This window comes from Triticum urartu, chromosome 3A, assembly GCF_056163025.1.
Source record: "Triticum urartu cultivar PI428250 chromosome 3A, HENAU_Tu73, whole genome shotgun sequence".
NCBI lineage: Eukaryota > Viridiplantae > Streptophyta > Magnoliopsida > Poales > Poaceae > Triticum > Triticum urartu.
This window is the reverse complement of record NC_141875.1, coordinates 535,257,081-535,329,169: the sequence shown is the minus strand read 5'-3', so window position 1 is coordinate 535,329,169 and position 72,089 is coordinate 535,257,081. Positions and strand designations below refer to the sequence as shown.

Genomic DNA, 72,089 nt, shown 5'->3' with positions numbered 1-72,089 from the left:
TGAATGTGATGTCTGCAGAAGAGTGAAGGCAGAACACCAACGACCAGCTGGTATCCTCCAACCTCTTGCCATTCCAGAATAGAAGTTTAACCACATTGAGATGGACTTCGTGACTGGATTTCCAAAGTCCAAGCGTGGCAATGATGCTATCTTCGTTGTCATCGACAAACTCACTAAAGTGGCTCATTTCCTTCCTATCAAAGAGTCTATCACTGCAGCTCAATTGGCAGAGCTATATACCTCTCGGATTGTCTCTCTGCACGGCATTCCGTAGTTGATTTCTTCATATCGTGGCAACATCTTTACCTCGAAGTTTTGGGATTCTTTTCAGAAGGCCATGGGCACCAACATCCGTTTCAGCACAGCTTTTCATCCCCAAACTAGCGGCCAAGTCGAGCGTGTCAATCAGATTCTTGAAGATATGCTCAGGGCTTGCGTTATCTCTTTCGGTATGAAGTGGGAAGATTGTCTTCCATATGCCGAGTTTTCCTACAACAACAGCTTTCAAGCGAGTTCGGGCAAGGCCCCATTTGAAATTCCCTATGGCAGGAAGTGCTGTACTCCTCTTAACTGGTCAGAGACTGGTGAACGTCAACTTCTTGGCAATGACTTGATCACAGAGGCAGAAGAGATGTGCAAAGTCATTCATGATAACCTCAAAGCCGCGCAATCGCGCCAGAAGAGCTACTATGATAGTAAGCATCGTGATTTGGCTTTCGAGATCGGAGACCATGTTTACCTCTGCGTCTCTCCAATGAAAGGTACTCGTCGCTTCGGTATTAAAGGGAAGCTTGCCCCTAGATACGTGGGTCCTTTCAAGATCGTCAGCAAGAGAGGCGATCTCGCCTATCAACTTGAGCTTCCCTCCAACTTTGCAAACGTGCACGACGTGTTCCATGTCTCTCAGCTCCGCAAGTGCTTCAAGGCTCCTGACCGCACCGTCAACTTCGAAGACATTGATCTCCAAGAAGACCTGTCTTATCGTGAGCACCCCGTTGCTATCCTTGAAGAAACTGAGCGCAAGACTCGCAACAAGTCAATCAAATTCCTCAAAGTCAAGTGGTCACACCATTCCGACCGTGAAGCCACCTGGGAGCGCGAGGATCACCTCTGTTCTGAGTACTCGGAGTTTTTCCAGTCCTAGATCTCGGGACGAGATCTTTTCATAGTGGTGGAGTGTTGTAACACCCCGGATATAATTTACCTTATATGTATCCCAACTCTTGCCGTTTCTGGCACTAAGTTATTTTATTTCCTCGTTGTCGGGTTTTTGTCTCCATGTGTTTTGTCTTTGTCATGCATCTCATATCATGTCATCATGTGCATTGCATTTGCATACGTGTTCGTCTCATGCATCCGAGAATTTCACCGTTGTCCGTTTTGCATTCCGGCGCTCCTATGTCCTCCGGTGGTCCTTTCTACCTCTTTTTGTGTGGGGGGGTTAAACATTTCTGGATTGGACCGAGACTTGTCATGCGGCCTTGGTTTACTACCGGTAGACCGCCTGTCAAGTTTCATGCCATTTGGACTTCGTTTGATACTCCAACGGTTAACCGAGGGACCGAAAAGGCCTCGTGTGTGTTGCAGCCCAACACCCTTCCAATTTGGCCCAAAACCCACCAAAAACCCCTCCATCGTCTAGAGCGTTCGATCACGATCGCGTGGCCGAAAACCGCACTCCATTTGGAGTTTCCTAGCTCCCTCCACCTCTATAAATAGATCCCCTTCCGAAAATCCCGGATCCCCTCGTCTCAAACCCTAAAAAAAATCCCTCTCCGCCGCCGGACAATGTCCGTCCCTAGCCGGACAATTTGCGCCACCGCCGCCGGCCAATAGGGCACCGCCACATCAGCCCCGCGGCGCCCCACATCGCCGCCGCCGCCCGAGGCCCGCCAGGCCCGCGCGAAGCCCCCGCGGCCCGGTCTGCCCGCCGCCGCCCGGGTCGTCCTCGTCCCCGCGTCCGACGTCCGCCGCCCGCCGCCATCATTGCTTCGTCGGTCACCGCTGGAGCCCACCCGCGGCAAGCCTCGGCGCCGGCAACCGCGCCCGGCGCCGGCCACCGCTCCGGCCACCGCGACCCTCCTCGCCTCCTCCACCGCGGCCTCCGGCCTCCCTTCCTACTCCGGCCGCCGCGTTGTTCTTCGTCGCCGACGAACCTCGTGATCCGCGCACAGCTACAGTACCTCCAGATCCAGATCCAGACGTGGTCGACTTTTTCCCCGAACCCTAATTTTTCTTGCATACTTTGACATGCCATAACTCTGCATCCGTAGCTCCGATTCGTGCGTGTAGCATATCAAAATGTTCGTCTCGACGAGTACATCATTTCATCTCATTGCATCATTTTCATTTGAGCTCATCTTGATGCCCGAAATGCTGTTGGAAGAGGGCTATGTGATGAATTTGTCAGATCTATTTCAGCAAATGGCCTTTTGTCATTTTTGCCATGATTAATGTGTGCATGCTATGATCCTGAGCTCTACATGTGTTTTGTAGAATGCCATGCCATATTTACAGGGGTGTATGCCATGTATTTTTGTGATATTTGTGGTGACTAGCAAAAGCATGCAACGTAGCGTAATCGTTGATGCTAATTTCAGGGACTTAGAATTTCACTAAGTCCTTGTCCTGCTTTTGTTTTTATGCCATATGTTCATGTTGTTTCCTAGTGATCCGTGCCTCTTTTGAGGATGATCAATAAGGATATTTTGTTAGCATTGTGGTGCTCTATCCATCCATGTCTTTGTTTGCAATTATGGAGCACCCTAGCTTGAGTCAATCGAGCTCTACTTTTGCTATAAAATATTCCTGGCAGATTGTTGACATGTTTGACGATTTTGCCGAGGATGTTGTTATTGATCCGTGCATGCTATGTTGTTGTTCTTGCCATGTCTAGCTACTATGCCATGTCTTCTTGATGGGTGTATACTTAGTTTGTCATGCCATGCTCTGTAGTGAGTGCATCGAGCTCGTAAACATGCCTACTTGTTAATCTGTTTGCATGCTCCAGTTTTTCACCAAGTCTGAATCTGTTTATGTTTTTGCTATGTTCACATGCTTGCAATTGTATTTTCTGATCCCTGTTGGCTCAAGGTCACTAAGGTACTTTTGTTATGTGCTTAGAGTAGCTTCATGCCATGCCTTGCTTTGCCATGATATGTTCCTGTAGCATGTAGTTTTCATGCTCTAAAGATTGCTTCCTGATGATAAATTCCAGACTTGTGTTAATTTCACTAAGTCCAAAACCTATTATCATTTGCACTTTTGCCATGCTTGTTTGAACCTGTTAATGGATGAATTAGCTGTAGATCATTGTTCATATTTTGTCAAGAATCATGAGTGGATCCCTGCCATGTATTTTGTTGTCATGTTTGAATGCTGTAGCATATTTATCTTGATGCATTTAGATGGTTACTTGCTGATTATTGCAGACCGGTGCCATATTTGTTTTGCTTGCCATTTCCAAACCGTGCATCCGATTCCGTTGATCTTTATATCGATTTCAACCGAAATCACCTCACCTTTCCAGTGGCACTCTTGGATTTCCATGTTGAGGCCAGGTTCAATCATTCATTTGCAAATCATGCATACGCATCACATACCGCATCCCGCATATCATACCATGTTTGCATCATGTTGCTTGAGCATTGCACGTGGTTGATTGTGCTCCTTTTGCTTGTTGTTCTTGTTTAGGTAGAGCCGGGAGACGATTTCATGAACGAGGAGCCCGTTGAGTTCGCTTACGAGGATCAAGGCAACTCTGAAAACTTTGCAGGCAAGATGACCATACCCTCGAAATCACTTCTATCTTTGCTTGCCAGATGCTCGCTCTTTGCTATGCCTATGCTACGATACCTACCACTTTCTTATCATGCCTCCCAAATTGCCATGTCAAACCTCTAACCCACCATGTCCTAGCAAACCATTGTTTGTCTATGTTACCGCTTTGCTCAGCCCCTCTTATAGCGTTGCTAGTTGCAGGTGAAGATTGGAGATAGTTCCTTGTTGGAACTTGTTTATTGTTGGGATATCACATTATTATCTTGTTTATCTTAATGCACCTATATACTTGGTAAAGGGTGGAAGGCTCGGCCTTATGCCTAGTGTTTTGTTCCACTCTTGCCGCCCTAGTTTCCGTCATATTAGTGTTATGTTCCCGGATTTTGCGTTCCTTACACGGTTGGGTTATAATGGGAACCCCTTGACAGTTCGCCTTGAATAAAACTCCTCCAGCAATGCCCAACCTTGGTTTTACCATTTGCCACCTAGCCTCTTTTTCCCTTGGGTTTCCGGAGCCCAAGGGTCATCTTTATTTAACCCCCCCCCCGGGCCAGTGCTCCTCTGAGTGTTGGTCCAAACTAGAGCCCCTTGCAGCGCCACCTCGGGGAAACTCGAGGGCTGGTTTTAGTTGTACGGATTGCTTATCTGAGTGTGCCCTGAGAACGAGATATGTGCAGCTCCTATCGGGATCTGTCAGCACATTCGGGCGGTGTTGCTGGACTTGTTTTACCATTGTCGAGGATGTCTTGTAACCGGGATGCCGAGTCTGATTGGATTGTCTTGGGAGAAGGAATATCCTTCGTTGACCGTGAGAGCTTGTGATGGGCTAAGTTGGGACTCCCTTGCAGGGATTTGAACTTTCGAAAGCCGTGCCCACGGTTATGGGCAGATGGGAATTTGTTAATGTCCGGCTGTAGATAACCTGAAACTTAACTTAATTAAAAATGCACCAACCGCGTGTGTAACCGTGATGGTATCTTCTCGGCGGAGTCCGAGAAGTGAACACAGTGTTGGAGTAATGCTTGACGTAGGTTGTTCTAGGATCACTTCTTGATCATAGTTGTTCGACCGTGCTTTTGCCTTCTCTTCTCGCTCTCTTTTGCGATTATGTTAGCCACCATATAAGCTAGTCGCTTGCTGCAGCTCCACCTCATACCTTTACCTTTCCTATAAGCTTAAATAGTCTTGATCGCGAGGGTGTGAGATTGCTGAGTCCCCGTGACTCACAGTTTACTTCCAAACCAGATCCAGGTACCGATGATACCGTTCCAGATGACATGACCGAGCTCAAGTGGGAGTTCGATGAAGACTCTTGTCGTTACTACGTGTCTTTCCCAGATGATCAGTAGTGGTGCCCAGTGGGGCGATCAGGGACTTTGTCGCATTTGGGGGTTGATCTTTATTTTGGTACCGTAGTTGGACCATGAGTGTATTGGATGAATGTAATGACTTATTCATGTATTTGTGTGACATGGCGAGTGTAAGCCAACTATGTACCCTTCCCCTTTATTTATTTACATGGGTTGTTGTGAAGATTACCTCATTTGCGACATTGCTTTCAATACGGTTATGCCTCTAAGTTGTGCTTCGACTCGTAGGAGATATAGCCGCATCGAGGGTGTTACAGTATATCAAGCTTTCTGAGGCAAATCCAACGAGTCCAAGAGCATCCAAATAGGAGTTCGTATGAGAAAATGATTGCAGAAATACGAACTTGCACACGCAGAGTACACGAGAGAAGATGGCGCTTGGTACGACTAGGCCAGATCATACTAACGCTCATACTAGCCTACGGATGCTGTGAAGTCGGGCATGACTTCCGCGATTCTTCATAGATTTTGTTCCGGTTTGTTCCTACCCGATCCTTAGACCAAGGGAGGTTATTGGGGGGGATTTGGCTCTCCTACAACACTCACTATAAAAATGACACATCCGTCATGATACACGTTCGTCACAATAGGTCATTTTTCTGTCACCCATGCACATCTGTGATGTTTTAATGATGAATCAAGATAGTCATACATGTGCTATCACGGATATGTTTGATGACAATAATCACTATTTCATCATGGAAGTGTTTACTTCCATGATGAAAAATGGCATGTCATGAAATTGGTTTCGTCAAGGGTAATCGACACGTGATAGCCACCGTAACAAGACTTCATGTGAATATTGTTCATCTTTTGATGTGTGTGTTCAGGCCTCAAGACCATCTTGCCTGAACACCAAGAAAACAAAGTGATCTTTTTGTCTGATCTGATCATGCCCGCCTCATCCGCGACAAGTCTTTCGTACCAATGTGGCATGGCGCACCTCGAAGTGACACATATTCTAGACGATGCTATACTTGGGAGAACACTAACTACTTGATATTTGTGTGAGTGATCACCCTATAAAACACGTCTACTGCGCATCAAACAGGGTGCATAAAAAGGGATTAACATCACAGAAAATTCATAATATTATGTGATATGACATAGTCCCTTCGCGCCGAGTAATGTCCCAGACGCCGTGTCCCCTTCGTTCAACACCTTTGATGTACAACACCATCTTCGTGTACGGCATAAGGTCGAGGTCCACCGGTGCATGATTATCATCTTTGTGTCCATGCAAGTATAACTATTGTTATCGCTATAGCTAATAAAATAAATGCATTACATGAAATTTGACATGCTCGTCCAATAAAAAAATCATATGGCTCATGCCATCATGTCGTTCCATGACACGTGATACGTCTGCGTCGTATCTACTTTTCCAAACACTTTTGCCCTTGTTTTGGACTCCAACTTGTATGATTTGAATGGAACTAACCCGGACTGACGCTGTTTTCAGCAGAATTGCCATGGTGTTGTTTTATGTGCAAAAACAAATATTCTCGGAATGACCTGAAACTCCACGGAACATCTTAGAAAAAATAATAATAAATTATTGCCAAAGATGAAGACCAGGGGGCCCACACCCTTCTCACGAGGGTGGGGGGCGCGCCCCCCTACCTCGTGGGCCCTGGATGCCCTCTGACGCCAACTCCAACTCTATATATTTGCTTTCGGAGAGAAAAAAAATAAGGGAGAAGAAATCATCGCGTTTTACGATACGGAGCCGCCGCCAAGCCCTAAAACCTCTCGGGAGGGCTGATCTGGAGTCCGTTCGGGGCTCCGGAGAGGGGGATCCGTCGCCGTCGTCATCATCAACCATCCTCCATCACCAATTTCATGATGCTCACCGTCGTGTGTGAGTAATTCCATCGTAGGCTTGCTGGACAGTGATGGGTTGGATGAGATTTATCATGTAATCGAGTTAGTTTTGTTAGGGTTTGATCCCTAGTATCCATTATGTTTTGAGATTGATGTTGCTATGACTTTGCTATGCTTAATGCTTGTCACTAGGGCCCGAGTGCCATGATTTCAGATCTGAACCTATTATGTTTTCATGAATATATGTGAGTTCTTGATCCTATCTTGCAAGTCTATAGTCACCTACTATGTGTTATGATCCGGCAACCCCGAAGTGACAATAATCGGGACCACTCCCTGTGATGACCATAGTTTGAGGAGTTCATGTATTCACTATGTGCTAATGCTTTGTTCAGGTTCTCTATTAAAAGGAGGCCTTAATATCCCTTAGTTTCCAATAGGACCCCGCTGCCACGGGAGGGTAGGACAAAAGATGTCATGCAAGTTCTTTTCCATAAGCACGTATGACTATATACGGAATACATGCCTACATTACATTGATGAATTGGAGCTAGTTCTGTGTCACCCTATGTTATGACTGTTACATGATGAACCTGTTGGGGAACGTTGCAGAAAACAAAAAATTTCCTACGGTTTCACCAAGATTCATCTAGGAGTTCATCCAGCAACGAGTGATCGGATTGCATCTACATACCTTTGTAGATCACGCGCGGAAGCCTTCAAAGAACGGGGATGAGGAAGTCGTACTCGACGTGATCCAAATCACCGGAGATCCTAGCGCCGAACGGACGGCACCTCCGCGTTCAACACACGTACGGTCAGCGTAACGTCTCCTTCTTCTTGATCCAGCAAGGGGAAAGGAGAGGTTGAGGAAGATGGCTCCAACAGCAGCACGACGGCGTGGTGGTGGTGGAGTTGCAGTACTCCGGCAGGGCTTCGCCAAGCACTATGGAGGAGGAGGATGTGTTGGAGAGGGAGAGGGAGGCACCAAAGGCGTGGATTGAGAGGCCCTCCTTCCCCCACTATATATAGGGAGCCTAGGGGGGCGCCGGCCCTAGGAGATCCAATCTCCTAGGGGGGCGTCGGCCAAGGGAGGAATCCCTCCTCCCCAAGGCACCTAGGAGGTGCCTTCCCCTTTTGGGACTCTTCCCTTCCTTGTCTCTTGGCGCATGGGCCTCTTGGGGCTGGTGCCCTTGGCCCATATAGGCCAAGGCGCACCCCCTACAGCCCATGTGGCCCCCCGGGGCAGGTGGCCCCACCCGGTGGACCCCCGGGACCCTTCCGGTGGTCCCAGTACAATACCGGTGACCCCGAAACTTGTCCCGATGGCCGAAATAGCACTTCCTATATATAATTCTTTACCTCTGGACCATTCCGGAACTCCTCGTGACGTCCGGGATCTCATCCGGGACTCCGAACAACATTCGGGTTACTGCATATACATATCCCTACAACCCTAGCGTCACCGAACCTTAAGTGTGTAGACCCTACGGGTTCGGGAGACATGTAGACATGACCGAGATCGCTCTCCGGTCAATAACCAACAGCGGGATATGGATACCCATGTTGGCTCCCACATGCTCCTCGATGATCTCATCGGATGAACCACGATGTCGAGGATTCAAGCAACCCCGTATACAATTCCCTTTGTCAATCGGTATGTTACTTGCCCGAGATCCGATCGTCGGTATCCCAATACCTCGTTCAATCTCGTTACCGGCAAGTCACTTTACTCGTACTGTAATGCATGATCCCGTGACCAGACACTTGGTCACTTTGAGCTCATTATGATGATGCATTACCGAGTGGGCCCAGTGATACCTCTCCGTCATACGGAGTGACAAATCCCAGTCTTGATCCGTGTCAACCCAACAGACACTTTCGGAGATACCCGTAGTATACCTTTATAGTCACCCAGTTACGTTGTGACGTTTGGTACATCCAAAGCACTCCTACGGTATCCGGGAGTTACACGATCTCATGGTCTAAGGAAAAGATACTTGACATTGGAAAACTCTAGCAAACGAACTATACGATCTTATGCTATGTTTAGGATTGGGTCTTGTCCATTACATCATTCTCCTAATGATGTGATCTCGTTATCAGTGACATCCAATGTCCATAGTCAGGAAACCATGACTATCTATTGATCAACGAGCTAGTCAACTAGAGGCTTACTAGGGACATGTTGGTGTCTATTATTCACACATGTATTACGATTTCCGGATAACACAATTATAGCATGAATAAAAGACAATTATCATGAACAAGGAAATATAATAATAATGCTTTTATTATTGCCTCTAGGGCATATTTCCAACAGTCTCCCACTTGCACTAGAGTCAATAATCTAGTTACATTGTGATGAATCGAACACCCATGGAATTCTGGTGTTGATCATGTTTTGCTCTAGGGAGAGGTTTAGTCAACGGATCTGCTACATTCAGGTCCGTATGTACTTTACAAATATCTATGTCTCCATCTTGAACATTTTCACAAATGGAGTTGAAGTGACGCTTGATGTGCCTTGTCTTCTTGTGAAACCTGGGCTCCTTGGCAAGTGCAATAGCTCCAGTGTTGTCACAGAAGAGCTTGATCGGCCTCGACGCATTGGGTATGACTCCTAGGTCGGTGATGAACTCCTTCACCCAAATTGCTTCATGTGCTGCCTCTGAGGCTGCCATGTACTCCGCTTCACATGTAGATCCCGCCACGACGCTCTGCTTGCAACTGCACCAGCTTACTGCCCCACCATTCAAAATATACACATATCCGATTTGTGACTTAGAGTCATCCAGATCTGTGTCGAAGCTAGCGTCGACGTAACCCTTTACGACGAGCTCTTCGTCACCTCCATAAACGAGAAACATTTCCTTAGTCCTTTTCAGGTACTTCAGGATATTCTTGACCGCTGTCCAGTGTTCCTTGCCGGGATTACTTTGGTACCTTCCTACCAAACTTACGGCAAGGTTTACATCAGGTCTGGTACACAGCATGGCATACATAATAGAACCTATGGCTGAGGCATAGGGGATGACACTCATCTCTTCTATATCTTTTGCCATGGTCGGACATTGAGCTGAGCTCAATTTCACACCTTGCAACACAGGCAAGAACCCCTTCTTAGACTGATCCATATTGAACTTCTTCAATATCTTATCAAGGTATGTGCTTTGTGAAAGACCTATGAGGCGTCTTGATCTATCTCTGTAGATCTTGATGCCTAATATATAAGCAGCTTCTCCAAGGTCCTTCATTGAAAAACTCTTATTCAAGTAGGCCTTAATGCTGTCCAAGAGTTCTATATCATTTCCCATCAGAAGTATGTCATCTACATATAATATGAGAAATGCTACAGAGCTCCCACTCACGTTCTTGTAAACGCAGGCTTCTCCATAAGTCTGTGTAAACCCAAACGCTTTGATCATCTCATCAAAGCGAATGTTCCAACTCTGAGATGCTTGCACCAGCCCATAAATTGAGCGTTGGAGCTTGCACACCTTGTTAGCATTCTTAGGATCGACAAAACCTTCCGGCTGCATCATATACAATTCTTCCTTAAGGAAACCATTAAGGAATGCCGTTTTGACGTCCATTTGCCATATCTCATAATCGTAGAATGCGGCAATTGCTAACATGATTCGGACGGACTTTAGCTTCGCTACCGGTGAGAAAGTCTCATCGTAGTCAACCCCTTGAACTTGTCGATAACCCTTAGCGACAAGCCGAGCTTTATAGATGGTCACATTACCATCCGCGTCTGTCTTCTTCTTAAAGATCCATTTATTTTCTATGGCTCGCCGCTCAACGGGTAAGTCAGTCAAAGTCCATACTTCGTTTTCATACATGGATCCTATCTCGGATTTCATGGCTTCTAGCCATTTGTCGGAATCCGGGCCCGCCATCGCTTCTTCATAGTTCGAAGGTTCACCGTTGTCTAACAACATAATTTCCAAGACAGGGTTGCCGTACCACTCTGGTGCGGAACGTGTCCTTGTGGACCTTCGAATTTCAGTAGGAGCTTGATCAGAAGTATCTTGATCATCATCATTAACTTCCTCTCTAGTCGGTGCAGGCACCTCAGGAACATTTTCTTGAGCTGCGCCATTTTCCGGTTCAAGAGGTAATACTTCATCAAGTTCTACTTTCCTCCCACTTACTTCTTTCGAGAGAAACTCTTTCTCTAGAAAGGGTCCATTCTTGGCAACAAAGATCTTGCCTTCGGATCTGAGGTAGAAGGTATACCCAATAGTTTCTTTAGGGTATCCTATGAAGACGAATTTTTCCGACTTGGGTTCGAGCTTTTCAGGTTGAAGTTTCTTGACATAAGCATCGCATCCCCAAACTTTTAGAAACGACAGCTTAGGTTTCTTCCCAAACCATAATTCATACGGTGTCGTCTAAACGGATTTTGACGAAGCCCTATTTAAAGTGAATGCGGCAGTCTCTAAAGCATACCCCCAAAAAGATAGCGGTAAATCGGTAAGAGACATCATAGATCGCACCATATCTAATAGAGTGCGATTACGACGTTCGGACACACCATTATGCTGAGGTGTTCCAGGCGGCGTGAGTTGTGAAACTATTCCACATTTTCTTAAGTGTGTGCCAAATTCATGACTCAAGTACTCTCCTCCATGATCTGATCGTAGGAACTTGATTTTTCTGTCACGTTGATTCTCAACCTCACTCTGAAATTCCTTGAACTTTTCAAAGGTCTCAGACTTGTGTTTCATCAAATAGATATACCCATATCTACTCAAGTCATCAGTGAGGGTGAGAACATAACGATAGCCACCGCGAGCCTCAACACTCATTGGACCGCACACATCAGTATGTATGATTTCCAATAAGTTGGTCGCTCGCTCATTGTCCCTGAGAACGGAGTCTTGGTCATTTTACCCATGAGGCATGGTTCGCATGTGTCAAATGATTCGTAATCAAGAGACTCTAAAAGTCCATCAGCATGGAGCTTCTTCATGCGTTTGACACCTATGTGACCAAGGCGGCAGTGCCACAAGTATGTGGGACTATCATTATCAATCTTACATCTCTTGGTACTCACACTATGAATATGTGTAGCATTATGCTCGAGATTCATTAAGAACAAACCATTCACCATCGGAGCATGACCATAAAACATATCTCTCATATAAATAGAACAACCATTATTCTCGGATTTAAATGAGTAGCCATCTCGTATTAAACGAGATCCTGATACAATGTTCATGCTCAAACTTGGCACTAAATAACAATTATTGAGGTTCAAAACTAATCCCGTAGGTAAATGTAGAGGTAGCGTGCCGACGGCGATCACATCGACCTTGGAACCATTCCCGACGCGCATCGTCACCTCGTCCTTCGCCAGTCTCCGCTTATTCCGCAGCTCCTGCTTTGAGTTACAAATGTGAGCAACTGCACCGGTATCAAATACCCAGGAGCTACTACGAGTACTGGTAAGGTACACAGCAATTACATGTATATCACATATACCTTTCGTTTTGCCGGCCTTCTTGTCCGCTAAGTATTTGGGGCAGTTCCGCTTCCAGTGACCACTTTCCTTGCAATAAAAGCACTCAGTCTCGGGCTTGGGTCCATTCTTTGGCTTCTTCCCGGCAGCTTGCTTGTCGGGCGCGGCAACTCCCTTGCCGTCCTTCTTGAAGTTCTTCTTACCCTTGCCCTTTTTGAACTTAGTGGTTTTATTCACCATCAACACTTGATGTTCCTTTTTGACTTCTACCTTTGCTGATTTCAGCATTGCAAATACTTCAGGAATGGTCTTTTCCATCCCCTGCATATTGAAGTTCATCACAAAGCTCTTGTAGCTCGATGGAAGCGACTGAAGGATTCTGTTAATAACCGCGTCATCCGGGAGATTAACTCCCAGCTGAGTCAAGCGGTTATGCAACCCAGACATAGTGAGTATGTGCTCACTGACAGAACTATTTTCCTCCATCTTACAGCTGAAGAACTTGTCGGAGACTTGATATCTCTCGACCCAGGCATGAGCTTGGAAAACCATTTTCAGCTCTTCGAACATCTCATATGCTCCGTGTATCTCAAAACGCTTTTGGAGCCCCGGCTCTAAGCTGTAAAGCATGCCGCACTGAACGAGGGAGTAGTCATCGGTACGTGCCTGCCAAGCGTTCATAACGTCTTGTTCTGTAGGGAGAACAGGTGCGTCACCCAGCGGTGCTTGTAGGACATAATCTTTCTTGGCAGCTATGAGGATGATCCTCAGGTTCCGGACCCAGTCCGTGTAGTTGTTGCCATCGTCTTTCAGCTTGGTTTTCTCTAGAAACGCGTTGAAGTTGAGGACTACGTTGGCCATTTGATCTACAAGACATATTGTAAATATTTTAGACTAAGTTCATGATAATTAAGTTCATCTAATCAAATTATAATGAACTCCCACTCAGATAGACATCCCTCCAGTCATCTAAGTATAACATGATCCGAGTTAACTAGGCCGTGTCCGATCATCACGTGAGACGGACTAGTCAACGTCGGTGAACATCTTCATGTTGATCGTATCTTCTATACGACTCATGCTCGACCTTTCGGTCTTCTGTGTTCCGAGGCCATGTCTGTACATGCTAGGCTCGTCAAGTCAACCTAAGTCTTTTGCATGTGTAAATCTGTCTTACACCCGTTGTATGTGAACGTTAGAATCTATCACACCCGATCATCACGTGGTGCTTCGAAACAACGAACTGTCGCAACGGTGCACAGTTAGGGGGAACACTTTCTTGAAATTATTATGAGGGATCATCTTATTTACTACCGTCGTTCTAAGTAAACAAGATGCATAAATATGATAAACATCACATGCAATCAAATAATAAAAGTGACATGATATGGCCAATATCACATAGCTCCTTTGATCTCCATCTTGGGGCTCCATGATCATCTTGTCACCGGCATGACACCATGATCTCCATCATCATGATCTCCATCATCGTGTCTCCATGAAGTTGCTCGCCAACTATTACTTCTACTACTATGGCTAATGCATTTAGCAATAAAGTAAAGTAATTTACATGGCGTTTCTCAATGACACGCAGGTCATACAAAAAATAAAGACAACTCCTATGGCTCCTGCCGGTTGTCATACTCATCGACATGCAAGTCGTGATTCCTATTACAATAGCATGAATATCTCATACATCACATATATATCATTCATCATTCATCACAACTTTGGCCATATCATATCACAAAGCACTTGCTGCAAAAACAAGTTAGACGTCCTCTAATTGTTGTTGCAAGTTTTACGTGGCTGAAGTAGGGTTCTAGCAAGAACGTTTTCTTACCTACCTGAAAGCCACAACGTGATTTGTCAACTTCTATTTACCCTTCATAAGGACCCTTTTCATCTAATCCGCTCCAACTAAAGTGGGAGAGACAGACACCCGCCAGCCACCTTATGCAACTAGTGCATGTTAGTCGGTGGAACCGGTCTCACGTAAGCGTACGTGTAAGGTTGGTCCGGGCCGCTTCATCCCACAATACCGTTGAAGCAAGATAAGACTAGTAGCGGCAAGAAAGTTGACAACATCAACGCCCACAACAAATTGTGTTCTACTCGTGCAAAGAGAACTACGCATAGACCTAGCTCATGATGCCACTGTTGGGGAACGTTGAAGAAAACAAAAAAATTCCTACGGTTTCACCAAGATTCATCTAGGAGTTCATCCAGCAACGAGTGACCGGATTGCATCTACATACCTGTGTAGATCACGCGCGGAAGCCTTCAAAGAACGGGGATGAGGAAGTCGTACTCGACGTGATCCAAATCACCGGAGATCCTAGCGCCGAACGGACGGCACCTCCGCGTTCAACACACGTACGGTCAGCATAATGTCTCCTTCTTCTTGATCCAGCAAGGGGAAAGGAGAGGTTGAGGAAGATGGCTCCAACAGCAGCACGACGGCGTGGTGGTGGTGGAGTTGCAGTACTCCGGCAGGGCTTCGCCAAGCACTATGGAGGAGGAGGATGTGTTGGAGAGGGAGAGGGAGGCACCAAAGGCGTGGATTGAGAGGCCCTCCTTCCCCCACTATATATAGGGAGCCTAGGGGGGCGCCGGCCCTAGGAGATCCAATCTCCTAGGGAGGCGGCGGCCAAGGAAGGAATCCCTCCTCCCCAAGGCACCTAGGAGGTGCCTTCCCCTTTTGGGACTCTTCCCTTCCTTATCTCTTGGCGCATGGGCCTCTTGGGGCTGGTGCCCTTGGCCCATATAGGCCAAGGCGCACCCCCTACAGCCCATGTGGCCCCCTGGGGCAGGTGGCCCCACCCAGTGGACCCCCGGGACCCTTCCGGTGGTCCCGGTACAATACCGGTGACCCCGAAACTTGTCCCAATGGCCGAAATAGCACTTCCTATATATAATTCTTTACCTCCGGACCATTCCGGAACTCCTCGTGACGTCCGGGATCTCATCCGGGACTCCGAACAACATTCGGGTTACTGCATATACATATCCCTACAACCCTAGCGTCACCGAACCTTAAGTGTGTAGACCCTACGGGTTCGGGAGACATGTAGACATGACCGAGATCGCTCTCCGGTCAATAACCAACAGCGGGATCTGGATACCCATGTTGGCTCCCACATGCTCCTCGATGATCTCATCGGATGAACCACGATGTCGAGGATTCAAGCAACCCCGTATACAATTCCCTTTGTCAATCAGTATGTTACTTGCCCGAGATCCGATCGTCGGTATCCCAATACCTCGTTCAATCTCGTTACCGGAAAGTCACTTTACTCATACCGTAATGCATGATCCCATGACCAGACACTTGTTCACTTTGAGCTCATTATGATGATGCATTACCGAGTGGGCCCAGTGATACCTCTCCGTCATACGGAGTGACAAATCCCAGTCTTGATCCGTGTCAACCCAACAGACACTTTCGAAGATACCCGTAGTATACCTTTATAGTCACCCAGTTACGTTGTGACGTTTGGTACACCCAAAGCACTCCTACGGTATCCGGGAGTTACACGATCTCATGGTCTAAGGAAAAGATACTTGACATTGGAAAACTCTAGCAAACGAACTATACGATCTTATGCTATGTTTAGGATTGGGTCTTGTCCATTACATCATTCTCCTAATGATGTGATCTCGTTATCAGTGACATCCAATGTCCATAGTCAGGAAACCATGACTATCTGTTGATCAACGAGCTAGTCAACTAGAGGCTTACTAGGGACATGTTGATGTCTATTATTCACACATGTATTACGATTTCCGGATAACACAATTATAGCATGAATAAAAGACAATTATCATGAACAAGGAAATATAATAATAATGCTTTTATTATTGCCTCTAGGGCATATTTCCAACAGAACCGCGTCCGGCATAATTATCCATCACTGATCCGGTGCCTACGAGTTTTCCATATACTGGTTCTCGCTTATTTACTTTCCCGCTGCTACTGTTACAATCACTACAAAATACCAAAAACATTACTTTTGCTGTCTTTACTTTTGTTGCCACTACCACCACTATCATATTACTTTGCTACTAAACACTTTGCTGCAGATACTAAGTTTACATGTGTGGTTGAATTGACAACTCAGCTGCTAATACTTGAGAATATTCTTTGGCTCCCCTTGTGTCGAATCAATAAATTTTGGTTGAATAGTCTACCCTCGAAAGCTGTTGCGATCCCCTATACTTGTGGGTTATCAAGACTAATTTCTGGCGCCGTTGCCGGGGAGCATAGCTCTATTCTTTGAGTCACTTGGGATTTATATCTGCTGGACACTATGAAGAACTTGAGAGATCCAAAAACCAAGATCTATCCCTCAACTACGAGGGGAGGTAAGGAACTGCCATCTAGCTCTGCACTTGATTCACCTTCTGTTATGAGTAAGTTAGCGACACCTACACCTGCTTCTGCTATTCGTTCTGATATGTCGCATGTTATTGATGATGCCACTTCTTCTATGCATGATACTTATGATGAAACTGCTTCTATGTCGGATACTACTGTGCCCCTTGGTGAATTTCTTGATGAACAAATTGCTAGGGCTAGAGAAAAAGAAATTATTGAATCTGAATACGATGATGATAGTGATGATGAAAATATGCCTGTTATTCCTGAGGGTTATCTTTTTGATATGGAATCTTCTGCCGCTATTTTAGCTTGCAAAGATAGATATGAGCTTAAGAGGTTATTAGTTAAATGGAACAAAGAATCACTTAGAGATAAAATGAAACCCGACCCTGCTTTTGCTACTTCACCTATCTGTGTTCCTGATAAGGATTATGAATCCTCTGTTGATCCTGATATAATTAGTTTGGTTGAATCTGATCTGTGTTATGGCTATGAATCTGAAACTGTTGTGGCACATCTTACTAAGTTAAATGATATAGCTGCCCTGTTCACTAATGATGAGAGATCGCGTTACTTCTATATACTCAAAATATTTCCGTTCTCATTAAAGGGTGATGCTAAGATATGGTTTAATTCTCTTGATCCTGGTTGTGTGCGTAGTCCCCAGGATATGATTTATTACTTCTCTGCTAAATATTTCCCTGCTCATAAGAAACAAGCTGCTTTGAGGGAAATATACAATTTCGTGAAATTAAAGAAGAGAGTCTCCCACAAGCTTGGGGGAGGCTTCTCAAGTTACTTGATGCTTTGCCTGATCATCCTCTTAAGAAACCTGAAATACTTGATATCTTTTATAATGGACTAACCGATGCTTCTAGAGATTACCTAGATAGTTGTGTTGGTTCTCTTTTCAGGGAAAGAACACCGGATGAAGCTGAAATTCTATTAAATAATATGTTGACAAATGAAAATAATTGGGCACCTCCTGAGCCAGCTCCTGAGCTCACTCCTGCTCCAATTACTGATCCTATTCTTAAACCAACTCCGAAGAAGAGAGGTGTTCTATTTCTCAATCCCGAAGATATGCAAGAGGCAAAGAAATCTATGAAAGAAAAAGGTATTAAAGCTGAAGATGTTAAGAATTTACCTCCTATTGAAGAAATACATGGTCTTAATATACCGCCTATTGAAGAAACCTATGATCTCAATTCTTTATTTACTGAAGAACATCCTGATCACGATATCCCGACACAGGTAGTAAAGGTAAATTCTCTCTATAGATATGATAAAGCTGAAGTTTCTCCTACTAAAATTGCTAGTTAGTGCTTGGATGAGTTTGATAACTTTATGTTTAAGCAAGACGACTTCAATGCTTATTTTGGTAGACAATTAAAAGAAAATGCTTATATGATTAGACGCTTGGGTGATTATATGGCTAATATTAAAGGTGAACTTAAACTTGTTAGCAAACATGCTTCTATGGTTACCACTCAAGTAGAACAAGTACTTAAGGCTCAAAAAGAAGTGCTTGATGAAATGAATAGTAAGAAAAATGATTATGCTATTAGAGTGGCTACTAGAACTGGCAGAATGACTCAGGAACCTTTGTATCCTGAAGGCCACCCTAAGAGAATCGAGCAAGATTCTCAAAGAAATAATATTGATGTTCCTAGTTCTTCTAGAAAGAAGAAGAAAAATGATAGAACTGTGCAAACTTCTAGTGAACCTATTGCTGAACCACCTGATAATCCAAATGATATTTCTATGTCTGATGCTGAAACACAATCTGGTAATGAACATGAACCTAATGAAAATATTGATAATGATGTTCATGATGATGCTCAACCTAGTAATGACAATGATGTAGAAGTTGAACCTGCTGTTGATCTTGATAACCCACAATCAAAGAATCAATGTTATGATAAAAGAGACTTTGTTGCTAGGAAACATGGTAAAGAAAAGGAACCTTGGGTTCAGAAACCCATGCCTTTTCCTCCGAAACCATCCAAGAAAAGGGATGATGAGGATTTTGAGCGCTTTGCTGAAATGATAGGCCTATATTTTTGCATATGAGATTAACTGATGTGCTAAAAACAAATCCTTATGCTAAATATATGAAGGATATCATTACTAATAAAAGAAAGATACGGAAGCTGAAATTTCCACCATGCTTGCTAATTATACTTTTAAGGGTGGAATACCAAAGAAACTTGGAGACCCCGGAGTACCTACTATACCTCGCTCCATTAAAAGAAATTATATTAAAACTGCTTTATGTGATCTTGGAGCCGGTGTTAGTGTTATGCCTCTCTCTTTATATCGTAGACTTGACTTGAATAAGCTGACACCTACCGAAATATCTTTGCAAATGGCTGATAGATCAACTGCTATACCTGTCGGTATCTGTGAGGATGTGCCTATTGTGGTTGCAAACGTTACTATTTTAACGGACTTTGTTATTCTTGATATTCCCGAGGATGATAGTATGTCTATTATTCTTGGAAGACCTTTTCTTAATACTACAGGGGCTGTTATTGATTGCAACAAAGGCAATGCCACTTTTCATGTTAATGGTAATGAGCATATGGTACACTTTCCGAGGAAACAACCTCAAGTTCATAGTATCAACTCTATTGGAAAAATTCCATTGATTATATTTGGAGGTTTTGAATTTCCTCTTCCTACTGTCAAGAAGAAATATGATATTCTTATTATTGGGGATGTGCATATCCCCGTTGAGGTAACTTAGTGTTATTCGAAATTTCTCCGGTTTCATGATTATCGGAATGAGTTTGTTAACAAGACTTGATCAACCTTGTTAGTGGATTCTTTTTGATGAGCATGAGATGGATGAAACTAGAAGCACAAACTTCTGTACCCTCTCTATACTTTCTGTTAATTAGTAGAAATAAAGTAAAAATAGTATTTTTCTGTTTGTTTCCTGACTTATCCGTGCAATATAAAAATATCCCGAAAATAAAAGTCCTCAGAATGACATGCCAATTTAATATGATTTTTTCGGGAATATTTGAGGATTTACTGTGCAAAAATCACCGCGGGAGGAGCTGCCACCTGACCACGAGGGTGGTGGGCGCGCCCCCCCTTAGGGCGCGCCCCCTGCGTTGTGGGCCCACGGTGGCCCTCCTCCACTTATCCCAGCACCCATCTTCTTCCTCTGTCTCACACAAACCCGAAAAACCAACTCAAGCACGAGTTCCAGCCACTTTTACTGTGATTTTCGATCTCCTTGCTCAAAGCACCTCTCGCAAAACTGCTTGGGGAGATTGTTCCTTGGTATGTGACTCCTCCATTGGTCCAATTAGTTTTTCTTCTAGTGCTTTATTCTTTGCAAATTTGTGCTGCATAGGTGACCATGTTCTTGAGCTTGCATGTCAAATTTATATGGTTCCAAGTAGTTCTAATGCTTGATTTAGGCTCTAGGCACTTGTAGGAGTAGTTGCTATCAGTTTTACTAAAGTTGGTTCACTTTTGTTTGAAGTTACTAAAAATTTCAGAATTTTTCAGAGAAAAACAATATGCTTAGGAAGATGTTCCAAGGTGGTTCCTCTAAGAAGCAAGGACCCAGAATTGCTATGCGCGATGCTGACGAGGATCCACCAAGAGACGCTCCAGTATGGCCTTGCGAATGGCCGTCGGAAAATTTTATGGACCGTGCGGGAATTAAAGAAGAATTCAAAGCATATTTGCGCAATGCCGGTCTTGAGGATTTTGAGGCTAACAAATGCCCCAGTATCATGATCTCACAAGTTCATTTGTGAGGAGGTTTGAGCATTCATCTTCGCGTAATTCTCCTTCAGTCATGTTTGATCTCTTTGACAAATCTTATACCATGGACTTAGAGGATTTCACTTATGCTTGCAAACTTCCATCATGGGGTAGTGTTAGGGATCCCCCTAAATCTGAATTTAGAAACTTTCTTGCTAGTATAACTGTGGGGGAATCTAGAGATATAACGCATGTTAGCATAGGGAGCATTCACTTTCCTGCTATACATTATTTTGCTCTCTTCATCGGTAGATGCATAAATGCTAGGGATGAAGCATGTCACATGTGTGTTCCTGATTTTAGCATTCTTAGGAGTGATGTGTTAGGAGACCAATCTTATCATATGGGAGCCATTGTAGCTCGTAGGTTGCATCATAATAGACATAATGGAGATTTCTTTGGAGGAATTTATGCAACCTGCTTAGCTCATTTTCTTGAGATAGACATTCGTGAGGGTGATACAGAGTTGCCTCCTGCATATTTAGATTATGACTCTATGGCTTCGCACCAGTTTGTCGAGAGGCCTGAATCACCTCTCTTATATCGTTTAATTTTTGACAAACGACCTATTTTCCGTATTACTCTCCCTGCTCCTACCTTCTTTGATTCACAGACAAAAAGAAGATATGTTATTACCAGAGAGGAGGCAGAAGAGTACGAGAGGAGAGCGGAGGCAGCTCGACTCCACGCTGCAGCTCAGCAGGCGATAACCGCTGCACATCAGTATGATCCCAACTATTCTTCCTCATCACAGTACGACCCCAACAACTATTATTATGGATATCCGCCAGGCTAGCCGTGGCCATAGACCAACTTAGGCCAAAAGCCTAAGCTTGGGGGAGTACGTATTTCTCACAGACATTACATTTATGTTCACACACACTTATTGCTAGATGTCGGTGCTCATACTCTTTCACTGTAATATCCATGCTAATTTAGTTTCCTTTTCCTGCTTTCTTCTTGTGTGTTTGCTAAACCATAAGAAAACCAAAAAAATTAGTAGTATTTTATTTTTCTGCTGTAGTAGTAATAATTAAAAAGAAAACCCAAAAATATTTCCCGTTCTTCTTTTGCTTGTTGGGAGCTTTCCCGTGTAAATAGTTTTATTTCTTTTCTTTTCTTTGGGGGTCAGTAGGAGAAGACCATAATTAAATTGTTGAAGTGGCTCTTATATGCATTATTGTTGATTTAACCAAGAGCCCATGTTGCCTTGTCTTCTCCTGTTTATTGAATGCTCGTAGATTCCAGCTTAGTCCAATGCACGTACACTCTTATTATTATTCACACCGTTCGGTCGTGCAAGTGAAAGGCAATTATGATGATATATGATGGACTGACTGAGATGAGAAAAGCTGGTATGAACTCGACCTCTTTTGTTTTTGTAAATATGATGAGTCCCTCGTTCTTGATTCAGCTTATTATGAATAAACATGTTTGCAATGACAATTAGAGATCGTAGTTGCTTGTGCCATGCTTGATTAGCTATGAGTTATAATGATTTACCTTGTGTGCCAACATGCTATTGAGATGGTTATGATGTGGTATGATGGGGTGGTATCCTTCTTTGAATGATTTAAGTGACTTGACTTGGCACATGTTCACGCATGTAGTTGAAACAAAATCAACATAGCCTTCACGATATTTATGTTCATGGTGGATTATATCCTACTCATGCTTGCATCCAATGTTTATTAATTTTAATGCATGTACATGGCTGTTGTCGCTCTCTAGTTGGTCGCTTCCCAGTCTTTTGCTAGCCTTCACTTGTACTAAGCGGGAATACTGCTTGTGCATCCAATCCCTTAAACCCCAAAGTTATTCCAGATGAGTCCACCATACCTTCCTATATGCGGTATCTACCTGCCGTTCCAAGTAAATTTGTATGTGCCAAACTCTAAACCTGCAAATAAACATTCTATTTTGTATGCTCGAATAGCTCATGTATCAACCAAGGCTGTCCTTATCTTCCGTGTTGGTTATTCTCAAGAGGAGTGGACTCCGCTCCTCATTCACGAGATAAATGGCTGGTCACCGGGATGCCCAGTCCCATGCTTTATGCAAACTAAATCAAAATTAATTGCAAACAAGACTCCCCCTGGGACCTGATGTATGTTGGAGGCACTCGTTGTTTCGAGCAAGCCATGGATTGATGCTTGTTGGTGGAGGGGGAGTATAAACTTTACCATTCTGTTTGGGAACCGCCTATAATGTGTTTAGCATGGAAGATATCGCCATCTCTTAGTTGTTACGTTGACAATGAAAGTATACCGCTCAAAATACAAATTATCTCTATTTCAAAACCGAGCTCTGGCACCTCTACAAATCCCTGCTTCCCTCTGCGAAGGGCCTATCCATTTACTTTTATGTTGAGTCATCACCCTCTTATTAAAAAGCACTAGCTAGAGAGCACAGCTATCGTTTGCATTCATCACTGTTAATTTATATTGGGTATGACTATGATTGGATCTCTTTTACCATGAATTACAATGTCTAGTCAGTCCTTGATCTTTAAAGGTGCTCTGCATTTATGTTTTGCGGTCTCAGAAAGGGCTAGCGAGATACCATCTTGTTATATCATATTATGATTGTTTTGAGAAAGTGTTGTCATCCGAGATTTATTATTATGGCTTGCTAGTTGATTATGCTATTGATATGAGTAATTATGAGGCCTAAGAATTATTGCAAATGTGGTTAGTTATGATCTATGCTGAAAACTTGAATGCTGGCTTGACATAGTTACAATAACAAGAGCAAACAGAGTTTGTAAAAGTTTTTCTTTCTTTCTTTCAGTTTGTCAACTGAATTGCTTGAGGACAAGCAAGGGTTTAAGCTTGGGGGAGTTGATACGTCTCCGTCGTATCTACTTTTCCAAACACTTTTGCCCTTGTTTTGGACTCTAACTTGTATGATTTGAATGGAACTAACCCGGACTAACGCTGTTTTCAGCAGAATTGCCATGGTGTTGTTTTATGTGCGGAAAACAAATATTCTCAGAATGACCTGAAACTCCACGGAACATCTTAGAAAAAATAATAAAAAATCCTCGCCAAAGATGAAGACCAGGGGGCCCACACCCTTCTCACGAGGGTGGGGGGCGCTCCCCCCTAGGGCGCGCCCCCTACCTCGTGGGCCCCCTGGATGCCCGCCGATGCCAACTCCAACTTTATATATTTGCTTTCGGAGAGAAAAAAATAAGGAAGAAGAAATCATCGCGTTTTACGATACGGAGCCGCCGCCAAGCCCTAAAACCTCTCAGGAGGGCTGATTTGGAGTCCGTTCGGGGCTCCGGAGAGGGGGATTCATCGTCGTCATCATCATCAACCATCCTCCATCACCAATTTCATGATGCTCACCACCGTGCGTGAGTAATTCCGTCGTAGTCTTGCTGGACGGTGATGGGTTGGATGAGATTTATCATGTAATCGAGTTATTTTTGTTAGGGTTTGATCCCTAGTATCCATTATGTTCTGAGATTGATGTTGCTATGACTTTGTTATGCTTAATGCTTGTCACTAAGGCCCGAGTGCCAACACGCAGTTCAATTAAATAATAATTTACAACATATAACATGTCATATGTGATGGTTAAGACTATACCACTTCACATGTAAATCCTGCAAAAATAAGTTAGACGCCACTAAACCATTTTTGCAATTTTATCATGGCTGCTAGGATTTCCGTTGCAAACTGTTAGCTACCTACATTATCATCAAGCCTGATTATTCAATTTTCTAGTTTAACTTTCGGGGTGTATGAAACACAAGACTTAATGAAAAATCACGAGCCCCAAACTAAACTTTGTTAAACGTGTGACCCCTGTCTAGATCACATCTACAAGCCCTTTTATTTGCAAAATTTATATTTCTTAACTAAAGTGAGAAGCGACTGAAGCATAACATTGGTCTAACAACTAACACATAAGGACCACATAAGCCAACCTTTTGTAACAAAATCATCACCATCCAGTCCAGATGAAAATTTTTTGCAAATACAAGGGAAGCAAAAAGAGCATCGTGTAAAAGATCCAATCTAGTACCAGCACACACAAAATTGCGCAATGCCCACACATCATATGTTCTCTAGTTCAAATTTTCATCTACTCATATATCGCTCATGATGCCACTGTTGGGAAACATAGTAGAAAACAAAAAAAATCTGGCATATGAATAAAACCGGCATCGTTATGAAGATGCAAATATGTTTGATTTTATCTTTACCAACTAAGCAACAAAGAGAAGAGTTTGGTGAACATGTTGATGCAGATTCTAGCAGCTAAGATTAAACATCCCAACTGTGAGAATATCTCTTGTTCAAGGACCAAAGCTACGATCCCTCTGCCAGTATGCACACATATGAAGTCACCGAGCAGTAGGCTTCGCAGTGCTGGACAAAGAACTACCCGGAGACTATATGGTGGAGCAACCTGACGTCGTTGGCAGAGAACAACACAGCAAGAGTGGGGGAGCACAATTCCACATGGGAATTAGGGGTTGCCCCTCCATTGTTTATAGGCGCAAGGGGAGGGCTTTCCTTGGAGGAGGGGATCCCCCCTCCTAGGGCCGGCCACACTAGGAGGTGCACCCCTAAAACCCTGGCCACCACAAGTGGCCTGCCCCCTAATGCAAGGGGGTCCCCACTATTGGGTCACTTCGGCCCAATTTGGTGTCACCCCATGGCCTAGCCCGGGGGCAACCCACTAGGGTCTCTAGAATATTCCGAGAGGTTTGAAAATGTTCTGGAACCTTCCCGTATATTCGGAGAGGATTTTTTGGTTAACAAACAGTGAATCAATTTTTGTGGCATCGAAGAAAAATGACAGAAGCATTTACAGATTCAGTCATTTGTTATGGACAAACTAGAAAATGAATGCATTTTTTGGATTCCTTATCATTATCACTTTAGCTATATGTAAGTCGCCTGAATTTTAAATTTGGGCAAGCTAATTTTCTAACCATTGATTCTTTTGTCAAGATTCATGCTTTTTTCCTTGTATTGTTTAGTCTAATTTTGACTTGCCTCTATTTGGGGCAAGTCGTTTTTTTCTTAGGCTAAATTTTGACTTGCCCCTATGTGGAGTAAGTTGTTTTTTCTTAGGCTATTTTTTTACTTGCCCTGTATGGGCTAAGTCAATTTCATACTACGATTGAAGCACCTTACACATTGCCTGTTTATTTGTTTGTACGCATTTTTTGCTTTGTTTTTTAAATTAGATTTTAACCGTTTTTACATGGATTTTTGTCATATTGGATGAGTGAAAACATATACACCCAAGTACTATATACTGTATGTGTGTAAATTACACCAGAATGTGCAAATTGCACTATTATATGCTTAAAAACTGCAATTTCAGTGCAAAGTTGCCTGCAAGTTTTATTTTTTAAATATTTTCTTTCTTCTTAAATGGTAATACCAAATGACACTAATTCATTCTTCCTTACAATACTTCATTTTTTTCTTTCTTCTTTAGGGATAATACCAATGTCACTATTTCATGCCTTCTTGGGAAACTTATTTTTGAGAAATTCCACTATTATATGTTTATTTTTGCATATATTAAAAGGTAATTTTTGTGTAAAATATTTACAAATTTTATCATTATTTGTTTATTATTTTTATATTCTTTTACTCAACTATTTTGATTTTTGTTTTAGTTTTATTTCATTTTCTTTCTTCTTTAAAGGTAATACCAATGCCACTCATTCATTCCTTCTTAAACTTCTTTAACCAAAATTTTCACTATTATAAGCTTACCCTTGCATATCATAAAAAGACGTATTTTTTGTAAATTGTGCGCAATTGTTTTTATTGTTTGATTTAGATTTTTCATTTTTCTTTCTTCTCAAAGGGTAACACCAAAGCCACTAATTTATTTTTTCTTAGAAAAATTTCTTATTTCAGTTTTTTTTTCGTTCTCTTTTTTCTTTAAAGGTAATACCAATGACACTAATTCAATCTTCCTTATAATTTTTTATTTTGATTTGTTTTCTTTTTATTTAATTTTCTTTCTCATTTGTGGGCAATACCAATGTGAGTACTTCATTCCTTTTAAGGAAATTATTTTTGTTAAATATCCACTATTTATATGCGTATTCTTGTACATTTTTAAAAAGCTCAATTTTTGTGTATGTTGTGTGCAATTTTTTTTATTCTTTGTTTTAGATTTTTTTATTTTCTTTCATCTTAATGGGTAATATCAATCCCACTAATTCATTCTTTATTAGAAAACTTCATTCTTTTGATTTAGTTTTAATTTTATTTATTTCTTTGAAAACATCTCTATTTAGATCTTTTTTTTATTTTATTTTATAGGGTAATATCAATATCACTAATTCATTCTTGCTTGCAAAACTTCATTATTATGTTTTTGCCATTGAGTTTGTTTCATTTGCTTTCTTATTTTAGGGTAATATACGAATGCCACTAATTCATCATTTGCTAGAAATTTATTTATTTGTAGTTTATTTTCATTTTAGTTTTTATTTAAGGGCAATACCAACTAATGCAGTCCTTAGGAAACTTTATTTTTGCAAAAAATCTACTATTATATGTCTATTCTTGCATATTATAGAAAAACATTTTTTTTGTATAATTTGTGTGTAAATTTTGTCATTCTTTGTTTTATCTTTTTTTCTTTTTCTCTTCTTAAAGAGTAATACCAAAGACACTAATGATTCTTCTTTAAAAAATAAGTATTCTGATTTTTTTAGTGTTTATTTAATATTTTTTATTGAGTGTTAATACCAATATCACTAATTTTATTAATTAATGTACCCCTAGGTACATACTCCCTCGTTTTAAAGAAAGAAGGTACATACTCCCTCCACCCTGACTTACTTATCTTAAATTTGTTTAGATACAAATGTATTTAAACATGTTTATATATAGACAAATCTAAAATAAGTAACTTGAGACAGAGGTAATACACACGAGCGCATGCGCCGGTGCATAGTGACACGGAGCATGCGAAATGCAATTCATAGGTCATGGACGCACACATCCATGTGTAGGTTCTTCTATATCTACCTCTAGCAATCCGTCTCTTTGGCCTCCTTTGATTTGTAGGAATCTCATATGATTTTTATAGGATAGGATCTGCATAGGAAAATTTTCTTTAAAGCCCTTTAGTTTGTAGGAATAAATTCCTATTCATATGTAGGATAGGAATCAATCCTTCACATTTTGGAGGAAAAAAACATTAGCTAAGACTTAATGGAAAAATTCTTATCCTATGCATCAAATGACATCTCTTTTTTTATAAAAATTGAGATACATGTCATCTCACTTTTTATGATTTTCCTATTTCTATAACATTTTTATCCTATGAACCGAAGGAGAATTCTTCTACTACTTGTTTACTTCCTTTCGTGTGGGTTTATTGGGCCCGAGAGCCACAGATGGCCGTACCATTTTATTAGGGTCTCTTTATTAGGCCCGTACATTAATTACTCAAAAAAATATCACCCGAAATCTCTCCCGCGCATGCATCGTTGCAATGGAGAGCCGACGCAGGAACCTTGCCGATTGGGCATGGATGCAGGCTGCATGCGCACGCCGGCCGTTGCTTGCGCTGCTTTAGTTAACAGGGCAATTTAAAAGGGCAGTTAGGAAGCAAATTAAGCTAATTTATTTCTTAAATCTTTACATGCATGTAATTTCTTGGTCTTTGTGTTGTGACTTAAGGGCTCAATAAATCCGGACGAAAGGAGTAGCTAGCTAAGAGCAACTCTAGCAGACCCCGCATCCGTCTCCGACCCACAAAATAACCGTCAAAATGCGGGTACGGGTCGGAAAGCCTGCCCGACCAGACCCCGCATCCCGCCCCGGCCTGTAAAAAAATTTGGGGGGCGCGGCAAATTCCCGACCCTAACCCGGGAAAACACGGGTTTCCCCCTCGCGGCTGCGGTGCCCTGCATCACAGAGAAGCAGTTAGCGGGAGGGACATTTTAGCCCCGCACTCTTTTCCCCCTCCTTCCGCCGCCGCCCGCCCTTGCTTTCGCCTGCCTGCCGCCGGCGATTCCGGCCATATCTACGGGCGGAATCGCTCCGCGGGGCCGCCCTACACCCTCCCGCACCGAGCCGCTGCACCGCCCCTCCGGATCCGGCAAGAAGAGCCGCCCCCCGTCGCCGCTGCCGCTGGGGATCGACCACCGCCGAGCGCACCCCCCTCGTCGCCGTCAGGGATTACTCGCCACCGGTTAGTCTCTTTTTTGTGATTTTTCTGAGCTGTGTAGTAGATTGACGCGCCGGTGTGCGTGTAGATGGAGTTGACCCCGTGCGAGAAGTTCTTGCTATCCGATTTGTCCGATTCAGACGACTCAGATGTGGAGACCATCCTTGCGACCTTTCGGCAGCAAACATTAGTCATGGCGCTTGCCGTGAAGGAGCATGAAGACGAGTACGGGAAGAGGAGGCGAGGATCTACTGTCGGGCGTCTGTGCATTCCTCGGAATCGCCATCTTGGGAACGAGATGTTGATGCAAGATTATTTTGCGGAGAATCCTACATATCCAGCACACCTCTTCCGCAGAAGGTACCGAATGCGCCAATCCCTCTTTGTGAAACTTGTTGAAGCTTGCGAGGCAAATTGCCGGTATTTTACTCAAAGAAGGAATGCCGCGGGCTTAAAGGGATTTAGTGCATATCAAAAAATCTCCGCAGCTATGCAGGTGATTGCGTATGGCATTCTGGCTGACTATGCCGATGAGTATCTTCGCATTGGTGAAGATAGCACAATTGAGTCAGTGCGTAGATTTGCGAAAGTGATCGTCCGTGTTTTTGGTCCCGAGTATCTTCGGGCACCAAATGAAGATGACACAAAGAAATTGATGGCAGCTAATGAGAGGAGAGGTTGGCCTGGCATGCTAGGTAGCATTGATTGTATGCATTGGAATTAGAAAAATTGCCCCAAAGCTTGGCAAGGAATGTATTGTGGCAAGTCTCGTGATGCAACAATTGTGCTAGAGGCCGTAGCATCCGAGGATTTATGGATTTGACATTGCTTTTTTGGTATGCCCGACACTCTGAATGATATCAATGTGTTGCAACGCTCTCATTTGTTTGCTAGGCTTGCTAGTGGTGATGCTCCTGCTTGCAACTACACTATCAATGGGCATGAATACACAAAGGGGTACTATCTTGCAGATGGTATATACCCTCCTTGGTGCACATTTGTCAAGAGCATCAAAGAACCCAAAACAAAAAAAACAATGTGAATTTGCAAGGGTGCAAGAGGCAGCCCGAAAAGACATTGAAAGAGCATTCGATGTTTTGCAATCTAGGTTCGCCATTGTCCATGGTCCTGCTCGTTTTTGGGATAAGAAAACCCTGAAGAATACCATGACTTGCTGTGTTATCCTGCACAATATGATTTTTGAACATGAGAGAGGAATTGACTTAGAATTCTTTTACGACAATATGGGTAGCCGTGTCAAACCAGCTAGAGACCCAAACCGCATTAGAGCTTTTCTTCAGACATATAAAAAGATTGAAAATGCAGACACACAGTTTCAACTTTAGAAAAATCTCATTGAGCACCATTGGGCAAAGGGCTGGACAGTGACTAATTTTTGTATCATTTGTATTTGTATTCATGACAAATTTTGTATTGCATTATTTAAGTTTGCTACGGTGATTTGAATAATTATTTGTAATGCGGATGATTATTGTTTTATGTTTGATTTAAATAATTCAGTTTGTTTTCGATTGTTGAATTATGTTGGCTTTGATATTTGCGGGCTGATGATATGCGGGGATGCAGCGGCGCAAAGAGCAGAACTTGCATAGCCGACCCGTAAAAAGCATATTCTGCGAATATACTTTTTTACGTATCCATTTAGGAGGTCTGCATCTGTGCCAGCCTGCGCCGGCCCGCAAAAATTGTTTTGCGCGAACTACAAACGAGTTTTGCGAGTCAACAGGATGCAGGGTCTACTAAATTTGCTCTAAGTGAAGTAACTAACACAACCCCGAAAATTCATAGACGTGCTCGTCCTCGCATGCCCACGTTATCTCCACGCGCCCGTTCGCATTGAGATCGAAGCACACAGTTGTATTGAGAGCGGTATGTGGCCCGTACAAGACAGTATTCTGCGCGAGGGAAAAACTGCCGTTTGCACAGAACGGCCCACACTGCCAGCCTAAATCATGTACCAGCCGGAATATTCTACCAACGTGGCCTCAACAGTCTGTCGGGGCGACGTCCACAACCTATGGACCTTCTGTGCATAGTCAGGTCAGCTATCACTCCATGTTCACTTTCCCAGATCCATCGCGGAGGGTTAGATGCAATCGCGGAGAGTGGCTGGGTGCTGCCACCGACCACGGCCACGCCGGCGTAACTAGCTAAAAAATTGTCACACTTCTGAAAACAAAACTACCACATAGTCAGGATTTTAAAAGACATATGTATAGCAAAAAAATACATGTATAGAAGATAAAATTTGCCACAAACATATAAATTTTTCATATATTTATATCTCTCTAACACAATCTTTTTTTGGCCATGCTCTAAAATAAATAAACTACCATAAAACTGGCCATGTCTAGATGATAAAATTTGCCACAAACATATAATTGTTTCTCTAAAGATCACGGAAAATATAGAAACTTCGTAATGGTCACATGACAAAAAACTATGAATTTCAGTCTATAAAATCATGGGAAAATTAGGAAAAGATATAATGGTCACATGGCGAATTTAGAACATATGTATCCATGGTAAGATTTCATTTTGAAAACATATACAAAGTGATAAAAAAATCCATGGAAATATGAATTTTTGAAACATATGCCTCTAATAAAAGTTGCCATGAAAAAAATCGTTTCAAGAGTCAAGACACATGTTGTAACATATACTCCCTCCATCACAAAATAAGTGACTCAAGTTTATACTAATTTTAGTACAAAGTTAGTACAAAGTTGAGTCACTTATTTGGGGACGGAGGGAGTAGTTGCCATTGCAAAACTCATTTTCAAAAAATATGCATTGTGATGAAAGTTCCCCGCAAGAATCATCTTCAGAAACCCATGTGATTTTTTTCAATCGTAAAATTTTCAGACCGTTCGATCGAAACATTTGTGAGATTTGATAATATACGATGAAGTTGCCCAACAGAAAAATGGTATTCTTGGCGGCAAGCGACTGGGCATGTTATATTTATGCCTAACAAATTGTGAGCCTCTTTTTCATAGGGACGGATCTGCTTGCTGCTCCTTGCTAGCTGTCAATCTGAACCATATTCAGGGAAAAAACATTTTAATTAGTTCGCACGCTTTTTTGCGGGAAGCATGCAAACGAGTTAGGCATACGGGAGTCGGGAGACCTAAGCTACTCACTCTGAATCGCTGCGTGCTGCTCCTCGCTAGTTATCCCATCACGTTAGCGGCCGTCAGGCGTCAGGGCGACAGCCAGCTCCGTCACGACGTCCCTCCTGGCCCACACCCGTATCCCATCCTTTCCGTCTCCTGTACGAAGCCGTATTTCCCTCCGTCCATAATTGCCTCCTCCACGTGACCTTGTACCATTGGTGCACAAACCAGGAGCATGCGAGCTCGTCCGCCGCATCGCCGCTCTCATAAAAATTGAGTCAATTGACACCTAGCTGGTCGCAAAATTATCAGTTTTTAATGGGCAGAAGCAACCAGAAAATAGTCGTAGGTGAACATACACAGTTATTACTTGTGTACTCCTACTTATGTCTTTATTAACACACAAACATTAATTAGTGTGAGAAAACCAACAATGACAATAGCTAGACGAAGTTACATCTCGTCCATTAGGCGACCCCGCCATGAGCCAGCCAGCCACCCCGCATTATACTACTAGCTAATTTTAGTTGTTGACTCTCGAGCATACCTTCCTGATCTCTGCACCTTGGTCGGCTCTGGTCTTGATCCCGATTTTTCCCATGTTCTCCATGGCTCTCTCGAACTTCCTCTCCCACGTCCCGGCAATGTTCGCATTTTCTGTCACCTGTGTTATCGTTTTTATCGAGTTGAGCACGGCGTCGGAGGTGAACAGCACTCTCCGATCGATCACGTTTCGGTAGTACTGCTTATCCAGGACATAGGGGGTCACATCGTCTTGGTTCACGTTGGTGTCGTCGTTGCCATTGCATTGGGCCTTGAGCTTGGCGGCAAATGCCGGGTCCATTTCAGAGAAGCGGCTGGAGAAGAACATGCAGCGGGCGCGGCCGATTGTGTGCGCACCAGAGAGCGTGACCATCTCATCTGAGGTGAGCCCTTTGGCCGTGAAACTCGTCTGGAGCTCCGTGACAGTGGAGAAGGGCCCGGGCAGCTGGTCGGTCTCGTTGGCAAAGGACTCACGCCCGTCGTAGCGGCCGCCTGGCATCCGGATGTTGATCCTGCGGTTGCTGAGGAAGTAGGATGCGTCGCGGGCGGCGAAGGCGACGATGTCGGCGCATGAGACCCTGCCGGGGCAGGCGGCCTCGATTGCCGCCTTGGCCGCGTCGATCACCTGGAACCCTCGCAGGCTGTTCTTGTTGGGAAGGCCTTCCCTCTCCGTGTCGCTGTTATTGGAGTTGGTCGTGGTGAGGAGGACGGAAGCATCACACCCCTGAATATAATAATGAACATGAAGTAAGAAATAATGAACATGCTGTTGATCTTCTTAAACGACAATGCAGTTAGTATATAAGCTAGAATCGACGAACTGTGTGTGCGTACCCGAACGAAGCAGTCGTGGAAGAAGAGACGGATGAGCCCCGCACCAATGCCAGGGTACGCGGCCACGGCGTCCTTCACGGCACCCCTCACGATCACTTCCGCTCTGGGGCAGTACGACTTCGACCACCTGTTGTCGTAGTAGCCGTGGCCGAGCCCTAACCCCGAGGGAGAAGCCCCCCGCTGCCACGAACGGCTTCTCATCCTGGAGCCGCGAGAACAGAGCCATGGGTTGAAGGTGGGTAGCCTCAGCCAGCCGTTGAAGCAAATGCTGGCGCCCTCGCACGCCGCCGGCCCGGCGAGGAACGCGACCAAGACGACGAGCGCTGCGAGCTTAGCGGCCATCTTCTTTTCGCACTAGCTAGCCACTAGATAGATGGTCGTGTGGTGTGTTGTTTGCTACGTCTGGGTTACGGGTTGCATATTTATAGGTCGTCCCGGACCGACGACGACGAAGCCATGCAATAGGCACGGCCGCGTTTCCTGGGCGGCGCACGTTGAGATGGACGCGAATTTCCACCGGAGCGGGCGCGCGTACAGTCAGCTCAAGCGGCTGACCGGCGACGTTGGATGCCATGTTCCCTGTCGTCGAGGGATCAAGTTGCTTACTGATTGAGCGTCGGCCGTCTGATCGGCCTCGAGATCTCGCGGTGCCGGTGTGCGTGGGGAGGTTGACCGTTGAATGCTGAAAGGGATCAGCGCCTCCGCCTTGCTCTCCTCGCCGACCGAACTTGTTCAATATTGAGTGGAAAACGTCAACAAGACAACAACCATTCCATGCAGGCATGATGTGCTGGGCAAGTGCTCACTAAAAAAAATAGCACGCTATAGCGTATTGAAAATTATCTTACTAAATTATCACTGTACAATGTCTTGTTAATAGCATGCTATAGCATATTTTCAGGGATGACACTATTTTATACGCGGGGGCTATTTTTTCCATCTGCATGCATGCTAACCGGTTGCATTAACATGCAGGTTTCCTTTGACAATCGCATGGAATGGATCACGTGCGAACCTGCGATTGCAGAGTGCATGTCTACTTGCAGCTTGAGTTAGGCGAAACAAGCATAAAAAGCTCGGATCAGTGCCTCCGCCTTGCTCTCCTCGCCGGCCGGACTTGTTAAATATTGAGTGGAAAACGTAACAACCATTCCATGCAGGCATGATGTGCCGAGAAAGTGCTGCTCTTGGTATACAGCTGCCAACTGCATGCAAGTTTCCTTTGACAATCGCATGGAATGGATCACGTGCGAACCTGCGCTTGCAGAGTGCAATAGTGCATGCCTCTTGCAACTTGAGTTAGGTGAAACAAGCATAAAAAAGCTCGGATACCGCGTGATTAGCGATGACCTTAGTGAACTAAAGAGTCAAGTTCCTCGGCGCTGCTCTTGGTCCATGCTTCATGCATTCTTCAAGTCGAGTTTGCCACGCGCCAAGGAGTGGCCGTCACTAGGATTAAATCTGCTGCCTATAATAATTAACACACAATATGCATAAGAGCTCTTTTGGTAGTTTTCTATATGTACAAATAGGATCCTAATATCCAGCGATCGATTGCTAGGGGAGATCTCCCATCTGCCGATTCGTTTGCCATGGGTTGTGCTCCTGGCGGCCGTTCCTGGCTGTTCGCCAGGAGGGCAGACCAGGCGAACCCCAGAGACCTAAAAATGCCCTTTTAAATTGCTGTGACTTTAAAATAAAAACAAAAGGTCGAGTAATCTAGAATTTGTTTTTGTCATGCTAAACTTTAAAAATGTTATCCTCTATATGAAAAATGACATGAACAAAAAAGTACACACAAAATTATAAAAATGCCATGCCCTAAAAAAATAGGAAAATTATTGTACTACTTTGATGAAACTTCCATCCTCTGTATAAAAAAACCATGATACACAAATTTAGAAAAAGTTAATGCTCTGAAAAAGTATGAAATTTCCCGTGCTACTTTATAAAACTGCCATCCTCAATATATAAAATGCCATGAACAAAATAATACATACAAATTTATAAAAAAATACAATGCTCTGGGGAAAAATGAAAATTAAAGTGCTATTTTTATAAAATTGCGATCATCTATATAAAAAATTCCAGGAACACAAAATTCATAAAAATGCAATGCTCTAAAAAAGTATGAAATTTATCATGCTACTTTATAAAAACTGCCATTCTCATATAAAATGCCACGAACAACAGAATACACAAAAATTTATGAAGATGACATGCTTTGAAAAAAATAGGAAAATTGCCGTGCTAATTTACAAAAACTACCATCCTCTATATAAAAAATGCCATGAACACACAAATTTATAAAAATAACATGCTCTGAAAAAATATGAAATTTGCCGTGATACTTTATAAAAATGCCACTCTCTATAGAAGAGATGCCATGAACAAAACAATATGTACAAATTTGTGAAAATGCCATGCTCTGAACAATATGAAAATTGTCATGCTACTTTATAAAACTACATCCTCCAGATAAAATATTTTATCAGGATAAGCCCAGAAAGAAAACTGCCATGCAATAAAAAATTAAAGTGCCATCCTATTAATAATAAAAATGCCGCTCTCAATATTAAAACTGCCACCTATTTATAATAATAACTGACATCCTCCTAATAATAAAATTTCCATTTTTATTAACAATAGAAGTGCCATATTACTACTAACAAAAATGGCATGTTGTTAATAAATAAACTGACATCTTGTTAATAATAAAAAATGTCATGTTATTAACTATGAAAATGATGTGCTCTTATTAAGAAATGTTGTGTGGGTAGAAAACATGGAAAATGCCATGCTACACATAATAAAAAATACCCACGGCAAGTTAGAAAACAAATCACCTCTAAAAAAGTAGGCATTTTTGCTCTTTCAGACAATGGAAAAATTCAAGATTTTTGGATTTTCTACCAAACGAAAAAAAATAGAAATTTAAAAAGATAAATTAACTCGAATACATAAAAGGTGTTTGAGGGCAAGAATATTTGCAAACACCACTATAGCTCCGCGCAGAGCGGCTCTCCAGGAGGGCGCGAGTTTGATTCTTAGGTATGCACGTTTTTCTGGAGAAAAACAAAGACAGGACATTCACCAATAATGCTAAACATACAAAGAGTTACACGTAATTACATGCTGACTAGGAATTTTTCCATTTACTAACCAATCATAAACTTCCCCCCTGGTTTTCAGGGGGTGGGTGGGCCGCCTCCCCACCTATTGACCAATCAAATTAACCCTCTTTGTAAAAGCTTGTAACTCGTTTGTACTGTTGGAAATATGCCCTAGAGGCAATAATAAAATAGTTATTGTTGTATTTCCTTGTTCATGATAATTGTCTATTGTTCATGCTATAATTGTATTAACCGGAAACCATAATACATGTGTGGATACATAGACAACACCATGTCCCTAGTAAGCCTCTAGTTGACTAGCTCGTTGATCAATGGATGGTCACGGTTTCCTGACCATGGACATTGGATGTCGTTGATAACGGGATCACATTATTAGGAGAATGATGTGATGGACAAGACCCAATCCTAAGCCTAGCACAAGATCGTGTAGTTCGTATGCTAAAGCTTTTCTAATGTCAAGTATCATTTCCTTAGACCATGAGATTGTGCAACTCCCGGATACCGTAGGAATGCTTTGGGTGTACCAAACGTCACAACGTAACTGGGTGGCTATAAAGGTGCACTACGGGTATCTCCGAAAGTGTCTGTTGGGTTGCCACGAGTCGAGACTGGGATTTGTCACTCCGTGTAATGGAGAGGTATCTCTGGGCCCACTCGGTAGGACATCATCATAATGTGCACAATGTGACCAAGGAGTTGATCACGGGATGATGTGTTACGGAACGAGTAAAGAGACTTGCCGGTAACGAGATTGAACAAGGTATCGGGATACCGACGATCGAATCTCGGGCAAGTATCATACCAGTAGACAAAGGGAATTGTATACGGGATTGATTGAATCCTTGACATCGTGGTTCATCCGATGAGATCATCGTGGAACATGTGGGAGCCAACATGGGTATCCAGATCCCGCTGTTGATTATTGACCAGAGAGATATCTCGGTCATGTCTGCATGATTCCCGAGCCCGTAGGGTCTACACACTTAAGGTTTGATGACGCTAGGGTTATAAGGAAGGTATGTACGCGGTTACTGAATGTTGTTCGGAGTCCCGGATGAGATCCCGGACGTCACGAGGAGTTCTAGAATGGTCCGGAGGAGAAGATTGATATATTGGACGAAGGGTTTTGGAGTCCGGAAGTGTTCCGGGGGTACCGGGTGATGACCAGCATGACCGAAAGGTATTTCGGGAGCCCCGGCAAGTGTTGGGGGGCTTCATGGGCCAAGGGAAGGGGGCAAACCAGCCCACTATGGGCTGTGCGCCCCCCTCACCTAATCCCACATGAGGAGGGGGTTTTGGGGCGCCCCATCTAGGGTTCCCACCTCCTGGCTTGGGGGCCAAGTCACCCAAGGGGGAGATCCCATCTGCCCTGGCCCCCCCCCTAGGGGAAACCCTAGGGCGCCTCCCCCTCCCCCTTGCCCCTATATATAGTGGAGGTTTTGGGGCTACCCAACACAGGAGTCTCTCTTCCTCTTGGCGCAGCCCTACCCCTCTCCCTCCTCGTCTCTTGTAGTGCTTGGCGAAGCCCTGCTGGCGTGCCACGCTCCTCCACCATCACCACGCCATCGTGCTGCTGCTGGACGGAGTCTTCCCCAACCTCTCCCTCTCTCCTTGCTGGATCAAGGCGCGGGAGACGTCACCGGGCTGTACGTGTGTTGAACGCGGAGGCGCCGTTGTTCGGCGCTTAGACCGAAATCGACCGTGATCTGAATCGCTGCGTGTATGACTCCACCAACCGCGTTCTTGTAACGCATGCGCTTAGCGATCTTCAAGGGTATGAAAATGCACTCCCTCTCTCTCGTTGCTAGTATCTCCTAGATTGATCTTGGTGACATGTAGGAAAATTTTGAATTATTGCTACGTTCCCCAACAGTGGCATCATGAGCTAGGTCTATGCGTAGATTCTATGCACGAGTAGAACACAAAGTAGTTGTGGGCGATGATTTGTTCAATTTTCTTGCCGTTACTAGTCTTATCTTGATTCGGCGGCATTGTGGGATGAAGCGGCCCGGACCGACCTTACACGTACACTTACGTGAGACAAGTTCCACCGACTGACATGCACTTGATGCATAAGGTGGCTGGCGGGTGTCTGTCTCTCCCACTTTAGTCGGATCGGATTCGATGAAAAGGGTCCTTATGAAGGGTAAATAGCAATTGGCATATCACCGTGTGGTTTTGCGTAGGTAAGAAACGTTCTTTCTAGAAACCCATAGAAGCCACGTAAAACATGCAACAACAATTAGAGGACGTCTAACTTGTTTTTGCAGGGTATGCTATGTGATGTGATATGGCCAAAAGGATGTGATGAATGATATATGTGATGTATGAGATTGATCATGTTCTTGTAATAGGAATCACGACTTGCATGTCGATGAATATGACAACCGGCAGGAGCCATAGGAGTTGTCTTAATTTATTTATGACCTGCGTGTCAATGAAAACGCCATGTAATTACTTTACTTTATTGCTAACCGTTAGCCATAGTAGTAGAAGTAATAGTTGGCGAGGCAACTTCATGAAGACACAATGATGGAGATCATGATGATGGAGATCATGGTGTCATGCCGGTGACGATGGTGTTCATGCCGCACCTCGAAGATGGAGATCAATGGCGCAAGATGATATTGGCCATATCATGTCACTTTATGATTTGCATGTGATGTTTGTCATGTTTACATCTTATTTGCTTAGAACGACGGTAGCATAAATAAGATGATCCCTCACTGAAATTTCAAGAAAAGTGTTCCCCCTAACTGTGCACCGTTGCGAAGGTTCGTTGTTTCGAAGCACCACGTGATGATCGTGTGTGATAGATTCTAACGTTCGCATACAACGGGTGTAAGCCAGATTTACACATGCGAAACACTTAGGTTGACTTGACGAGCCTAGCATGTACAGACATGGCCTCGGAACACGGAAGACCGAAAGGTCGAACATGAGTTGTATAGTGGATACGATCAACATGAAGATGTTCACCGATGATGACTAGTCCGTCTATCATGATGATCGGACACGACCTAGTTGACTCGGATCATGTATCACTTAGATGACTAGAGGGATGTCTATCTAAGTGGGAGTTCATTGAATAATTTGATTAGATGAACTTAATTATCATGAACATAGTCAAAAGGTCTTTGCAAATTATGTCGTAGCTCACGCTTTGGTTCTACTGTTTTAGATATGTTCCTAGAGAAAATTTAGTTGAGAGTTGAAAGTAGCAATTATGCGGACTGGGTCCATGAACTGAGGATTGTCCTCATTGCTGCACAGAAGGGTTATGTCCTTAATGCACCGCTCAGTGTGTTGAACCTCGAGCATTGTTTGTAGATGTTGGGAAACATCTGACATACACGTTTTGATGACTACGTGATAGTTCAGTACGTAATACTAACGGTTTAGAATTGTGGCACCAAAGACGTTTTTGAAACGTCGCAGAACATATGAGATGTTCAAAAGACTAAAATTGGAATTTCAGACTAGTGCCCACGTCAAGAGGTATGAGACCTCTGACAAGTTTCTTAAGCCTGCAAACTAAGGGAGAAAAACTCAATCGTTGAGCATGTGCTCAGATTGTCTGAGTACTGCAATCGCTTGAATCGAGTGGGAGTTAATCTTCCAGATAAGATAGTGATGGTTCTCCATAGTCACTGCCACCAAGCTATTGGAGCTTCATGATGAACTATAACATATCAGGGATAGACATGATGATCCTTGAGAAACTCGCGATGTTTGACACCGCGAAAGTAGAAATCAAGTAGGAGCATCAATTGTTGATGGTTAAACCACTAGTTTCAAGAAGGGCAAGGGAAAGAAGGGATACTTCATGAGACGGCAAATCAGTTGCTGCTCTAGTGAAGAAACCCAAGGTTGAACCAAACCCGAGACTAAGTGCTTCTATAATGAGGGGAACGGTCACTGAAGCAGAACTACCCTAGATACTTGGTAGATGAGAAGGCTGGCAAGGTCGACAGAAGTATTTTGGATATATGTCATATTATTGTGTACTTTACTAGTACTCCTAGTAGCACCAGGGTAATAAATACCGGTTCGGTTGCTAAGCGTTAGTAACTCAAAATAAAAGGCTGCAGAGACTAGCTAAAGGTGAGATGACGATATGTGTTGGAAGTGTTTCCAAGGTTGATGTGATCAAAACATCGCACGCTCCCTCTACCATCGGGATTGGTGTTAAACCGAAATAATTGTTATTTGGTGTTTGCGTTGAGCATAGACATGATTGGATTATGTTTCTCGCCACACGGTTATTCATTTAAGGAGAATAATGGTTACTTTGTTTATTTGAATAATACCTTCAATGGTCTTGCACCTAAAATGAATGGTTTATTGAATCTCGATCGTAGTGATACACATGTTCATGCCAAAAGATATAAGACAGTAATGATAGTACCACGTACTTGTGGCACTGCCATTTGAGTCATGTTGGTATAAAACGCATGAAGAAGCTCCATGTTGATGGATCTTTGGACTCACTCGTTTTTGAAAAGATTGAGACATGCGAACCATGTCTATTGGTAGATATGCATGAAGAAACTCCATGCAGATGGATCATTTGGACTCACTTGATTTTGAATCACTTGAGACATGCAAATCATACCACATGGGCAAGATGACTGAAAGGGCTCGTTTTCAGTAAGATGGAACAAGAAAGCAACTTGTTGGAAGTAATACATTTTGATGTGTGCAGTCCAATGAGTGCTGAGGCACGTAGTGGATATCGTTATGTTCTTACTTCACAGATGATTTGAGTAGATGCTGAGTATATTTACTTGATGAAACACAAGTCTGAATTATTGAAAAGTTTAAGTAATTTCAGAGTGAAGTTGAAGATCGTCGTGACAAGATGATAAAATGTCTATGATATGATCATAGAGATGAATATCTGAGTTACGAGTTTGGCACACAATTAAGACATTGTGGTAATTTTTTCACAACTAATACCGCCTGGACCACCATAGTGTGATGGTGTGTCCGAACATCACAACTGCACCCTATTGGATATGGTGCATACCATGATGTCTCTTATCGAATTACCACTATCGTTTATGGGTTAGGCATTAGAGACAACCGCACTCACTTTAAATAGGGCACCACACAATTCCGTTGAGACGACACCGTATGAACTATGGTTTAGAGAAACCTAAGCTGTCATTTCTTAAAAGTTTGGGGCTGCGATGCTTATGTGAAAAAGTTTCGGGCTGATAAGCTTGAACCCAAAGCGGATAAATGCATCTTCATAGAATACCCAAAAATAGTTGGGTATACCTCCTATTTCAGATCCGGAAGCAAAAGTGATTATTTCTAGAAACGGTACTTTCTCGAGGAAAAGTTTCTCTCGAAAGAATTGAGTGGGAGGATGGTGGAGACTTGATGAGGTTATTGAACCGTCACTTCAACTAGTGTGTACCAGGGCACAGGAAGTTGTTCATGTGGCACCTACACCAATTGAAGTGGAAGCTTATGATAGTGATCATGAAACTTCGGATCAAGTCACTACCAAACCTCAGAGGTCGACAAGGATGCATACTACTTCAGGGTGGTACGTAATCCTATCTTGGAAGTCCTGTTGCTAGACAACAATGAACCTACGAGATATGGAGAAGCGATGGTGGGCCCGGATTCTGACGAATGGCTCGAGGCCATAAAATCCGAGAGAGGATCCATGTATAAAAACAAAGTATAGACTTTGGAAGAACTACTTGATGGTTGTAAGGCTGTTGGGTGCAGATGGATTTTAAAAGGAAGACAGACAATGATGGTAAGTATCACCATTAAGAAAGCTCGACTTGTCGTTAAGATGTTTTCCGACAAGTTCAAGGAGTTGACTACGGTGAGACTTTCTCACTCGTAGCGATGCTAAGAGTCTGTTGGAATTATGTTAGAAGTTACTGCATTATTTATGAAATCTTGCAGATAGGATGTCAAAACATTGTTTCCTCGACGTTTTTCTTGAGGAAAGGTTATATGTGATACAACCAGAAAGTTTTGTCAATCCTGAAAGATGCTAATAGGTATGCAAAGCTCCAGCAATCCTTCTAAGGACTGGAGTAAGCATCTCGAAATTGGAATGTACGCTTTGATGAGATGATCAAAGATTTTGGGTTTATACAAAGTTTATAAGAAACTTGTATTTCCAAAGAAGTGAGTGGGAGCACTATAGAATTTTTGATGAGTATATGTTGTTAACATATAGTTGATCAGAAATGATGTAGAATTTCTGGAAAGCATACAGGGTTATTTGAAAAGTGTTTTTCAATGGAAAACCTGGATTAAGCTACTTGAACATTGAGCATCAAGATCTATAAGGATAGATAAAAAACGCTTAATAGTACTTTCAAATGAATACGTACCATGACAAGATTTTGAAGGAGTTCAAAATAGATCAGCAAAGAAGGAGTTCTTGGCTGTGTTACAAGGTGTGAGTATTGAGTAAGACTCAAGACCTAACCACGGCAGAAGAGATAGAAAGGACGAAGGTCGTCCCCTATGCTTTAGATGTAGGCTCTACAGTATGCTATGCTGTGTACCGCACCTGAAGTGTGCCTTGTCATGAGTCAGTCAAGGGGTACAAGAGTGATCCAAGAATGGATCACATGACAGCGGTCGAACTTATCCTTAGTAACTAGTGGACTAAGGAATTTTCTCGATTATGGAGGTGGTAAAAGAGTTCATCGTAAAGGGTTACGTCGATCAAACTTTGACACTAATCCGGATGACTCTGAGTAGTAAACCGAATTCGTATAGTAGAGCAGCTATTTGGAATAGCTCCATGTAGTGCGTGGTAGCTGCATCTACAAGATGACATAGAGATTTGTAAAGAACACATGGATCTGAAAAGTTCAGGCCCATTGACTAATAAACCTCTCTCACAAGCGATATATGAACAAACCCCATGGGTGTTGGATTCATTACAATCACATAGTGATGTGAACTAGATTATTGACTCTAGTGCAAGTGGGAGACTGTTGGAAATATGCCCTAGAGGCAATAATAAAATAGTTATTGTTGTATTTCCTTGTTCATGATAATTGTCTATTGTTCATGCTATAATTGTATTAACCGGAAACCATAATACATGTGTGGATACATAGACAACACCATGTCCCTAGTAAGCATCTAATTGACTAGCTCGTTGATTAATAGATGGTTACGGTTTCCTGACCATGGACATTGGATGTCGTTGATAATGGGATCACATCATTAGGAGAATGATGTGATGGACAAGACCCAATCCTAAGCCTAGCACAAGATCGTGTAGTTTGTATGCTAAAGCTTTTCTAATGTCAAGTATCATTTCCTTAGACCATGAGATTGTGCAACTCCCGGATACCGTAGGAATGCTTTGGGTGTACCAAACATCACAACATAACTGGGTGGCTATAATGGTGCACTACGGTATCTCCGAAAGTGTCTGTTGGGTTGGCACGAATCGAGACTGGGATTTGTCACTCTGTGTAACGGAGAGGTATCTCTGGGCCCACTCGGTAGGACATCATCATAATGTGCACAATGTGACCAAGGAGTTGATCACGGGATGATGTGTTACGGAACGAGTAAAGAGACTTGCCGGTAACGAGATTGAACAAGGTATCGGGATACCGACGATCGAATCTCGGGCAAGTATCATACCAGTAGACAAAGGGAATTGTATACGGGATTGATTGAATCCTTGACATCGTGGTTCATCCGATGAGATCATCGTGGAACATGTGGGAGCCAACATGGGTATCCAGATCCCGCTGTTGATTATTGACCAGAGAGATATCTCGGTCATGTCTGCATGATTCCCGAGCCCGTAGGGTCTACACACTTAAGGTTCGATGACGCTAGGGTTATAAGGAAGGTATGTACGCGGTTACTGAATGTTGTTCGGAGTCCCGGATGAGATCCCGGACGTCACGAGAAGTTCTAGAATGGTCCGGAGGAGAAGATTGATATATTGGACGAAGGGTTTTGGAGTCCGGAAGTGTTCCGGGGGTACCGGGTGATGACCAGCATGACCGAAAGGTATTTCGGGAGCCCCGGCAAGTGTTGGGGGGATTCATGGGCCAAGGGAAGGGGGCAAACCAGCCCACTATGGGCTGTGCACCCCCCTCACCTAATCCCACATGAGGAGGGGGTTTTGGGGCGCCCCATCTAGGGTTCCCACCTCCTGGCTTGGGGGCCAAGTCACCCAAGGGGGAGATCCCATCTGCCCTGGCCCCCCCTAGAGGAAACCCTAGGGCGCCTCCCCCTCCCCCTTGCCCCTATATATAGTGGAGGTTTTGGGGCTACCCAACACACGAGTCTCTCTCCCTCTTGGCGCAGCCCTACCCCTCTCCCTCCTCGTCTCTTGCAGTGCTTGGCGAAGCCCTGCTGGCGTGCCACGCTCCTCCACCATCACCACGCCATCGTGCTGCTGCTGGACGGAGTCTTCCCCAACCTCTCCCTCTCTCCTTGCTGGATCAAGGCGCGAGAGACGTCACCGGGCTGTACGTGTGTTGAACGCGGAGGCGTCGTTGTTCGGCGCTTAGACCAAAATCGACCGTGATCTGAATCTGCGTGTATGACTCCACCAACCGCGTTCTTGTAACGCATGCGCTTAGCGGTCTTCAAGGGTATGAAGATGCACTCCCTCTCTCTCGTTGCTAGTATCTCCTACATTGATCTTGGTGACACGTAGGAAAATTTTGAATTATTGCTACGTTCCCCAACATGTACATGTAGCATTACTCTTCGCGAGGAGATCACCTATAGCGACCTCGTCCAGAGAGCTCACGTGGCATTGGTGCGCCAAGATTCGTGCGCCCAGATCAGATGGCAGGAAGGGCGTTCGCCGGCACCAGCCTCCTGGTGAATGTTCGCCAAATAACAATTCGGCACAAATACGATAGGGTATGCTTTTGCATTGCTCAACGGTATGTGAGCATGCTGCACCTCAGTGTGCCTGTGTGTGATTCTTAATCGTTAAAGAAAAATTAACACCCACAGAGAAACAAACATCGACTTTCCCTTTGAGGAGAAACCGGGCCCTTCCACCAAAAATGTCTAGCCCGAAATTGACCTGTTTGCGTATCGAGCGGACAGTTACTAAGTTTGTACTGATCGCCGTTGCACCAGATTCTATATAAAATCAAAACGGGATTGATGAAGTACATGTTAACTGTTTTCTGTTTTTTGGTTAGTCAACCATTTTCTGTTTCCTTTCAGTCTATTTGGGTTATAGACGTTCAAGCATGGATGTCGAACGTCATTACAACTTTCTCCGACATTTAGTGTCATGATCTTGATATAATATCATACAATTTCGTTACTAGCACCTAGCCATGCACAATCATGGCATACTACCAGTTAGTCAGGAACAATGAAAAAATAGCATGCTATGACAAAATAGTGTGGCCTTTAAAATACGCTATTAGTGTACTATAGCATGCTATTAGTAAGACATTATACATTGATTTATTTAGCGAGACATTGCTTGGAATGCTATAGTGCAATGATGCAGTTAGTAAATTTGGCAAATTTATCGGTTGAGACAGAGTAAGAAGCACAAGAGCAAACCAAATGGTCAAAGTTAAGGTGGAAGAATTGAGAGATATTGCTGCTAGCATTGTGTTTGGTGATGGAGAAAATTCAGCCTCGCTTACATGCCCAATTGTCATTCTTCAGCATTAGATTCTTGGAGTGGATCCCCACGATGAGGACCCCATCTAGCCACATGGAAATCCTCATCAATGCCATTACAGGAAAACTTCCACCCTAATCAGCACAATCACTTTCTTGGCCCACTGCAGCAACATGAACAGCAAGGATAGCGCAGCTGAATCTGAATTTGGCACTGAATGGCAAAGAGAATGTAGATTTGGAGGAGGAGGAAGAGCAAGAGCAGAATTTACCTGGCTGGGGGCATTGGGCTATGCCAAACCTCCAGGTTGATATGGAGAATCATCTTGGTGAATTCCTTGAACTAAATGATCTTATGGCACCCATGGAAGAAGATGTGCAACCAGCAAATCAGAACATTGATCATAGCAGTCTTACACTATCTATGGGACATTCAGATAATAGTGGAAATATAGGTGCATCAGTTAATGGGCCATTGGCCCCTTTCGTCCTAGATTTGTACATTGTTGATGGGCCTGAGCCTCAGCCAGTGCTAGCACACCTACCACCAGATGTTGTTGTTATGGGCCCTCTAATCCTTAGGTCGCCCATAATTGATATGAGCCTGGATATGATCCTGCTGCAGCCCAACAATAATGGGACAGAGAGATTGGATGATCCCATGCAGATGGAACTTTTAGCTAACTCACAAATGCAACCTCCGGCAACTGTCATTGCCAAACCTAGAGAGGATCTGAGGACAGAAACAGAGGAAAAGAGGATAGAAAAGGAACAAAGGATTGCAACAGAGACCCAATGTAATGCCCAAGCGGATATTATCCCACATTCCAAGCAAGGAGTCACTAGGTATGGTTGACACTACCTGTCAAGAAAATAACGATGGACATTCCACATATGATACGTCAGCACCCCTTGGTTTCCCTATACCTACTTTCCTTAATGAAAGGCATCCTATTCATGTAGGCTGATAGGTCTCCAACGTATCTATAATGTTTGATTGTTCCATGCTATTATATTATCTGTTTTGGATGTTTTATATGCATTAATATGTTATTGTATATTATTTTTGGGACTAATCTATTAACCTAGAGCCCAGTGTTAGTTCCTGTTTTCCCCCTATTTTTGAGTTTCGCGGAAAAGGAATACCAAACGGAGTCCAAAGGGAATAAAACCTTCACGATGATTTTTCTTAGACGAGAAGACAACCAGGAGACTTGGAGATGAAATTGGAAGAGCCACGAGGCGTCCACAAGGACGGAGGGCGTGCCTCCACCCTTGTGGGCCCCTCATGCACTCCCTGACCTAATTTCCGCGCCTATATATTTCCATATATCCCCAAACCAACAGGGGCATCCACTAAAACACTTTTCCACCACCGCAACCTTATGTACCCGTGAGATCCCATCTAGGGACCTTTTCCGGTACCCTACCGGAGGGAGATTCGATCACGGAGGGCTTCTACATCAACTCTCCATTGCCCTTCCGATAAAGCGTGAGTAGTTTACCTCAGACCTACGGGTCCATAGCTAGTAGCTAGGTGGCTTCTTCTCTCTCTTTGATTCTCAATACCATGTTATCCTCAATGTTCTTGGAGATCTATTCAATGTAATAGTCTTTTGCGGTGTGTTTGCCAAGATCCGATGAATTGTGGATTTATGATTAGCTTATCTATGAATATTATTTGAATCTTCTCTGAATTCTTATATGGATGGTTTCATATCTTTGTAATTCTCTTCAAACTATCGGTTTGGTTTGGCCAACTAGATTGGTTTTTCTTGCAATGGGAGAAGTGCTTAGCTTTGGGTTCAATCTTGCTGTGTCCTTTCGTAGTGACAGTAGGGGCAGCAAGGAACGTATTGTATTGTTGCCATCGAGGATAAAAAGATGGGGTTTTCATCGTATTGCTTGAGTTAATTCCTCTACATCATGTCATCTTGCTTAATGCGTTACTCCATTCTTTATGAACTTAATACTCTAGATGCATGTTGGATAGCGATCGATGTGTGGAGTAATAGTAGTAGATCTAGAATCATTTCGGTCTACTTGACACGGACGTGATGCCTATATTCATGATCATTGCCTTAGATATCGTCATAATTTTGCGCTTTTCTATCAATTGCTCGGTAGCAATTCGTTCACCCATCGTATTATTTTCTATCTTGAGAAAAGCCTCTAGTGAAACCTATGGCCCCCGGGTATATTTTCCATCATATAAGTTTTCGACCTATGATTTTAGTTTCTGATTTACTAGTTTGCAATCTTTTACTTTCCGATCTATAAACCAAAAATAGCAAAAATATTTACTTTACCATTTATCTATCTCTATCAGATCTCACTTTTGCAAGTAACTATGAAGGGATTGACAACCCCTTTATCGCGTTGGGTGCAAGCTGTTTGATTGTTTGTGCAGGTATTCGGTGACTTGTGCGTTGTCTCCTACTGGATTGATACCTTGGTTCTCAAACTGAGGGAAATACTTATCTCTACTTTGCTGCCTCACCCTTTCCTCTTCAAGGAAAAAACCAACACAAGCTCAAGAAGTAGCATAGTCTTTGTGCAAATAAATCGCCAAGAGGTGGACCCGGTGCTTGCTGCTATGGAAACAGAAAAGGCTCAAATGACTGAATACCTGAAGGAGCTCAGATTTGGCAGAAACACTTTGCTCCATCTCAGGAAGACAAAAATGTCATTCAGGTACCTATTGATTGGGTAAATTTTTTGTCAGTTACACTCCTCTCACCGAATAAATTTGATTGGTCTAAAAAGTTTGTTACTTCCAATGTCTGGGAGATCATCACACAAGGGTCAACTGCACCACTACTCTGCCATTTTCTATACCTAATGCCTGCCCGAGTACTGATCCACTTCTATCAACTGTTGCTCTGATTGAACAGGTGGGACAAGACCAAGAACTCACCTCTCACATGATCTGAGTCTCCAAGGTGTCAGCCACGGCCTCCACTACTTCTGCTCTACAAAACAACAAAAAGAGAAAGGATAAGATTCCACTGGTGGAAGCTGAGGTAAAAAGGAGCTGTAGATTGTAAAAACTTGCAAAAGGATATAAAAAGAACATTTGTGTTGACATAAACTACCTTGCTTGCCATGCTCTACCTCCACCTATCCCCGCAAAAGTAGCTAAAAATCTTAATACTACTTTTTGCAAGGTATCTGGCAACGACACCTCGGAGGTGCGTCTTACTAGCAAGACCAAGAAGATCAAGAGTACTGCAGCGACAAAGGAGGGCCCCAAAATCAATCAGACAAGCAAGGATATCTCAAAGGCTCCTAGGGAGCAGAGAAAATAAGAAGGCAAAAGTGTGTTGTAGATAGGGGTCTTTTGGTTGCAACGGTTGTAAGCTTTATATGTTCAGACTAATCACTCAGAAATTGTATGTCTTGAGTAGCTGTTGGTTTGTAACCCCTGAATTTGTGGTGGGTGGTCTTTGGATCTTTTGGCCTCATGATCTGTGTAACAGTTGTACTCAAAGCTTGTTATGCTCCCTTACTTCAGTTTTGGAATTCTCTGTTCAATATGGGTCTCCACTGCAGTTTCAGTATTCTCTGTTGATTCTGGGTCTTCATAGTATCGCTTTCTCTATTGGAATGCTCCTGAGGAATGACTATAGGCAGAACAGGAACGGTAAACTAGTAGTATTTCACTTCTATGATGGCTAGGGAGTGGACTATATTAAACTGGAATATTAGAGGAATCAATGACCAGGATAGGTGGACTGCTATCAGAAATAAAATTGAAGAATCTCAATGTGCCATTGTGTGCCTTTAGGAAACTAAAAGAGATCATTTTAACCGTGGGTATATAAGAAATTTCTGTTTTAGAAGAATCAATAAATTTGCATATCTTCCATCAGTAGGTGCATCTGGTGGGCTTTTGGTAGCCTAGAATGAGCAGCTTTTCAAAGGCCATTTCTTCCATTCCAATGAGTACTCTGTATCTATTACTTTCACATCAAACCATAATGGAGATTATTGGACTTTATCCAATATTTATGGTCCTTGTCAACATACTGATAGAAGCAACTTCATAGATTGGTTTTAAAAAATCAAATCCAAGATGGTACCAATTGGATGGTTCTTAGAGACTTCAACTGTATCAGATATCCTCACAACAAGAACAGTGAGGGGGCAGCAACTCTGACATGCTTGCTTTCAATGAAGTAATTAGCAATCAGGCTCTTATTGAATTCCCACTGAAAGGCAGGAACTATACTTGGAGCAACATGCAGGATGCTCCTCTCCTAAGAAAGCTAGACTCGTGTTTTACTTCAGAGGCATGGACCTGAACTTTCCATCTAATTTTGGCTACCCTCTAGCTAAAACCACCTCTGATCATGTGCCCATTGATACGTCTCCAACGTATCTATAATATATGAAGTATTCATGCCATGTTTACAACAATTTTATATGGTTTTGGTATAATTTGCATGGAACTAACCAGAAGGTGGAGGAGTAGAGCAAAAGACATCGGGGCGCGGCAGGGGGGCCAGGCACATCCCGGTGGGTAGTGCTCACCTCGAGGCCCATCTTCGCGTGAAATCAATGCCAAAAAATACTATAAATAGAGAAACCATCAGAAATAACCCTAGATCGGAAGTTCCGCCACCGCAAGCCTCTGTAGTCACGACAAACCAATCGGGAGCCCGTTCCGGCATGCTGCCGGAGGGGGGAACCATCATCGGAGGCCATCTTCATCACCCCTATGGCCACCATGATGAGGAGGGAGTAGTCCACCCTCGGGGCTGAGAGTTTGTACCAGTAGCTATGTTTAATCTCTCTCTCTCTCTCTTGTGTTCTTGAGATGTCATGACCTTGATGTATCGCGGGCTTTGTTAATATAGTCAGATCATATGGTGTTTTCCCCTCTCTATCTTGTTGCGATGAATTTAGTTTTCCCTTTGAGATTTCGTTTTATCGGATTGCATACTTTTATGAATTTGAGAGCACTTGATATATGTCTTGCATATGAATACCCGTGCTGACAATGGGGTATTATATTGATTCACTTGAGATATGTTTTGGCACTCAAATCGCGGATTCCCGAGGTGACATTGGGGTAATCTATGCATAGGGGTTGATGCACGTTCTCGTCTTTTGTTTCTCCGGTAGAAATCTTGGGGCACTCTTTGTGGTTCTTTATGTTGGATTGAGTATTATGAATCTGAATTTGCTTTGGTGTTATTTTAGTACGAACTCTTGATAGATTGATCGGAAAGAATAACTTGGTGTTATTTTAGGACGAACTCTTGATAGGTCGATCCAAAAGAATAACTTGGTGTTATTTTAGTACGAACTCTTGGATAGATCGGTCGGAAAGAATAGCTACAAACAATTTCTTCTTATGTTCTCCACTAGATATGAACTTTGGAGTGATTCTTTATCGCACGTTGAGAGATGGTTATATGATCCAATTATGTAAGCGTTGTTGAGAGATTGCACTAGCGAAAGTACGGACCCTAGGCCTCATTTTCAAGCATTGCAATACCGTGTGTGCTCCAGTTTATCAACTGTTACCTTGCTGTTTTTTATTGTTCCTATTACAAAAATCAATATCTACTATCATTACTACATTTTTATCACCATCTCTTTGTCGAACTAGTGCACCTATACAAATTACCATTGTATTTGGTGTGTTGGGGACACAAGAGACTTTTTGTTATTTGGTTGCAGGGTTGTTTGAGAGAGACCATCTTCATCCTACGCCTCCCACGGATTGATAAACCTTAGGTCATCCACTTGAGGGAAAATTGCTACCGTACTACAAAACTCTGCGCTTGGAGGTGAAGGAAATATGTCCTAGAGGCAATAATAAAGTTATTATTTATTTCCTTATATCATGATAAATGTTTATTATTCATGCTAGAATTGTATTAATCGGAAACATAATACATGTGTGAATACATAGACAAACAGAGTGTCACTAGTATGCCTCTACTTGACTAGCTCATTGATCAAAGATGGTTATGTTTCCTAACCATAGACATGAGTTGTCATTTGATTAACGGGATCACATCATTAGGAGAATGATGTGATTGACTTGACCCATTCCGTTAGCTTAGCACTTGATCGTTTAGTTTGTTGCTATTGCTTTCTTCATAACTTATACCTGTTCCTATGACTATGAGATTATGCAACTCCCGTTTACCGGAGGAACACTTTGTGTGCTACCAAACATCACAACGTAACTGAGTGATTATAAAGGTGCTCTACAGGTGTCTCCGAAGGTACTTGTTGGGTTGGCGTATTTCGATATTAGGATTTGTCACTCCGATTGTCGGAGAGGTATCTCTAGGCCCTCTCGATAATACACATCACTCAAGCCTTGCAAGCATTGCAACTAATAAGTTAGTTGTGAGATGATGTATTACTGAACGAGTAACGAGACTTGCTGGTAATGAGATTGAACTAGGTATTGAGATACCGACGATCGAATCTCGGGCAAGTAACATACCGATGACAAAGGGAACAATGTATGTTGTTATGTGGTCTGACCGATAAAGATCTCTGTAGAATATGTAGGAGCCAATATGATCATCCAGGTTCCGCTATTGGTTATTGACCGGAGACGTGTCTCGGTCATGTCTGCATAGTTCTCGAACCCGTAGGGTCCGCACGCTTAAAGTTCATTGACGATCGTAATTACGGTTTTTGTGTTTTGATGTACCGAAGGTTGTGCGGAGTCCCAGATGTGATCACGGACATGATGAGGAGTCTCGAAATGGCTGAGACATAAAGATTGATATATTGGAAGCCTATATTTGGATATCGGAATCGTTTCGGGTGAAATCGGGATTTTACCGGAGTACCGGGGGGTTACCGGAACCCCCCGGGGGTTAATGGTCCTACATGGGCCCTAAGGGAGAAGAGGAGGGCCGGCCAGGGCAGGCCGCGCGCCCCCTCCCCCCTAGTCCGAATAGGACAAGGAAGGGGGGGCCTTTCCTCTTTCCCCCTTCCCCTTTCCTTCTCCAACAAGGCAAGAGGGGGGAGTCCTACTCCCGGTGGGAGTAGGACTCCTCCAGGCGCACCCCTAGGGGCCGGCCGCACCTCCCCCTCCCTCCTTTATATACGGGGCAGGGGGCACCCCATGACATACAAGTTGATCTTCGTGATCGTTCCTTAGCCGTGTGCGGTGCTCCCTTCCACCATATTCCACCTCGGTCATATCGTAGCAGTGCTTAGGCGAATCTCTGCGTCGGTAGAACATCATCACCGTCATCACGCCATCGTGCTGACAAAACTCTCCCTCAACACTCGGCTGGATAGGAGCTCGAGGGACGTCACCGAGTTGAGTGTGTGCAGAACTCGAAGGTGCCGTACGTTCGGTACTTGGATCGGTCGGATCGGGAAGACGTACGACTACTTCCTCTACGTTGTGTCAACGCTTCCGTTGCTGGTCTACGAGGCTACATAGACAACACTCTCCCCTCTCGTTGCTATACATCACCATGATCTTGCGTGTGCGTAGGAATTTTTTTAAAATTACTACATTCCCCAACAGTGGTATCAGAGCCAGGTTTTATGCATTGACGTTATATGCACGAGTAGAACACAAGTGAGTTGTGGGCGATATAAGTCATACTGCTTACCAGCATGTCATACTTTGGTTCGGCGGTATTGTTGGATGAAGCGGCCCGGACCGACATTACACGTACGCTTACGCGAGACTGGTTCAATCGACGTGCTTTGCACACAGGTGGCTGGCGGGTGTCAGTTTCTCCAACTTAGTTTGAATCGAGTGTGGCTACACCCGGTCCTTGCGAAGGTTAAAACAACACCAACTTGACAAATTATCATTGTGGTTTTGATGCGTAGGTAAGAACGGTTCTTGCTAAGCCCGTAGCAGCCACGTAAAACTTGCAACAACAAAGTAGAGGACGTCTAACTTGTTTTTGCAGGGCATGTTGTGATGTGATATGGTCAAGACATGATGCTAAATTTTATTGTATGAGATGATCATGTTTTGTAACCGAGTTATCGGCAACTGGCAGGAGCCATATGGTTGTCGCTTTATTGTATGCAATGCAATCATGCTGTAATGCTTTACTTTATCACTAAGCGGTAGCGATAGTCGTGGAAGCATAAGATTGGCGAGACGACAACGATGCTACGATGGAGATCAAGGTGTCGCGCCGGTGACGATGGTGATCATGACGGTACTTCGGAGATGGAGATCACAAGTACAAGATGATGATGGCCATATCATATCACTTATATTGATTGCATGTGATGTTTATCTTTTATGCATCTTATCTTGCTTTGATTGACGGTAGCATTATAAGATGATCTCTCACTAAATTTCAAGATAAAAGTGTTCTCCCTGAGTATGCACCGTAGCCAAAGTTCGTCGTGCCCTGACACCACATGATGATCAGGTGTGATAAGCCCTACGTCCATCTACAATGGGTGCAAGCCAGTTTTGCGCACGCAGAATACTCAGGTTAAACTTGACGAGCCTAGCATATGCAGATATGGCCTCGGAACACTGAGACTGAAAGGTCGAGCGTGAATCATATAGTAGATATGATCAACATAGTGATGTTCACCATTGAAAACTACTCCATTTCACGTGATGATCGGTTATGGTTTAGTTGATTTGGATCACGTGATCACTTAGAAGATTAGAGGGATGTCTTTCTAAGTGGGAGTTCTTAAGTAATATGATTAATTGAACTTAAATTTATCATGAACTTAGTCCTGGTAGTATTAGCATATCTATGTTGTAGATCAATAGCTCGCGTTTAGCTCCCCTGTTTTATTTTTGATATGTTCCTAGAGAAAACTAAGTTGAAAGATGTTAGTAGCAATGATGCGGATTGGATCCGTGATCTGAGGTTTATCCTCATTGCTGCACAGAAGAATTATGTCCTTAATGCACCGGTAGGTGACAGACCTATTGCAGGAGCAGATGCAGACGTCATGAACGTTTGGCTAGCTCAATATGATGACTACTTGATAGTTTAGTGCACCATGCTTAATGGCTTAGAATCGGGACTTCAAAGACGTTTTGAATGTCATGGATCATATGGATGTTCCAGGAGTTGAAGTTAATATTTCAAGCAAATACCCGAGTTGAGAGATATGAAGTCTCCAACAAGTTCTATAGCTAAAAGATGGAGGAGAATAGCTCAAGCAGTGAGCATGTGTTCAGATTGTCTGGGTACTACAATCGCTTGAATCAAGTGGGAGTTAATCTTCCAGATAAAATAGTGATTGACAGAATTCTCTAGTCACTATCACCAAGTTAGTAGAACTTTGTGATGAACTATAGTATGCAAGGGATGATGAAAACAATTCCCAAGCTTTTCATGATGATGAAATCGATGAAGGTAGAAATCAAGAAAGAGCATCAAGTGTTGATGATTAACAAGACCACTAGTTTCAAGAAAAGGGCAATGGGTAAGAAAGGGAGCTTCAAGAACAACGGCAAGCAAGTTGCTGCTCAAGTGAAGAAGCCCAAGTCTGGTCCTAAGCCTGAGACTAAGGGCTTCTACTTCAAAGGGACTGGTCACTGGAAGTGGAACTGCCCCAAGTATTTGGCGGATAAGAAGGATGGCAAAGTGAACAAAGGTATATTTGATATACAGATTATTGATGTGTATTTTACTAGTGTTAGTAGCAACCCCTCGGTATTTGATACTGGTTCAGTTGCTAAGAGTAGTAACTCGAAACGGGAGTTGCAGAATGAACAGAGACTAGTTAAGGGTGAAGTGACGATGTGTGTTGGAAGTGGTTCCAAGATTGCTATGATCATCATCGCACACTCCATATACTTTTGGGATTAGTGTTGAACCTAAATAAGTGTTATTTGGTGTTTGCGTTGAGCATGAATTGATTTGATCATGTTTATTGCAATACGGTTATTCATTTAAGTAAGAGAATAAATTGTTGTTCTATTACATGAATAAAACCTTCTATGGTCATACACCCAATGAAAATGGTTTGTTGGATCTCGATTGTGGTGATACACATTCTCATAATATTGAAGCCAAAAGATGCAAAGTTAATAATGATAGTGCAACTTATTTGTGGCACTGCTGTTTAGGTCATATTGGTGTAAAGCGCATGAAGAAAATCCATGCTGATGGGCTTTTGGAATCACTTGATTATGAATCAGTTGATGCTTGCGAACCGTGCCTCATGGGCAAGATGACTAAGACTCCGTTCTCCGGAACAATGGAGCAAGCAACTGACTTATTGGAAATAATACATACTGATGTATGCAGTTCGATGAATGTTGAGGCTCGTGGCGGGTATCGTTATTTTCTGACCTTCACAGACGATTTGAGCAGATATGAGTATATCTACTTGATGAAACATAAGTCTAGAACATTTGAAAAGTTCAAAAACTTCAGAGTGAAGTGGAAAATCATCGTGACAAGAAAATAAAGTTTCTACGATCTGATCGTAGAGACAAATATTTGTGTTACGAGTTTGGTCTTCAATTAAAACAATGTGGAATAGTTTCACAAAATCGTGCCACCTGGAACACCAGAGCATAATGGTGTGTCCGTACGTCATAACCATACTATTATTGGATATAGTGCAATCTATGATGTTTCTTACCGATTAACCACTATAGTTTTGAGGTTATGCATTAGAGACAGCTACATTCACGTTAAATAGGGCACCGTCTAAATCCGTTGAGACGACACTGTATGAACTATGGTTTGGCAAGAAACCTAAGCTGTCGTTTCTTAAAGTTTGAGGTTGCAATGCTTATGTGAAAAAGTTTCAACCTGATAAGCTCAAACCCAAATCGGAGAAGTGCGTCTTCATAGGATACCCAAAAGAAAATGTTGGGTACACCATCTATCACAGATCCGAAGGCAAGATATTCATTGCTGAGAATGGATCCTTTCTAGAGAAGGAGTTTCTCTCGAAAGAAGTGACTGGGAGAAAAGTAGAACTTGATGAGGTAACTGTACCTGCTCCCTTATTGGAAAGTAGTTCATCACAGAAATCTGTTCCTGTGAATACTACACCAATTAGTGAGGAAGCTAATGATGATGATCATGTAACTTCAGATCAAGTTACTATCGAACCTCGTAGGTAAACCAGAGTGAGATCCGCACCCGAGTGGTACGGTAATCCTATTCTGGAGGTCATGTTACTAGACCATGACGAACCTACGAACTATGAGGAAGCGATGATGATCCCAGATTCCGCGAAATGGCTTGAGGCCATGAAATCTGAGATGAGATCCATGTATAAGAACAAAGTATGGACTTTGATTAACTTGCCCAAAGATCGGTGTAACGTCCCGAGACCGATGTGCCAGGTGTCGTCCAGTTATTCGCTGTTGTAGCCTTGTCATTGCTTGCGTGTCATGCATTGCATATCATGTCATCATGTGCATTTCATTTGCATACATGTTCATCTCATGCATCCGAGCATTTTCCCCGTTGTCCGTTTTGCATTCCGGCGTTCCTATCTCCTCCGGTGGTCCTTTCTACCTTCTTTTCATGTGTGGGGGGTAAACATTTCCGGATTGGAACGAGACTTTCCAAGTGGCCTTGGTTTACTACCGGTAGACCGCCTGTCAAGTTTCGTATCATTTGGACTTCGTTTGATACTCCAACGGTTAACCGAGGGACCGAAAAGGCCTCGTGTGTGTTGCAGCCCAACACCCCTCCAAAGTGGCCCAAAACCCACCTAAACCTCCTCCATCATCTCGGTCGTTCGATCACGATCGCGTGGCCGAAAACCGCACCTCATTTGGACTCTCCTAGCTCCCTCTACCTATAAATACGTGCCTCCCTCTGAATTTTTCGCACAGTCTAACCCTAGATCCAACTCCCTCCGCGCCGCCGGACATGTCCATCCGCGCCGGACGCATCCACCCCAGCCGGCCACCTTGTTCCGGCGAATCAGACGCCGACACGTCATCCCCGCCGCCGCTCCAGGCCAATCGATTTTTCTCATCGGTTTTTCTCAACATTTGAAGACCGAAGAAGAATTCCTCTTCAATCTTATCCATTCTCTTAGAGATTCGTGATTCTAGCTTGTTGCCATCCTCTCATAATTGTTTTCGATTGTCAGAATTCTTTTCACCCATCCAGAGCAATTCAAGAGTCTTCTCGGTTTGATTATCCGGAGTCCATCAATTCAGGTTTATTCATTCTCAGCTTTTCACTTATCATTCTCCAAATCTTACCGGTGCATCGTTCAAGTGATCTCTAATCAGTTCGTGATCCCTTCGTTCTCATGTATCTAGTTTGTCTCAAGCACCTTCGTTCATTTGCTAATTCTTACCGGTGATTCACCCCTACTTCGATCATTTTCAATTCTTACGGTGGTCCGTTCAAGAGTTCTTTTCCTTGGTCACCATATCAATTTATTTGTTGTTTCAACCCTTCCGGTGGTTCGTTCAATACCTTCTCAAGTTTGCGCTATATCTCTCTTAATCCTTCCAACGGAAATAAGTTGTTTGCAATCCGTTGCTTGTCATCAATTTAAATTGGTGAAGGATACGCATAACGTAATTCTTATTCTTGCTTCATCCAACTGTTTAATTCCTTATTCCGGAGGTTCACCAAATTCTTGGTTTCAATAGCTCATCTTTCTTTTCCTGGAGTCCCAAGTTCTCTCAATCATTTCACCACGGAGATTTATCTAAATCGTTACAAGGATTCAACTTGTTTTTTCAACTTCTCTTTCTTTTCGTTTGACCATTCTTTTGTTTACCGGAGTTCTTCATCAAGGTGCTACATGATGGTTCATCAAGGATTTATTTCCTTCTTGAAGCGTTCATCAAGATTCTTTTCTAAGGAGCTTAAGATTCTTCATCTTGCGATCTGGAGTGCAATTCCTTCTACCATATCATTGGAGGTGGTATTATGTCATTCTTTATAATTTGAGTTCATGTTACATGATTCACATGTTGTTAAGAATGAGATATTTTAAATCCATCAACCTCTTCGTTGGAGTTATCTTGGGTTATTTTTCACCTAAAGCCTTCCCTGAGGATTGTTGCTATCCATGGTGATTATAATGACCCAAGTTCTTCATTTATCCTCCCGATGAAATAAGCTTTCTCGTCTCCTTGTTCATACCAATCCAATTCTTTTCTCGTGAGTGGCAAGTTGTCACCTCATAGTTTTGAGATGTCTTCTATAAGACCATATCAAGCTTATTCTTTTCGTTGTTGGTTTTCCAACAACTCCGTTCGACATTTCTCCTAAGGATGCCTTCTCAACCTCTTTTGTGGCAGAAGTTGGCATTTTCTTCTCCAATCTCCTAATTCAATTATCTATCTTCTATTCTTCCTACCGGAGCCATTGGGATGTTGCTCTCTTCAACCCATCTTCTGGTATTGTCAAGATCATGTTTGATTCGTGCTTATCCTTTCAACTGGAGTGTTGTGTCTTTCTGCTCAAGCTCTTTCTTTTTATCAAGTTCTGTATCACTCGTCAACCGGAGTGCTGACCGAAGTTGTTCTCCCTTGTTCCTCTTTTCAAACGGAGTGTTCTCAACTTCGTTCATCTCCGTCGTATTCTTTTCTCGAAATGGCTTAACCTCTTCAAGGTTCGTGGTTTCACTCGTTTGTCAATGAAGCAACTTAGTTTACCTCTTCTCTTTTTCTTTCCGTTGTCCCTCCGGTGCCATTCTTGATCTCGGGACGAGATCCTCTCGTAGTGGTAGAGTGTTGTAACGTCCCGAGACCGATGTGCTAGGTGTCGTCCAATTATTCGCTGTTGTTGCCTTGTCATTGCTTGCGTGTCATGCATTGCATATCATGTCATCATGTGCATTTCATTTGCATACAAGTTCGTCTCATGCATCCGAGCATTTTCCCCGTTGTCCGTTTTGCATTCCGGTGTTCCTATCTCCTCCGGTGGTCCTTTCTACCTTCTTTTCGTGTGTGGGGGTAAACATTTCTGGATTGGACCAAGACTTGCCAAGTGGCCTTGGTTTACTACCGGTAGACCACCTGTCAAGTTTCGTATCATTTAGACTTCGTTTGATACTCCAACGGTTAACCGAGGGACCGAAAAGGCCTCGTGTGTGTTGCAGCCCAACACCCCTCCAAAGTGGCCCAAAACCCCCCTAAACCTCCTCCATCATCTCGGTCTTTCGATCACGATCGCGTGGCCGAAAACCGCACCTCATTTGGACTCTCCTAGCTCCCTCTACCTATAAATACGTGCCTCCCTTCGAATTTTTCGCGCAGTCTAACCCTAGATCCAACTCCCTCCGCGCCGCCGGACGCGTCCACCCCAGCCGGCCACCTCGTTCCTGTGAATCAGACGCCGACACATCATCCCCGCCGCCGCTCCAGGCCAATCAGCGCCCGCCACCTCAGCGCAAGCGCCACCCCACTTCGCCGCACCGCGCCGCCGGGCCCGCGAAGCCCGTGGGAGGCCCGCCCGAGCCGCTCTGGGCCCGAGCTGCCCCGTGCCCCGCGTGCTTGCTCCTCCCACCGGCTGGCGACTAGCGCCGCCGCCCAATGCCCTCGCCGCAGCCGGCCATCCCCGGACCTCCTCTGCCACCGCTTGCCGCCGTCCTTCCATCACCGCCGACCTCGCCGGCCCCGCGTCCGCCGGAGCTCCGCCCCGCGCCACCCTGCGCGCCGCGCCCCGGCCGCGTTCCCCACCGTCAGAGGTCCTCGCGGGGTCCGCCTCTCGCCGGCGCTCGCCGGAGGCCGACTGGAGTCGTCCCTCGCCGGAGCTTCCACCTCGCCGGCATCTTCCTCCGCGCCGGCCTGTTCCGATCCGGTGAGGGTGGACCAGATCCACCACTCCCCGAACCAAACACCCCGCCTCAGATCTGCACCGAGCCATCCCGCACCGCTCCATCCCGTTGACTTTCTCGGAGAGGTCCAAATTTCCAGATTCATATGCCCATGTTCATCATGTCATAACTTTGCATCCGCATCTCCGTTTTGGGCGTGTAGCATATCAAAATGTTCGCCCCGGAGAGTACATCATTTCATCTCATTGCATTATTTTCATTTGAGCTCATCTTAATGCCCTAAATGCTGTTGGAAGAGAGCTATTTGAGTTTATTGTCAGATCTACTGCACCAAATAGCTATTTGTCATTTTTGCCATGATTAATGTGTGCATGATATGCCCCTGAGCTCTACATGTGTTCTGTTATATGCTTCGCCATCTTTATAGAGACGCTACCCATGTATTTTTGTGATATGTGTGGTGACTAGCACAAGCTTGCAAAGCGGTGCATTCGCTAATGCTGATTTCAGGGACTTAGCAATTCCACAAAGTCCTTGGTTTGTCTTTATCAATTTGCCATATGTTCATGTTGTTTCCTAGTGATCCGTGCCTATTTTGAGGATGATCAGTAAGGGTGATTTGTTAATCTTGTGGTGCTCTATCCATCCATGTCTTTGTTTGCATTTATGGAGCACCGTAGCTTGAGCCAATCGAGCTCTACTTTTGCTATTTCGTGAATCTGGGCAGATTGTCTACTTGTTAGCGATTTTGCCGAGGATGTTGTAGTCGATCCGTGCATGCTATGTTGTTGTTCTTGCCATGTCTAGCTTATACAATGTGTATTCTTGATTGGTGTATGCTTAGATTGTCATGCCTTGCTCTGTAGTGAGTGCATCGAGCTCGTAAACATGCCTACTTGATATCTGATTTGCATGCTCCAGTTTTTCACTAAGTCTGTGATCTGATTATGTTTTTGCCATGTTCACATGCTTGCAATTGTACTTTCTGATCCCTTTTGGCTCAAGGTCACTAAGAGACTTTTGTTAAGCTCCTCGAGTAGCTCCATGCCATATTTTACTTTGCCATGTTAACTTCCTGTAGCATATAGTTTTCATGCTCCAAAGTATGCTACCTGATCTGATATTCCAGGCTTGTGTTAATTTCACTAAGTCTGAAACCTGTTTACCGTTTGCACTTTTGCCATGCTTGTTTGAACCTGTTAATGGATGGATTAGCCGTAGCTCAGTGTTCATCTTTTGTTAAGCTTCATGAGTGGATCCTTGCCATGTATTTTGTTGTCTTGTTTGAGCGCGGTAGCATACTTATCTTGATGCATTTAGATGGCTACTTGCTGTTTATCGCAGACCGGTGCCATATTTGTTTTGCTTGCCATTTCCAAACCGTGCCTCCGATTCTGGTGATCTTTATATCGATTTCAACCGAAATCACCTCACCTTTCCAGTGGCACTCTTGGATTTCCAAGTTGAGGCCAGGTTCATTCATTCCCTTGCAAATCATGCATATGCACCGCATCCCGCATATCATACCATGTTCATGTGTTGGTTGTTTACTTTGTTGTGTGCTTCTTTTCCGGTGTTGCTTCTTCGGGTTGGTTCCGTTAATGTCGCGTTTGTGAGGACCCGTTCTTCTACGTCCGTTTGTCTTCTTCATGGACTCGTTCTTCTTCCTTGCGGGATTTCAGGCAAGATGATCATACCCTCGAAATCACTTCTATCCTTGCTTGCTAGATGCTCGCTCTTTTGCTTGCCTATGTTGCGATACCTACCACTTGCTTATCATGCCTCCTATATTGTCGAACCAAGCCTCTAACCCACCTTGTCCTAGCAAACCGTTGTTTGGTTATGTTACCGCTTTGCTCAGCCCCTCTTATAGCGTTGTTAGTTGCAGGTGAAGATTGAAGTTTGTTCCTTGTTGGAACATGGAGATGTTGTTCCTTGTTGGAACATGTTTACTTGTTGGGATATCACAATATATCTTATTTAATTAATGCATCTATATACTTGGTAAAGGGTGGAAGGCTCGGCCTTATGCCTGGTGTTTTGTTCCACTCTTGCCGCCCTAGTTTCCGTCATATCGGTGTTATGTTCCCAGATTTTGCGTTCCTTACGCGGTTGGGCTATTATGGGAACCCCTTGATAGTTCGCCTTGAATAAAACTCTTCCAGCAATGCCCAACATTGGTTTTACCATTCGCCACCTAGCCTTTTCTTTTCCCTTGGGAGTCGCGCTCCTGAGGGTCATCATTATTTTACCCCCCCCCCCTCGGGCCAGTGCTCCTCTGAGTGTGGGTCCAACCTGTCAGCTGCCGGTGGCCACCAGGGGCAACTCTGGGCTGGCCTACCCGTACCTTGGACAATCCGGTGTGCCCTGAGAACGAGATATGTGCAGCTCCTATCAGGATTTGTCGGCACATTCGGGCGGTGTTGCTGGACTTGTTTTATCTTTGTCGAAGTTGTCTTGTAGAACCGGGATGCCGAGTCTGATCGGAATGTCTCGAGAGAAGGTTTATCCTTCATTGACCGTGAGAGCTTGTGGTGGGCTAAGTTGGGACACCCCTGCAGGGATTTGAACTTTCGAAAGCCGTGCCCGCGGTTATGGGAAGATGGGAATTTGTTAATGTCCGGTTGTAGAAAACCTGAAGTTGACCTTAATTAAAATACATCAACCGCGTGTGTAACCGTGATGGTCTCTTCTCGGCGGAGTCCGGGAAGTGAAGTTATGCTTGACGTAGGTTGTTCTAGGATCACTTCTTGATCATAGTTTCTCGATCGTGCTTTGCCTTCTCTTCTCGCTCTCATTTGCGTATGTTTAGCCACCATATATGCTAGTCGCTTGCTGCAGCTCCACCTCATACCTTTTACCCTTCCTATAAGCTTAAATAGTCTTGATCGCGAGGGTGTGAGATTGCTGAGTCCCCGTGACTCACAGATACTTCCAAAACCAGTTTGCAGGTGCCGATGAAACTGAGCAGATGACGCAACCAAGCTCAGGAGGAGCTCGATGAAGATCTTGTCCTTTGTGTTGTTTCGTTCTAGTTGATCAGTAGTGGAGCCCAGTTGGGGTCGATCGGGGACCTTGTCGCATTTGGGGTTCTTCTTTTATTTTGGTTCCGTAGTCGGACCTTGATTGTATTTGGATGTTGTAATGCTTTATTCATGTATTGTGTGAAGTGGCGATTGTAAGCCAACTATGTATCTCTTTCCCTTATGTATTACATGGGTTGTGTGAAGATTACCTCACTTGCGACATTGCTTTCAATGCGGTTATGCCTCTAAGTCGTGCTTCGACACGTGGGAGATATAGCCGCATCGAGGGCGTTACAATCGGCGAGCCATTCGGATTAAATGGATCTTCAAGAGGAAGAGACGGACGCTGATAGTAGTGCTACTATCTACAAAGCTAGAATTGTCGCAAAAAGGTTTTTGACAAGTTCAAGGTGCTGACCACGATGAGAATTTCTCACTCGTATCTATGCTTAAGTCTGTCCGAATCAAGTTAGCTATTGTCGCATTTTATGAAATCTGGCAAATGGATAAACAAAACTGCATTCCTTAATAGGATTTATTAAAGAAGAGTTGTATATGATGCAACCAGAAGGTTTTGTCGATCCTAAAGGTACTAACAAAATATGCAAGCTCCAGTGATCCATCTATGGACTGGTGCAAGCATCTCGGAGTTGGAATATACGCTTTGATAAGTTGATCAAAGCATATAGTTTTATACAGACTTGCGGTGAAGCCTGTATTTACAAGAAAGTGAGTGGGAGTACTACAGCATTTCTGATAAGTATATGTATGACATATTGTTGATCGGAGATGATGTAGAATTATTCTGCAAAGCATAAAGTAATGTTTGAAAGGAGTTTTTTCAAAGAAAGACCTCGGTGAAGCTGCTTACATATTGAGCATCAAGATCTATAGAGATAGATTAAGACGCTTGATAAGTTTTTCAATGAGTGCATACCTTGACAAGATTTTGAAATAGTTCAAAATGGAACAGTCAAAGAAGGAGTTCTTGCCTGTGTTACAAGGTGTGAAGTTGAGTAAGACTCAAAACCCGACCACGGCAGAAGATAGAGAGAGAATGAAAGTCATTCCCTATGCCTCAACCATAGGTTCTATAAAGTATGCCATGCTGTGTACCAGACCTATTGTATACACTGCCCTGAGTTTGGCAAAGGAGTACAATAGTGATCTAGGAGTAGATCACTGGACATTGGTCAAAATTATCCTTAGTGGAATAAGGATATGTTTCTCGATTATGGAAGTGACAAAAGGTTCGTCGTAAAGGGTTACGTCGATGCAAATTTTGACACTGATCCAGATGACTCTAAATCTCAATCTGGATACATATTGAAAGTGGGAGCAATTAGCTAGAGTGGCTCTATGCAGAGCATTGTTGACATAGAAATTTGCAAAATACTTACGGATCTGAATGTGGCAGACCCGTTGACTAAACTTCTCTCAGAAGCAAAACATGATCACACCTCAGTACTCTTTGGGTGTTAATCACATAGCGATGGGAACTAGATTATTGACTCTAGTAAACCCTTTGGTTGTTGGTCACATGTCGATGTGAACTATGGGTGTTAATCACATGGTGATGTGAACTATTGGTATTAAATCACATGGTGATGTGAACTAGATTATTGACTCTAGTGCAAGTGGGAGACTGAAGGAAATATGCCCTAGAGGCAATAATAAAGTTATTATTTATTTCCTTATATCATGATAAATGTTTATTATTCATGCTAGAATTGTATTAACTGGAAACATAATACATGTGTGAATACATAGACAAACAGAGTGTCACTAGTATGCCTCTACTTGACTAGCTCGTTGATAAAAGATTTTTATGTTTCCTAACCATAGACATGAGTTGTCATTTGATTAACGAGATCACATAATTAGGAGAATGATGTGATTGACTTGACCCATTCCGTTAGCTTAGCACTTGATCGTTTAGTTTGTTGCTATTTCTTTCTTCATAACTTATACATGTTCCTATGACTATGAGATTATGCAACTCCCGTTTACCGGAGGAACACTTTGTGTGCTACCAAACGTCACAACGTAACTGGGTGGTTATAAAGGTGCTCTACAGGTGTCTCCGAAGGTACTTGTTGGGTTGGCGTATTTCGAGATTAGGATTTGTCACTCCGATTGTCGGAGAGGTATCTCTGGGCCCTCTCGGTAATACACATCACTCAAGCCTTGCAAGCATTGCAACTAATAAGTTAGTTGTGGGATGATGTATTACGGAACGAGTAAAGAGACTTGCCGGTAACGAGATTGAACTAGGTATTGAGATACCGACGATCGAATCTCGGGCAAGTAACATGCCGATGACAAAGGGAACAACGTATGTTGTTATGCGGTCTGACCGATAAAGATCTTCGTAGAATATGTAGGAGCCAATATAAGCATCCAGGTTCCGCTATTGGTTATTGACCAGAGACGTGTCTCGGTCATGTCTACATAGTTCTCGAACCCGTAGGGTCCGCACGCTTAAAGTTTAGTGACGATCGCAATTAGGGTTTTTGTGTTTTGATGTACCAAAGGTTGTTCGGAGTCCCGGATGTGATCACGGACATGACGAGGAGTCTCAAAATGGTCGAGACATAAAGATTGATATATTGGAAGCCTATATTTGGATATCGGAATCGTTCCGGGTGAAATCGGGATTTTACCGGAGTACCGGGGGAGTTACCGGAACCCCCCCCCCCAGGGGGTTAATGGGCCTACATGGGCCCTAAGGGAGAAGAGGAGGGTCGGCCAGGGTAGGCCGCGCGCCCCCTCCCCCCTAGTCCGAATAGGACAAGGAAGGGGGCGGCGCCCCCCTTTCCTCTTTCCCCCTTCCCCTTTCCTTCTCCAACAAGGCAAGAGGCGGGAGTCCTACTCCCGGTGGGAGTAGGACTCCTCCAGGCGCACCCCTAGGGGCCGGCCGCACCTCCCCCCTCCCTCCTTTATATACGGGGGCAGGGGGTGATACGTCTCCAACGTATCTATAATTTTTGATTGCTCCATGCTATATTATCTACTGTTTTGGACTATATTGGGCTTTATTTTCCACTTTTAGATTATTTTTGGGACTAACCTATTAACCGGAGGCCCAGCCCAGAATTGCTGTTTTTTGCCTATTTCAGTATTTCGGAGAAACAAAATATCAAACGGAGTCCAAACGGAATAAAACCTTCGGGAACGTGATTTTCTCACCGAACGTGATCCAGGAGACTTGGACCCTACTCCAAGGAGTCAAAGAGGCGGTCACGAGGGTGGGGGGCGCGCCCCCTGCCTCGTGGGCCCCTCGGTGCTCCACCAACGTACTCCTTCCTCCTATATATACCTACGTACCCTCAAACGATCAGAACAGGAGCCAAAAACCCAACTCCACCGCCGCAACTTTCTGTATCCACGAGATCCCATCTTGGGGCCTGTTCTGGAGCTCCGCCGGAGAGGGCCGTCATCACGGAGGGCTTCTACATCATCATAGCCCCTCCGATGAAGTGTGAGTAGTTTACCTCAGACCTTCGGGTCCATAGTTAGTAGCTAGATGGCTTCTTCTCTCTTTTTGGATCTCAATACAAAGTTCTCCCCCTCTCTCGTGGAGATCTATTCAATGTAATCTTCTTATTTTTGCGGTGTGTTTGTTGAGACCGATGAATTGTGGGTTTATGATCAAGTCTATCTATGAATAATATTTGAATCATCTCTGAATTCTTTTATGTATGATTGGTTATCTTTGCAAGTCTCTTTGAATTATCCGTTTGGTTTGGCCAACTAGATTGGTAGTTCTTGCCATGGGAGAAGTGCTTAGCTTTGGGTTCGATCTTGCGGTGTCCTTTCCCAGTGAGAGAAGGGGCAGCAAGGCACGTATTGTATCATCGCCATCGAGGATAACAAGATGGGGTTTATTTCATATTGCATGAATTTATCTCTCTACATCATGTCATCTTGCTTAAAGTGTTACTCTCTTTTTAACTTAATACTCTAGATGCATGCTGGATAGCGGTCGATGAGTGGAGTAATAGTAGTAGATGCAGAATCACTTCGGTCTACTTGTCACGGACGTGATGCCTATATACATGATCATGCCTAGATATTCTCATAACGATGCTCAATTCTGTCAATTGCTCAATAGTAATTTGTTCACCCACCGTAGAATACTTATGCTCTTTAGAGAAGCCACTAGTGAAACCTATGGCCCCCGGGTCTATTCTCATCATTTCAATCTCCATCACTTTAATCTTTCTTTGTTTTTTTACTTTGCCTTTACTTTTTACTTTGCATCTCTATACCAAAAATACCAAAAATATTATATCTATCAGATCTCACTCTCGTAAGTGACCATGAAGGGATTGACAACCCCTAATCGCGTTGGTTGCGAGTAGCTATCGTTTTGTGCAGGTACGAGGGACTTGAGCGTGGCCTCCTACTGGATTGATACCTTGGTTCTCAAAAACTGAGGGAAATACTTACGCTACTCTGCTGCATCATCCCTTCCTCTTCGGGGAAATCCAACGCAAGCTCAAGAGGTAGCAAGAAGGATTTCTGGCGCCGTTGCCGGGGAGTCTACGCAAAAGTCAACATACCAAGTACCCATCACAATCCCTATCTCTCGCATTACATTATTTTCCATTTGCCTCTCGTTTTCCTCTCCCCCACTTCACCCTTGCCGCTTTATTCGCCCTCTCTTTCCCAATCTCCTTCTCCTTCCCTTTCTCCGTTTGCCCTTTTTCTCGCTAGCCTTTTTGTTTGCCCGTGTGTTGGATTGCTTGTTTGTCGCGATGGCTCAAGATACTACCAAATTGTGTGACTTCACCAATACCAATAATAATGATTTCCTTAGCACTCCGATTGCTCCTCTTGCCAATACTGAATCTTGTGAAATCAATACTGCTTTGTTGAATCTTGTTATGAAAGATCAATTCGCCGGCCTTCCTAGTGAAGATGCCGCTACTCATCTGAATAGCTTCGTTGATTTATGTGATATGCAAAAGAAAAAATATGTTGATAATGATGTCGTTAAATTGAAGCTATTTCCTTTTTTGCTTAGAGATCGTGCTAAAGTTTGGTTTTCGTCTTTGCCTAAAAATAGTATTGATTCTTGGAACAAGTGCAAAGATGCTTTTATCTCTAAGTATTTCCCTCCCGCTAAGATCATCTCTCTTAGAAACGATATTATGAACTTTAAGCAACTTGATCATGAACATGTTGCACAAGCTTGGGAGAGAATGAAATTAATGATACGTAATTGCCCTACTCATGGTTTGATTTTGTGGATGATTATACAAAAAATTTATGCCGGATTGAATTTTGCTTCTAGATAATATTATGGAAATCACTTTAGGAGATGCTACTAAACTCCTAGATAATATTATGGTTAATTATTCTCAATGGCATACTGAAAGATCTTCTAATAAAAAAGTGCATGCGATAGAAGAAATCAATGTTTTGAGTGGAAAGATGGATGAACTTATGAAATTATTTGCTACTAAGAGTGTTTCTTCTGATCCTAATGATATGCCTTTGTCTACTTTGATTGAGAATAACAATGAATCTATGGATGTGAATTTTATTGGTAGGAATAATTTTGGTAACAACGCTTGTAGAGGGAACTTTAATCCTAGGCCATATCCTAGTAATCCTTCTAATAATTATGGTAATTCCTACAACAACTCTTATGGAAATTATAATAAGATGCCCTCTGAATTTGAGAATAGTGTTAAAGAGTTTATGAATTCACAAAAGAATTTTAATGCTTTGCTTGAAGAGAAATTGCTTAAAGTTGATGATTTGGCTAGGAACGTTGAAAGAATTTCTGTTGAATTTATTCTTTAAAGCTTAGATCTATTCCTCCTAAGCATGATATCAATGAGTCTCTCAAAGCCATGAGAATTTCCATTGATGAGTGCAAGGAAAGAACCGCTAGGATGCGTGCTTCCAAAGATGCCTTTATTAAAGCGTGTTCTTCCAATTCCTATGAAAATCAAGATGAAGATCTAAAAGTTATTGATGTGTCACCTATTAAATCTTTGTTTTTCAATATGAATCTTGATGAAACTAAATATGATCTTCCTTTACCTAGAAGGCGTTCTAAAAATTCGAAGTATTTAGATCTTTATGATGAAATTGATGAAAGTGGGATTGAAAGAAATAAAAATCTGGATGTTGCTAAACCCACTATATTGGATTTCAAGGAATTTAATTATGAAAGTTGCTCTTTAATTGATTGTATTTCCTTGTTGCAATCAGTGCTAAATTCTCCACATGCTTATAGTCAAAAGAAAGCCTTCACCGAACATATTGTTGATGCCTTGATGCAATCTTATGAAGAAAAACTTGAGTTGAAAGTTTCTATCCCTATAAAACTCTATGATGAGTGGGAACCAACTATTAAAATTAAAATTAAAGATCATGAGTTTTATGCTTTGTGTGATTTGGGTGCTAGTGTCTCCACTATTCCCAAGACTTTATGTGATTTGCTAGATTTCCGTAATTTTGATGATTGCTCTCTAAACTTGCATCTGGCGGATTCTACTATTAAGAAACCTATGGGAAGGATTAATGATGTTCTTATTGTTGCAAATAGGAATTATGTGCCCATAGATTTCATTGTTCTTGATATAGATTGCAATCCTTCTAGCCCTATTATTCTTGGTAGACATTTCCTTAGAACGGTTGGTGCGATTATTGATATGAAGGAAGGGAATATTAGATTTCAATTTCCATTAAAAAAGGGCATGGAACACTTTACTAGAAAGAAAATAAAATTTCCATATGAAACTATCATGAGATCCACTTATGGATTGCCTACCAAAGATGGCAATACCTAGATCTATCCTCGCTTTTATGCCTAGCTAGGGGCGTTAAACGATAGCGCTTGTTGGGAGGCAACCCAAATTTTATTTTTATTCCTTGATTTATGCTCCTGTTTAGTAATAAATAATTAATCTAGCCTCTGTTTTGGTTGTGTTTTTTTGTGTTTAATTAGTGTTTGTGCCAAGTAGAACCGTTGGGAAGACTTGGGGAAAGTCTTGTTGAACTTGCTGTAAAAAACAGAAACTTTAGTGCTCACGAGAACTGCTGTCATTTTTATTTGGAGAGTGATATTTAGTTAATTATTTTTTTAGATGATTAGTATATAAATTCCTCACGTCCAGAAATTTATTTTATAATTTTTGGGGTTCCATATATTGCGCTAGCTACAGATTACTACAGACTGTTCTGTTTTTGACAGATTCTGTTTTTCGTGTGTTGTTTGCTTATTTTGATAAATCTATGGCTAGTAAAATAGTTTATAATACATAGAGAAGTTGGAATACAGTAGGTTTAACACCAATATAAATAAATAATGAGTTCATTACAGTACCTTGAAGTGGTCTTTTGTTTTCTTTCGCTAACGGAGCTCACGAGTTTTCTACTTTAAGTTTTGTGTTGTGAAGTTTTCAAGTTTTGGGTGAATTCTTTTGATGGATTATGGAACAAGGAGTGGTAAGAGCCTAAGCTTGGGGATGCCCATGTCACCCCCAAGATAATCCAAGGACACCAAAAAGTCAAAGCTGGGGGATTCCCCGGAAGGCATCCCCTCTTTCGTCCAGTTCCATCGGTAATTTACTTGGAGCTATATTTTTATTCACCAACATGATATGTGTTTTGCTTGGAGCGTCTTGTATTATTTTTGTCTTCATGTTTTAGTATGCCACAATCATCCTTGCTATACACACCTTTTGAGAGAGCCATACATGAATTAAAATTTGATAGAATACTCTATGTGCTTCACTTATATCTTTTGAGCTATGTAGTTTTGCTCTATGTGCTTCACTTATATCTTCTTGAGCTAAGTAATTTTGCTCTATGTGATTCACTTAGATTTTTTTGAGCACGGTGGTGGATTTGTTTTAAAGAAACTATTGATCTCTCATGCTTCACTTAAATTATTTTGGGAGTCTTAATAGCATGGTAATTTGCTTAATAATAACATGCTTGGTATTCAGGATTTGTGAAACTTTCTTTTGAGTGTGTTGAATACTAAGAAAAGTTGGATGCTTGATAATTTTTTTGAGATATGGAGGTAGTAATATCAAAGTCATGCTAGTAGAGTAATTGTGAATTTGAGAAGTGCTTGAGTTAAAGTTTGCAAGTCCCGTAGCATGCACGTATGGTAAACGTTATGCAACAAATTTGAAACATGAGGTGTTATTTGATTGTCCTCCTTATGAGTGGTGGTCGGGGACGAGCGATGGTCTTTTCCTACCAATCTATCCCCCTAGGAGCATGCGCGTAATACTTTGGTTTTTGATGGCTTGTAGATTTTTGCAATAAGTATATG

General features: G+C 43.1%; 1 protein-coding gene across 1 annotated transcript; it reads right to left on the bottom strand.

Moving 5' to 3' along the window:
* Window positions 1-32,257: 32,257 nt before the first annotated feature.
* Window positions 32,258-33,675, bottom strand: LOC125548672 (peroxidase 2). Its single transcript, XM_048712231.2, has 2 exons — window positions 33,295-33,675; window positions 32,258-33,184 (listed from the first exon to the last, which is right to left on the bottom strand). The coding sequence occupies exons 1-2, from the start codon at window positions 33,634-33,636 to the stop codon at window positions 32,441-32,443; spliced, it is 1,086 nt and encodes a 361-aa protein (XP_048568188.1). The 5' UTR covers window positions 33,637-33,675; the 3' UTR covers window positions 32,258-32,440.
* Between the last annotated feature and the right edge of the window lie 38,414 nt (window positions 33,676-72,089).

Bases quoted from the DNA above. Each gene is read 5' to 3' on its own strand.
- LOC125548672 (XM_048712231.2), bottom strand. From the start codon at position 33,636: ATGGCCGCTAAGCTCGCAGCGCTCGTCGTCTTGGTCGCGTTCCTCGCC. The intron at 33,185-33,294 runs GTACGCACACAC...TATTATATTCAG, and splicing joins TCCACGACTGCTTCGTTCGG to GGGTGTGATGCTTCCGTCCT.